This window comes from Quercus lobata, chromosome 6 (assembly GCF_001633185.2).
Source record: "Quercus lobata isolate SW786 chromosome 6, ValleyOak3.0 Primary Assembly, whole genome shotgun sequence".
NCBI lineage: Eukaryota > Viridiplantae > Streptophyta > Magnoliopsida > Fagales > Fagaceae > Quercus > Quercus lobata.
The window spans coordinates 24,364,363-24,436,451 of NC_044909.1; the positions used below are offsets into that span (position 1 = coordinate 24,364,363).

General features: G+C 36.1%; 2 protein-coding genes across 3 annotated transcripts; one reads left to right on the forward strand and one right to left on the reverse strand.

Annotated features, from left to right (window-relative positions):
• Positions 1-23,958: 23,958 nt before the first annotated feature.
• Positions 23,959-33,762, forward strand: LOC115950022 (probable pectinesterase 29). The gene is made up of 7 exons (XM_031067275.1): positions 23,959-24,597; positions 24,813-24,916; positions 30,280-30,459; positions 30,621-30,780; positions 32,059-32,274; positions 32,871-33,109; positions 33,603-33,762. Exons 1-7 carry the CDS (start codon positions 23,959-23,961, stop codon positions 33,760-33,762), a joined length of 1,698 nt encoding a protein of 565 aa, XP_030923135.1.
• A 4,160-nt stretch (positions 33,763-37,922) lies between these two features.
• On the reverse strand, positions 37,923-55,568 carry LOC115994922 (protein arginine methyltransferase NDUFAF7 homolog, mitochondrial). Of its 2 annotated transcripts, XM_031119262.1 has the most exons (14): positions 55,417-55,568; positions 55,292-55,332; positions 55,099-55,210; positions 52,355-52,437; positions 50,892-50,957; positions 49,023-49,123; positions 47,853-47,971; positions 46,993-47,033; positions 45,326-45,414; positions 41,086-41,263; positions 40,892-41,008; positions 40,020-40,064; positions 39,398-39,526; positions 37,923-38,610 (listed from the first exon to the last, which is right to left on the reverse strand). In XM_031119262.1, the coding sequence occupies exons 1-14, from the start codon at positions 55,460-55,462 to the stop codon at positions 38,476-38,478; spliced, it is 1,302 nt and encodes a 433-aa protein (XP_030975122.1). In that variant the 5' UTR covers positions 55,463-55,568; the 3' UTR covers positions 37,923-38,475. The 2 variants fall into 2 exon arrangements, with proteins under 2 accessions (XP_030975122.1, XP_030975123.1); XM_031119263.1 differs by lacking the exon at positions 55,099-55,210 and having other exon boundaries at positions 55,417-55,444.
• Between the last annotated feature and the right edge of the window lie 16,521 nt (positions 55,569-72,089).

Consider the following 72,089-nt stretch of genomic DNA (forward strand, 5'->3'; position numbering starts at 1 on the left):
ACGACATTACTTTGTAGTAAAAGAGGCCTTGGCTGTTGACGAACAAAGTCTTCTCCTGATCAGTTTCGTCCAATTTTATCTGGTTGTAACCAGAAAAAGCATCCATGAAGCTCCGCAACTGGTGTCGGGCTGTAAAGTCTACTAAGACATCAACCCGCAAGAAAGGGTAGTTATCCTTAGGGCACGCCTTATTCAAGTCTATAAAGTCTACGCACATCCTCCACTTTCCGTTGACTTTCTGGACCATCACCACGTTGGCCAGCCAGTTGGGGTAGTAAACTTCTCTAATGAAGTCTGCATCTTGCAACTTGTGGACTTCTTCCACTATGGCTCGGTCTCGTTCTTGGGCTAACACTCACTTCTTCTGATGGATAGGGGGAAAAATGGGCGACACATTCAACCTATGCACCATGACTAGAGGGTCGATCCTGGGCATATCTTCATTCTAAGCAAAGACGTCCTATTTTTCTCTTAGCAATGACATGAGCGCTTAACGGACTGGCGGACTGGCGAGGGTGCCGATCCTAGTCATTCGCTCAGGCCTAGAGTTATCGAGAAGTATCTCCTCCAATCTTTCAACGGGCTCTGTGACTGCCCTCTGTTCTTCAATGTTCATGGTTTGCAAGTGGTCGTCTATCTCTAGCATTGCTATGTAGCACTCTCGTGCTACCAATTGGTCTCTATGTACCTCTCCTACTCCATACACGGTGGGGAATTTGATCATCAGATAGTAGGTCGAAGTCACGGCCTTCCACGAGTTGAGAGTAGGTCGACCTAGGATGGAATTGTAAGCAGATGAGCAGTTGACAACAAGGAATGTAACATTCTTAGTGATCTGCTAAAGGTAATCACCAATTGTTACAGGCAATGTGACCACGCCGAGGGGTAATACTCTTGTTCCTCCGAACCCAACGAGCGAGGCGTTGGTCAGAACCAACTGTTCTCTCTCAATTCTCATCTGCTAGAATGCCAGGTAGTAGAGGATGTCAGCAGAGCTCCTGTTGTCAACTAAGACTCGATGAGTGTTGTAGTCCCCTACTCGTAAGCTAACAATGAGTGCATTGTCGTGTGGGTGGTGGAGATTTCGAGCATCTTCCTCCGAGAATCCAATTATAGGGTTATAGACGTTCTGAACCATCCTGAGGTAAGTTTTATGGGCTTTTTTAGATGAGCCAGAATTTACAGTGCCTCCTACAATCATTCTTATATTCCCTATGGGGGGCCTGGGGCGCTCGTTGTCCCTGTAGTTTCCCTTGTCTAATAAGGGCTTTAATTCGCTGTTTTAGGTCATAGCATTCGGACATGTCGTGACCGTGGTCCCGATGAAAGCGGCAGTATTTGTCTTAAGACCTCTTGCTAGGATCTCCCTTTAACTTGCCAGGCTGTGTCGTCCTTTATCTGCATCAACATCTGGTCAATCAAGGCAGTCAGCAAGGTGAAGTTGGTGAACCTTCCAGTGGGGGGTTTGGAGCGCCTGTCCTCTAGTCGATCTCCAATTCTAGCCATCTTCCATCCCCTTTCCTGCTAGGTATCTTCTTGCCTTTCCCTCTTCTTGGGCTTCTCTTCTTAGGCTAGTAGCGCGTCTTCCACGTTGATGTACTTGATAACCCTATAAAGTACTTCTGACATGGTTTTTAGATCGTTTTTGTATAAGGAAAATAGAAACTTCCCTTTCCGTAACCCATTGGTAAATGCTGCCACTAGTATCTTATCGTTAGCTTCATCAATCGAAAGGGTCTCCTTGTTAAAGCGAGTTATGTAAGACCTCAACATCTCATTCTCCCGTTGTTTGATGTTTATCAGGTATGCAATGGACTTCTTATACCTGTGCCCCCTAATAAAATGCGAGGCGAATTATGCGCTAAACTCCTTGAAGGTGCTGATGGAGTTTGGCATCAACCTGCTGAACCACACCCTTGCGGGACCCTTCAACGTAGTTGGAAAGGCTCAGCACATGATCTCATCTGCCACACCTTGTAAGTGCATCAAGGTTTTGAAAGACTCCAAGTGATTTAAGGGATCCTTAGATCCATCGTAGGCCTCTACTTGTGGCATTCAGAACTTCGGTGGAAGAGGAAATGAAGTGACGGATGCAATGAAGGGTGAATCCGTCCGATGGACCAATTCGTCGAGGTCATTAGACACCCATCCCTTAAGGGTGTTCATCATGAAATCCATTCGTTCCTTTATCATATGTATATCCGCGACCACGTATGATGGAGCTGTATCTGTAATGAATGGATGGCTTGTATCCTGTCGCTCTTGTCTGCCTAGGGTGTTACTGCCCTCTGGCCCTTCTTGGTCCCTTCTCTCAGTGCTGGTACCTTCTTGGTCCTCCTTTTGAGTGTTAAGCTCTGCGTTCTTTTGGCGCAGTTGCTCTTCTAGGTCATGGTTTTGTTTGGTGAGGCGTTCACAGCTACGATGAAAGTCTGAACCTGTCTCTCGAGGGCAGTGGTATGTGGTTCATCTCCTTGATTATTGTTGGTGGTCATCATCAAGCGAGTAAGTACATGCAACTCTTTGTTTGGGAAGCGGTAGTATGGCTTACAAGCTCTTCCCCATAGACGGTGCCAACTGATGATGCCAAAAATCGTCAGTAAGTCGCACAGTCCTCACATGCTCTAAACAACACCTGCGAAATAGAAACAAAGAAGACCTTGTAAAAAGTACCAGTGTGGTATCAGCTAAATACCCTCCAAAGGTCAAGTTAGAGAACTTTCACAGCTCTAGAGTGCTAGACCTGGGGTAAATTATGCGTACCTTGGTTTGTAAGGGCTTTGGAGTTTTTATAGTAGCATAAAGTTGACATCCGTTTCTTTGGCAGAGAGGATCTTTCCTTGTAGGGAAGATCCTCATTAATACGCCTATCTTGTGGGATCCTTTCCTTCTAAGGATCCTCTAAATTAGGGTTAACCGTAAGGCATAAGATGTTTCCTTACATACACATTCATGGAGACTAAGCAAGGCCACGCTAGACCTATCATAAGCCTCTTTCTCCTCGTCAGCCTCTTATCCCGTCTAGGCATTCCCGTCATCTCACACAAATGTCGTCAGACATTGAGATGGAGTCGTCAGCTTATGATATCATTGTTTTTGTCTTACTGAATGTACAACAAAAGCTAGTGGGTTCATTTGGGACCGTCGGCCTCCTCATACATGAACGAGTTTATCCTTCTTCCAAAATTACCCTTATCAACAATCATAGGACACCTTTTCCATTAATATAATGATTGGTTGAGATTCATGATACCAACGCCTATTCTTCTATTAGGTAACAAAATAATAGACACGCAACCCCATGTCTTTGTATAAGCGTGGGGACAAAATACTAGACCTGGAAAAATTCCCACTTTCTAAATATTCCAACTTTCTAAAATTACAGCAAGGCAAAACCATACTTGCAATTCCCACGAATAGCCGCAAAGAAGAAAAATATGCTCAATCATGTGTTGCTACTAAAAAAAAGAGGTTAGGGTTTTTAAAACTTATCAAGGCCCATATCTTTACTTATGCCATCTTTCTTGGGCCTCTTATTCCATAATAATTATCTTACTTAAAAATCTTAGGCCCAAATCAATTAAATCCATTTAATTGTGGGTCTCCCTTTTAATTTATGTATAAGAAATAAATTAGTAATAAAATTATGGGGTGTTACAACAACAGTGCGGGTTTGGGAATTGTAATACGAAACACTGATGGGCTAGTTGTGGTTTCTTTATCGCAAGTAATACCTTCACCTCCCACAATCATAGAGGTGGAGACTTTGGCGGTAAGACGGGGCCCTTGAACTCATCCTAGAATTGGGGTTTAACAACATTGTCGTAGAGGTGATTCTGAGATCTTAATTAACGTCCTAAAGAGTGGCAGCAGATCGTTGGCTCATTACAGGCACATTATCTCCAATATCCACTTCCTTGCCTTGCATTTTTCAGCTTTCAATTTATCTCATATTCGTAGACATTGTAATAAGGTTGCTTATTCACTAGCAAGAAGAGCAATTCTTTCCCCTCCCTTATCAATCTGGATGGAAGATGTACCACCAAATAATATTACTCTTGTATTGTAGACTGATTTGAACAGCATCCCATAATAATAGGCATTGTCATTTTTCTTAAAAAAAAAAAAAAAAAAAATGAGAGAGAGAGATCACAAATGGTTGGTTTGAAATTTGGTAAACATCTCTTTTTCTTTTTGAGTAGAGAATTGGTAAACATCTTATTGTTGAATCTTAGAGAAGTTTCTTCTACGTCTAGTTGTCTCAATAGTTTTGTTTTTCTTCCCTTTGTGGATGTAGAAAGCGCAAAGAAACTTCAAAGATAACAGATTTTTTGGCACGTTCAATCTGTTTTTTTTTTTTTTTTTTTTTTTTTTTTTTTTTTCCTAAGTGCTTTTCATTGGGTTGCGCATAATATTGGTGCAAGTTTTGGCATGGCCAAGGCTCATCTTTCCCCGACTATATATATGTTTGTATATTTGTTGACAACGTCTCAATAAGAAGTGCAAAATTTGATATATTTCTTGTATTTATTTTCTGAATATATATGTATATATATATGTGCAAAATTTAATATATTTCTTGTATTTATTTTCTGAATATATATACACACACATATATTGAAATAATTACAATTTGTTGCTGCTAACCTTGCAATTCGAACATTTTTTCCCTAAATCTCTAAGTACTTTATGTTTAGAAAGTTGCCAATATCCTTCTTCTTGATCATGCTTTTAGGAGGTGAAAGGTTGAAAGTTTTTGGATTTGTGGTGGAGTCAAACTAAGTAAGGGATAAAGTGTAATTCACCCTTTAATATATTATTAGCATAAAATTAATAAATAATAAATTATTATTATTTTATTGATTAACTCAAATTATCGAAAAAATTAATAAATTCAAAATTGACCATTCAATTAATTATTCCAAATTGTCTTTGGTCCACATCAAGATGTGATTTAGAATAGGAAAAAGTTTTTTTCTAAACTAATTTAGAGAAAAACTCTCTAAACTTTTCCTATATCTTTTTATTGGATATGAATTTTGAAAATCTAATCGTTAGGTTGCATGTTTTTATTATATCATTCATGTTTTCAAAATTTTAAGAAGATCAAAGATAATACCTATGTCATCAATCAAATAATTAATTTTTAAATTTTTGTGGTATAAAATTATGCATAAAAAATTAATTTATTGATTGAATAGTAAATATCATTTGATTTAAAAGAAATTTGATAGTTTGGAAAGAAACCCTTCAAACTCATCCTATATATTTTTATTGGGTGTGAATTTTGAAAATCTAATTGTTGGATTATATATTTTTTATATTTTTAACTTCCAAACTAGTTTTAAGAGAAATTTTCTAAATTTCTTTGATATATTTTCATTGGATGTGAATTTTTAAGGTCTAATCGTTGGATTGCATGATTTTATTATATCCTCCACGTTTGCAAAATTTCAAAAAGATCAAAGTTAATTCCTATGTCATAAATCAAACGTTTAAATTTCAAAATTTTGTAGTATAAAATTATGTATAAAAAATTAAATTATTGATCGAATAGTAAATAACATCCGATTTGAACAAAATTTGACATACGTGTTAAAAACATATAGAACATGCAATCCAACAATTATATTTTCAAAATTCATACTGAATAAAAAGATATAAGATGAGTTTGAAGGGTTTTTTCTCCAACCTAATTTGGATAGAAACCTTTTCCAATGATCCAAATATAGAAGTATAATACCTATTTTTTAAATGTGGGAATTGTAACACTTGTTAACGAATTATAGCATCTTTCAATAGGACTTGCAATCCTTATTTTTAAAACATTTCCCTTTTTTTGAATGTAGGACTTCCGTATTTTTTAATTATTTATATTTTATTTGTTGTGAAGTCATCACTCATCACAGTCCAACCTCTAGTTGAATATTTTTTCAACCTTAAAACTTTGAACTTTTGTGTTTTACAATTCTTTTAACGATTTAGTTTTTCAAATACTATCTGATGCCACCGGGGAGATAACACTTGGAAGACGTCAAGTGATATATTTCTATAATACGTTGAGACACCGCTTAATTGAAAAGTTTAAATGTAAGGGTCTGCACTCAATTATATTATACTAGCATGTAGTCCGTGCTTACTCACAGAAATATTAACAATTGTGATGATAAGATGTTTATCTTAGTAGATTCAATTTCCACATTGAGCATTATGAATGGAAGTAACTTAACACCAACATTTAAAAATCAAATTGGACACATAGCACAAAATTAAACTACAATTAGAAATCAATTTGATTCAATTTGAATTTTAAAATTGAACTTCAACTTAATATAATATATATGATTATATTTTTGTCACTTTTAACAAATTAACAAAATCTTAATCCAGACACACTAAAAACTATTAAAAAATAAGAACTAATCATTGAGCTTGGAATCTTCTTGGAGGCGCCAATGAAGCGCTAATGTATGAGAGTGTGAAGTAAGGAAGAGTGGGATTGAACATTGTGTTTGAACCCGGCCTTACTCTAAAAAATCCGTAAGGAGGAGGAGAGGGCAGTGTGTGGATCTAGTTGGTAGAGGTTGAGAGAGGAGGAGACATGGGATGAAGATATGGAATTAGGAGGAGATGATGTTTTACTTTTATAGTCTTTCTCGTTGGACTCCTTGGTTCTGGTTGTGGGATTAGAAGAGCTCCAGACTCTATTGAGATCACCCATAAAAGTGTGCAGGTGAGATGTTCTTGCTTAGGCCAATGAGTATTATTATTGTGGTTTTCTTGGCTTCCGTATTAAATGTTAATGCATCATTTATTTGGGCACAAAAATTAGAAAATTTAGATAAGATACATGACACAAAATTGGAGTCCAATTTATAATCTCCATGAAAATATGCAGGTAAGATGTTTTTGCTGAGGCCAATGAGCATTATTATTGTGGTTTTATTGGTTATGTGTTAAATGTTAGTGCATCATTTATTTGGGCACAAAAATTAGAAAATTTAGATAAGATACATGACACAAAATTGAAGTCAAATTTATAATCTAATTAAATTTTTTTTTTGAGTTTTGGTTAGGACAAGTGGCGCAAAATTGAGAATCCAATTGAAATCTAATTGGATTTTCTCTCTGCTTCACCTATTATTATATATATAGATTAATATTTCTCAATTTCTTTACTTTTCTTCCATGTGAAACTTCTACTACCTACACACATATACCCAAAAAGTTATCAAAAGACTAAAATTTCAACTAGTTTTATGATAAGGTTAGATTGTAGAGATCAAAATTTAAAAAACAAGGGTGAGAGTTTATGAAAGTGGAGGTATAGACGCAACTAGGGCATGTTTGGTATCATTATTTAAACAATAGTTTTCATTATTTAAACAACAGTACACATATTTTTACAACTTTTTTTCACCCACATGTATTTCCACAAAACTTAAAAACGTTACTAAAATTCTCTTATCAAATAGGCCCTAAGAATTTCATCTTTATGGTCTTATGAGGGTAAGGGCTAAAGTTTGAACATAAAAAATCTTCAATTAAGAATAAGAAATATACGAAGATTCAAAACTAAATTTCTACATGAAATCAAACTAGCACCTATCCAAATCCAATACTAACAAAATATAAACAAAAAAAAGACGCAAAATAATTGTTTATTATTTTATTTTATTTTATGGGAATTGATACACTTGTGTAATTCGAACTTTCAAAACAAATCTAATCTACATATTTGGATCTCATGTAAATCTGTGCATATATAAAATACAGCATTTGGCTCCCAAAAAAATTAACGGGAAGCAAATTACCATTGCATCTGTATCAATTATTTGCAAATCTTATAAGTGTTGCTCACAAAAGAAAAGTTTAGGATAAAACGGGCATGTATTATTATTATTAAGAAAAACTTGAAGTTCACTGGAAGTATGGGCAAGGCTTTCAAAAAAAGAAGAAGTATGGGCAAGCACTGTAAGCCCAAGCCCATATGATAAAATACAAAACAAAACACTGTGCAAAATTAAAATTGGGCTTTGAAGTGGGTGGGTTGGGCCCATGGTGAACATGTATGTTAGCGTGGTAGCCATCCGATCTGATCGAAAAAGAACCCTAATAAAATGGAATGTCCCAAAACATTACACTTTACCACCCTAAGAAATTACACTTTACCACCCTAAACTATGCACTAGATTACACTTTGCATCCTAAACTATCCTACTACACACTTTGCACCCTAAACTATCACACTAATCACGCTTTGCACCTTGGTGTTATTTTTGCTGTTATATTTAACAGAATCTTGCTGCTTGTGACAAGCACATGCTTCTTGTTTAGGTGAAATAAATTTAAAAGACTGAAACACCCTTCCCCCAAACCAATTAAAAAAAACCCAAAGTTTTCCACATCTTCCTCTATCTCACGTGGGGCCATCCTCTTCCCCACATTCCGCGCAACTTCATTTGCTTTGTCTCTTTAAAAAAAAAAACACAAAAATCCGAGTTTCTCTCTTATCTTCCTTGGCCATTGACAAAGTTCAAATCTTCTATTACAGGTTAGCAAAATTTAAATGCACAAATGTGATCTTGAGAAACACAGAGTTCAAAATGCACAGATGTAATTCTTGACTGATTTTTTTTTTCTTTTTATCGTTCTCTCCTTAGAACGATTTTGATGATTATTTTTGATAAATTCATCAGATTCTTAATAACCACCCCGAAAAGAAGAAAAAAAAAATCCTAAAATCGGTGCCACTGAGTGCTCAAATACATTAGATCCCGTACAAAACACTGATCTTGCTGCGAGTTTTTTTGTATCAAAACAAACCAAATTATTGATAAGGTGAAAAAGGGACAATATATATATATATATATATATATATATGAAATTCGTTAACGACATGGAAACAAATTTGGTTACATTTCTCAAGGGGAAGGGCATGGAAACAAATTTGGGTGCTTCGTAATTATGCGAAGAATTATCTGTTAAATTTCTTTAGGGAGTAGAGTGGGTATGCAATTGCAAACAAATCTGCCTGCTCCGTAATAAGGGACTTTGTGACTCCCTACTCTGAGATTTTGTGTTATTTTAGAGAGAGGGAGAGTGCAGATGAACCGGTGGGAAACCAAACAAATAAGAAAAAATTTGGGTTTTGTTTTAATTGAGTTTGAGGAAGGGTGTTTCAATCTTTTAACTTTGTTCCACCTAAGTAAGAAGCATGCATGTGCTTGTCACATGTAGCAAGATTCTGTTAAATATAACAACAAAAATAACACTAGGGTGCAAAGCGTGATAAGTGTGATAATTTAGGGTGCAAAGTATGCAATCGGATAGTTTAGGGTGCAAAGTGTAATCTAGTGTATAGTTTAGGGTGGTAAAATGTAATTTTCCCCATGTATGTTAGCGTGGTAGCCATCCGATCTGATCGAAAAAGAACCCTAATAAAATGGAATGTCCCAAAACCCTAGCAGCCTCCTCCAGTTTTAGAAAGAAAAACTAGTCATAGTTGTGGAAGCGGAAGAGAGAAAATGGTGTCGGGTTCAAGGATCTGCACAAAGAGGGTGGTGGTAGACTATCATCGAGCTTCTGAACGGTCAGAAAGTGGTGGTGGTTAGATGTATCTCAGGAGGACTTGTTCGCTAGAAAATGAAATACATGAGATTCCTCTGTAAGCGCATGAACATTGAACACTAAGCCTTCTCATGGTCCCATCCATTTCCGCGCTCCTGCTAAGATGACATTGTAAAGAGGTGGTTTGCTTTGTCTTTTAATGTGTTCTGTTGCTTTACATTTCCAATTCATGGTGGCACTGTTGTAGGTGCTTTGTTTTTTATTTTGGAAATTGTGATTAATCAAACGAGGATTTCTCCTGTTGTTTAAGTCATCTCCAGTTTGAACTATATGTTTTTCTGGGTTCAGTCAATTTCTTATGACTATTCTTATAATGGTTGTTGATTCCCCAATTAAATGTCGATGCTGAGTAACTTATCGGATAATGTTTAGAAATATTAAGCAATATTTTAATCTCTTCTTGCTGTATTCGTGCTGGCATTTGTGTAATTGTCTATTTTGCTATTTGGATATATGTTTCACTTGTCTGAAAGTTAGACTATGAAGAACTTGCCAGGGTTAACATTGTCTGCATATTATGTAGTCATTATTATTGTAACCCTCGTGTTCTCAGTGTTCCTATTCTATGCTTTCTCTTCCGCATCCACTCTAGCATACACAACATGGTATAACACATCTCGTTGCTAATATTTAACAATTATTAAGTGATTGTTCTTCTTTGACTAATTAATGGTTGTGTGACTGCTTTCTAATGCTTGTGAATCTCTTTGCTCCTGCATGAGCTTGAGAGGAAGAGAAAGGAGAGAGCTCAGGTTGCATATGAGAGGAAGAAGCAGTTGACAAAATTGAGGGTTAAAGCTGAGAAGACTGCTGAGGAGAAGCTTGGCCCCCAGCTTGAAGTTAATTGCACCTATCAAGTATTAAGCATTGAAACGCGCTTATTTATATTGAAAAAACAATGGGACAGCTGAGTTGCAGTTAAATTTCTTTAGCATTTTGTTACAATGTTTCTGTCCGTTTGTGCAGGGTACATCTGCCTTGCTGCAATTTTTCAAGTAGAAGAAGATGTCATGTTATAAATTGTTATCTGACGACTTGGGTTTTCAAATTAGCTATGTTTTTGCGTCATTTTTTACTTAATTTGTGAAGTCATTTGTATTTTTTGTTCGTGTGGATTGGATGATAATATTTTCATGTTATATCTAGAATGTTTACTTTTAGGGTGTGTTTGGAATGAAGTGATTGTTGTTGTGGGGGTGATTATTGGAAGGGGCTGGGGCTGGGGATAGAGATGAGGTGCCAAGGAGAGCCTGTTTTTTTTTTCGATGGGAGAGAGCCTGATTTTTTGGTAATTAATTTTCACCTTAACCAATTTTCCAGTGTAACTAATACGCGATGATATATTTGTAACTATCAGGTCATTTTTTGGTTTGTTTTACGAGAGGGAAAGCTTATGTGAACTATTGTTATTTTTACCCTTACTACCAACTAAATGTTTTAATTTTGAACTACATGTTTTGAATTTTTCCCAATTTTGGCTTGTTTTCTATTGAGCCTTTTAACTATAATTTGTTTTTAATCAAGTTTCGATCAATCTCATCACTGGTTTTAGACTCGTGGAGTTTGTAAAGTGAAGTTGTTTTGGTGGATTTAAGGGGTGTATATTGGAAGGACTACCTTGAAAACAAATTAAATTTAATATATTGAAAGACTAATAACTTGGAAACAAATGAAGTTAAAAGATTTGAAGAAGAAATTGAAGCTAAAAGATTGAAAAGGAAAAATTTGCTTATATAAAGTGCTTCATTTGTAATTTATTTTTTTAATCTTTTATGAACAGGTTAAGTTAGGGTACATAAAAAGCGCATAAAGATTGGAAAGAGACTACCTTGAAAACTAATGGAGGTGAAAAGATTGGAAGAAGAAATGGAAATTAAAAGATTGGAATGGAAAAAATGGAACTTAAATGCTAAGTTATGTAAAAAAGTGTTTCATTTGTAAATTAATATATATGTTTTGTTTTATGAACAAGTTGGAGTCTTATGAACATGGTACATAAAAAGCGCATAAAGCTTGATGCTAAAGAATCACACCCAATAATGATTGTAGAAAAAACATTAAAGAGTGTGTTTGGGTTACCCACACAACAGTCCCAAAGGTTTTTTCTGAAATTGCAATACACCCAATACATTTAGGGTGTATTGTAGTATCGTTTTCTGAAATTGGAGAGTAATGGAAATGATAGAGGTTTTTTTTTTTTTTTTTTTGAGAAGGGAAAATAATAGAGGTTGATTCTTGACTTTTCAATAAAGATAAAGCTTCAAGTTTTAAATCAGATTGTAAGTTGTTGGTGCAAACACAATAATAATGCAAATAACACAAAAATAAACTGAATAATACTTTTGAATATTATTGATGTAAAGAAAGGAAATACACAACACTATTTAATAAAAATGGAGTATTAATTCGGGGAGGATCCAAGTGGCTGATTCATTTCCAATTTTGATACCTCCACTCTTCACCTCCCCTTTGCGCACGTATTTAGCCCAATATCTGAGACAATTCATGTTAGCCCATTAATCACCACAATTAAAAAAAATAAAATAGTCTCTCTCCTTTTCAATGTGGGATTAAACATTTTCACAACTCCTCATCTTCCATATTCACTCCCACATCTTTACATTTATATTGTAACATTTATTCATTTTAATTATTTAATATTAAAATGTCCCAACATAAGTCATGGATTAAAATACTTGAAATCAGATTGTAATCCATGGATTTAGAATAACTAGTGAGAACTATGCATAGAACTTTGGAGTTTGAGAGAGAGAGAGAGAGAGAGAGAGAGAGAGAGAGAGAGAGAGAGAGAGAGAGATAATGTAATAAGATTTTATTCTGCAAAGACTTTGGTATAATTTTATGATTTTCTTTTATTCTATATTTTCTAGTGTTAATATTTGTGAATTTTTTAGTTTGAATTATATTAGGTGGCTTGTTTTTAAAACTTGTTGATATCCAAAAAATCACAACAAAAAGCCCAACTCAGGGAACTAGACCATGGGCTTTATGTGAATACAAATGACCAATTATTCTATAAAGACACTCTTGTAAAAAAGGCGGAAGAACCATGAAAAATGGGGTAAAAGCCTATTAGAAAATAATGAGAGAAAATGGCCTTGAATAACTAATAAGGTGCAAATGACCTAAGAAAATGGTCATCAAAAAGGGTCCTCGGAAAGTCTAGCAAAAATTGGGCAAGACCAAAGGAGCCCACTAAGGAACCAACCACCATGATCGAGTTCCTTAGTAAGAGAAGAATGAAGGAGATGCATTGTACTCCAAAAGGTATTGAAACTTTGGAATTGAAATTGACTAATCTATAGGAAAAGATTCAAGGGACCTCGATCAGAGGGAGAAAGTAAAAGAAGAAAGACGGTTGGGAGGCTTTTGGAGTTCACCCATCTTAAAAAAAAAATATATATATATATATATATATATTTACACTACTTTCAAGAAAAAGAGCCAATAAGAGAAGTTGTTATCAGCCTAAGAAACCTTTGAAATGTGTCTTTCTCAACCTTGAAGAATGGATAATTTCCTCATTGAACTCAAATGGCATCTGATTTACAGCTTTCTATAAAGAGAAAATAATTAAAATACTTTTGGATGTGGGTTCCTAGAAAAACAAAACAAGAGTGGAAAGAGGAAAAAAAAGACCCACAAGGCTCCTTCAGATTCATGGCAGGAAGCCATGGTTGATCCAGCAGACTACACCGTTTCGAAGAATCAAACCATACCCACTATAAAAGAACATCAAAGCAAAGAGAAAGATGAGGAAAAACACTGAGCATTTAAGATCTGCACAATATCAAGAAAAATAAACAAAAAACACTAGCCTAGGTCAAGGACCTTAGGAAAAAATATTGTGTGAATAGAAATTTCAACTTGTAGAAATACTTGGGAGCTCCACACTAATCTAAGGTCCAAGATCTCACAAGTTTTGTAGAGTCTCAAGGACCTACTTAAGTTTGTGAAGTTTGTGATTTATAAGCTTTGTGGACTTTTTATCTAGACTTTCTACGAAAAAGAAGCATTGTAGAAAGGAAAACCTATACTTATAGAACTTGTATTTTTGAAAACCACATTGATCTAGGCTTCCAAGTCTCACAAGTCTTATGGATCCTAAAGGGTCTATTGAAGTTTGTGGAACTTGGGATTTAAAGGTCTTGTGGTTCTAGGAACCAATATTTTGGGTTTCACAAATAATAATAAAATCCATTAAACTATTTTTTTTTCTCTCTCTAACTCTTTTAGTTCCTTCACATACATATAATTATTTTTCCCTCTTGGATTTTTTGACTTGTGTTTGTGCACAGGTTGGTTTTGAGAAACAGATTTATCCTCCGCAGTGAAACCAAACCCAGCTCATCCATAACTCTATTATGGCCTTGAATAGCCCAAGCCTTAAAACTAGAGCATAGGCTTGACTAATGACAAAAAATCGGCCTTCAACATTTGGCGACTCCGCTGGGGAGTTAGGATGCCATACCATGTTGAAGTTAAGCAAGCAAACTTGGGGGCTAGTGATTCTTTTTGTGTATGTGCAAATCATGAAGAGGAAGGAAAGTCCCTCCATGGAGTGTTCAATATCAGTACTCAAGAAGTAGAATGAAAGTTCCTCCACAAAGTAACAGAATCCAATAAGCAAATTGCGATTTCATCCAAATAAAGTGCCACAGCAGAACTCAATATGGAATTCTGGGGGACTTCCCAAGTGCAGCAGAATATCCCAATAGCCCCACAGTAGAACAATATTACAAAAATAGCCCTCAATGAAACACAAGATAAGTTCTATGAATTATTATTTTCTCCATTTTATTTTGTAAACATAATGAATCATTACCTACTTTAATTTTATTTTTATTTTTAAATGAAAATATGATTCTATCATATCCAAACTCTCATGATATTGTTTCATTGCTTAAAAAAAATTAAGCATATCAAAGAAACTTGATGAAATGAAAAATGTACAAACCACATAGCAAAGCAATTGCCTCACGTACTGGGCTAAGGAATTTTGTTGTAATTTAGTAATAACACCATATGGTGTAGGTTAGCAAAGGTGGAGTTGTTTGAGGTTCCACCAAAAAGTGAAGTAGTTCCTTGAAAGCAGCAAATGTGGAATAGTTCCCCAGTTCCAGGAAAGTGGAGTAGTTCCTCAAAAACAACAAAGGTGGAGTAGTTTCATGATCCCAGCAAAAATGAAGTAGTTCCTCGAAAGCAGCAAATGTGGAATAGTTCCATAATTCTAGCAAAGTGGAGTGATTCCTCGAAAACAATAAAGGTGGAGTAGTTCCACAGTTCTAGTAAAAGATGGAGTAGTTCCCTAGTTCCAACAAAGTGGAGTAGTTCCTCGGAAACATTAAAAAGTGGAGTAGTTCCATAGAAACAATAGAAGGTGGAGTAGTTCCCCAATAGCAACACAACATGATTCAACATTGAACTGTAAAAGGCAAAGTGCAAGTTCACCTGTAAGGCATTCAATAGCAAAGTTCCTCTACGACATATTCAACAACAAATTCAATTCTAGGATGCAAAATACAAGTTCCTTCGCAAAGTGTTCATAGAATTCAGTATTGAGTTCTGAAACCTTCTAAAATGCAACAAGAGGTCCAACATATTCTTGAGTTCTTGGCAAGGAGTCGGAAAAGGAACCATGGCAAAAGCTAATGAGGGAGTCACACTCAAGCACGCCTTCAACATAGTGCGAAAACAAAATCTATGTGAAACAAGATGCTTGTAGCCTAATAGTCTTAAAAACAAAAAGTTATGCAAGCCTAGATGAACCAGAAATAGCAAGTCAAGAAAGATTGAAGAATTCAACTCAAAAGGGCACAACAGGGCAGAACCAAAAAAGACTCCTCACATCAGAATCAAGTTCCTTGAAAGTTGTTATTGTGTGCTCACGATAGAACAAAACTAAAACATACCTACAAGGCAATTCTTTTCCAAATCCCATGAAAACAAAGAATTTCTGCCTATGGGTCAGTGGCATCCAAGTCTTTCAACCATGGAACGCATGAACTATAAGGCAGAGGTGGTTCGAGCATGACATCAAATTCATTCAACACTTGCCTCACATTCTAGGGTTGAAACTTATTATGTGGTGGACCTTGAAGATCTTTTGAAGAAAGTCAATAGTAACACTACATTGCAAATTAGTAGCAACATCTACATTATGAAAGCTCAACAACTATGTAGTGCATCCACCATTTGTTGCAAATCATCAATTGGGTTCACCACTTGCAAGGTCCTTGTAGAAGGAACCTGACTTAAAGAAAGTACCATGAAACTACAATCTTGACAGAACTCTTTTTCTGGCCACTGGTCCACCTGCAAGAGCAACCTCAAATGACCAAAAAAAAAAGAGTGTGCCATCAAAGAAGGACGGATGCAAAGAAGAAGATGAGTTGGTAAAAAGTTTTTCTATGTAAAGTTTGTTCACAACCACAAGAAGATTATGAAGGATAGAAAAGGAGTCTTAATTTTTATCAATTCATTAGAGAAGGAAACAAATCCCTAACCTTTTGAAGAAAAGAAAATAAATTAGTTCAATAAACTCATTAAAAAATTAGGGCTACAGAGAAACCTTCTGGAGACTAAAGAGTTCAATGACCCCGAATGGACCGAGAACCAATGAACCAGCACATGGAAAGAAAATCCATTGGGAGTCCTATTCCTTTGAAAATGAGATAAGGGCAAGAAGATTTAGAGAATCCAAAAACTAGCGTACAAAAAGTGTGAAAAAAAAGAAAAAAAAGAAATTAAGAATGGCCTCCTAAAGAACTGGCCTTTGAATGGTGTAGAAAATACCTTTGAATGATGAAGATATCAAGAAAGATTAAGAATGGTCTCCCAAGAAGCTAGCATTTTAATGGGGTTGAAAATCCCTTTGAATTAGAAAAAAAAAAAAAAATATATATATATATATATATATATGAAGGGGATTAAGAATGGTCTCCCGGGGAACTTACCTTTGAAAAAGGTAGTGAATAGGCACAAGCATGACCAGGAGATTAAGAATGGTCTCCCATGGAACTTACCTTCAAATTAATTAGGTCTAAGGATGACAAATCCCTTTGAATGGCAGGAAGTATAATCAAAGAGACTACGAATGGTCTCCTATTGAATTGGCCCTTGAATGGGGTAACAACCCCTTTTAATGGAAGAAGAAATAGCGCACAAAAAAAAAAAAAAACCCACAAATGGCTCATGCAGAAAGGCACTAAAAGTGAACCAATAAATAAGAAATTACTGGTATGGGAGAACCGCGCTCCTTTCACCAAAGCCAATAAAAGATGTCACCACATTCTTCCAGAAACTATTCTAGATTGATGGTATAAAAGCCATCTCTCAAGGAACTAGGTATCTCTACCACAGGACTCGTGTGAGGCAAATACGCAAGACCATGGGATCTCAAGAATCGACTAAGTCCCACCACATCTCTCATGTTAGAAGGAACGTCCTGATCAAATCCAAAATACTAATGAACCTGGTAAGAAACACCCAAGTGACCTTGTCACTTCTCCCTCATTAAGTTTAATAGATTTCCCTTTTGTATGATATCTTAACTAGAAAAGAAGTCATGACCTCTTATTCTGTGGAACCATTAGAATGAATGCATGCTCATAGGATAGAGCAAGATTTTTCTCTAGAACAATAGATGCTACCCTTAATATTTTGAAAATTAGCTAGAAAATCATATACATTCTCTCAAAAGAAATAGTAATTTGTTCATATATAACATAAAGAGTTTTGAAAATGCAAAAAAAAAAAAAAAAAAAAAAAAAAGATGAGTGAACCAATCTCTTACACATGCAGTTGTAAACAACCCATGTGCTCGGGGGGCTAATGTTGATACCCAAAAAATCACAACAAGAAGCCCAACTTGAGGAACTAGACCATGGGCCTTATGTAAATACAAAAGACCCATTTTTCTATAAAGACACTCTTGTAAAAAAGGCTGAAGAACCATGAAGAATGGCATAAAAGCCTATAAGTAAATAAATAGAGAAAATGACCTTAAATAACTAATTAGTTGCAAATGACCCAAGAAAATGGTCATCGAGAAGGGCCCTTGGAAAGTCTAGCAAAAATGGGGCAAGCCCACCAAGGAACCAACCACCATGATCAAGTTCCTTGGTAAGAGAAGAATGAAGGAGTCGCACTGTGCTCTAAAAGGTATTAAAACTTTGGAATTGAAATTGACTAATCTATAGGAAAAGATTCAAGGGACCTCGGTCGGAGGGGGAATGCAAAAGAAGAAAGATGCTTAGGAGGCTTTCGGAGTTCACCCATCAAAAAAAAAAAAAACATTTATACTACTTTCAAGAAAGAAAGCCATCAAGAGAAGTTGCTATTAGTCCAAGGAACCTTTGAAATGTCAGTTTCTCAACCTTGAAGAATGGGTAATTTCCTCATTGAACTCAAATGGCATCTGATCTACAATTTTCTATGAAGAGAAAATAATTAAAATACTTTTGATGTGGGTTCCTAGAAAAACAAAACAATAGTGGAAAGAGGAAAAAAAGGGTCACAAAGCTCCTTCAAATTCATGGCAGGAAGCCATGGTTGATCTAGTAAACTAAAGACTATATCGCTTCGAAGAATCGAACCATACCCACTATAAAAGAACATCAAAGTGAAGAGAACGAGGAGGAAATACACTGAGCATCTAAGATCTGTACAGTATCAGGAAAATAATCAAGAAACACCAGCCCAGGTGGAGGACCTTGGGAAGAAATATTGTGTGAATAGAAATTTCAACTTGTAGAAATACTTGGGAGCTCCACATTGATCTAAGGTCCCAGATCTCACAAGTCTTGTAAATTTTCAAGGACCTACTTAAGTCTATGAAATTTGGGATTTATAGGCTTTATGGACTTTTTCCCTAAACTTTCTAAGAAAAAGGAAGCATTGTAGAAAGGAAAATCTCTACTTATAGAATTTGTATTTTTGAAAACCACATTGATCTAGGCTTCCAAGCCTCACAAGCCTTGTGGATCCTAAATGGTCTATTGAAGTTTGTGGAACTTGGGATTTAAAGGTCTTGTGGTTCTAGGAACCAATATTTTAGGTTTCACAAATAAATAATAAAATCCATTAAACTATTCTTTTTTTTTTTTCTCTCTCTAACTCTTTTAGTTCCTTCATATACATATATGTATTTTTCCCTCTTGGATTTTTGGGTTGGTGTTTGCGCACAGGTTGGTTCTGAGAAACGGATTTATCCTTCGCGGTGGAACCAAACCCAGCTCACCCATAACTCTATTATGGCCTTGAAAAGCCCAAGCCTTAAAACTAGAGTATGGGCCTGACTAATGACAAAAAATGGGCCTTCAACAAGGCTTAATTTTAGTTACAAATTTAAGCATGCCTATTTTTATCAATTTTCATATTTATTTCATAACTTTTCAAACTTATTTTATATTTATTAATCATGCAGTTCAATCGATGATCTACTGGTTGAACTAGTGACCTAATGATTCAACTCTTAGACTAGATTAACATTTGGTCCGGGTTAATAACTATGGCATTGTGTTTATCAAAAAAAAAAAAAAAAAATTCCTTTTTTTTGTAACTTCTATGTTAAATGCAAGAAAAAGCTAAAAGCTAGTTAAAAAAAAAAAAAAAAACAAATTTTTTTGCCCATACTCAAATGGACACTATGAAATAAGAATGATTTGCAGAAGTGGTGAAGGTAGATGAAGTCAAATATTATGTCAAATTGTAGGGGTGTGTGGGAGTCGAATTGGGTCGGTTGATGGAGATTTTTTTAACCAATCTACTATTGGCATGTTGGAAAATTTCCAAACCTCCACCGACCCACCAATTTAGTAAATTTACAAAAATGGCGACTCAGTTGAAAATTTAGACTGTTTCAACTCGGCAAATTAGGCTGGTATACTAAATTTTAATTGTGTTGTATACTAAATTTCAAAATTTATTTTACCATTTACGAATAAATTTTAAAAGTATTTCCTTTAAACCTATAAACCATTGAAGGACTTGTAACAAAAATATAAATCATTAAAGAAAAGTATAGGAAGTGTTGACTTTCTCATATATCAAAGTATACACGTCTTATGTTATAAGTATTTTTTTAACTTTTTCTATTAAAAAAAAAAACTTTTTAGCATATCCATTTCATTATGTATGTTTATGAATATGTTGGAAAATTATCACATTTTAATGTACGTAAATAATTGAGTTAATAAAATAAAAACTTAAATTTAATAGATATAGACTAAAAAGATATGAATATATATAGGCGGGTTGGGTCGGTTCTTGGCGATTTAAAAAAACTCAACCTATCACTTTAATAGTTGAATCTGCCCAACTTACTTGGAAATAAATATTTAATCAATGTGGGAAGGAGCAGGTTAGGCAGATTGATATGGTTGTTGCACAAGCCTATGTCAAAGGAACTACCAAAACTCTTTAGAAGTTCAAAGATTTAAAAAAATAAAAAAGAGGAAGAAAAAGGAACCTAAAGGCCTAAATTGGTTAACAGGTTAAAATTAGAGTGTTGAGATTATACTTGTCTTCTATATATAAATTAAAATTTTCTCTTGATGTTTAAAATCTATCTTTTTTTTTTTTTTTTTTTTTTTTGGAGGGGGGGGGGGAGAGTTTTGTTTTCGTTGGAATCTAGAGTTTTTTTTTTTTTTTTTTTTTGGCACTTCTCTTTGTTGCAATATTTTGATATTTGTTCTTATATAGCACTAGGCCGAGTTGGGTGTTAAGCTTGAGCTCATCGCACAAATAGTTAAGCTGATTCTGAACAGACTAATAAACCTTGACTCAAGCTCATCCCAGACTAATAAACAACACATGCTTGATTATCCCTAAAAATTGTAACAGTCATGATCAACCCCAATAACATTGGAAATTTATGTTACAAGAGCTAATGTAGACAAAGAAATTTCATTAAAGTATTGATTTGTCAACTTTTTTTTAGTGAAATTATAAAAATATATTTATATATATATATATATATATATATATAAAACTGAAGTTATTTGAATTCTGATGATCTCTATTGAGGCGCATAAAATTTTGAAGCATCATAATTTCACGTCATTATTCTAATATATATTGTAAATTTGAGACAACCCTGGCCCAATCGAGCCCACATCACCAAGCGGCTAGAAGTTATCTGAGCACATAGGAAAGTATCCAAGATATGCTGAGAATAAGAGATAATGCCTTGGGGGAATCCATCTGCTAAGCAATAACTAGCGTCAGGCACGAGTTACTAGAGAGTCATGTCAACAACAGGAAGTTGGTCCCCTCTGACTGGTGATACGATACGGAGGGACCCAGTAACATGTTAAATATTCTCTCATCATGACAATCCCACTAAAAGGAGGATATAAATAAGGAGAAAGGGGTAGGAAATGGAGGTTGAAAAATTGGAGGAGAGAGACACAATAAAGGTGAGGAAAAACACATTCTGGGGAGGAGGAAATCTTGTTCGGATTTCAAAGAGGGAGTTCGGTTGCTTGGTAGCCTTCACAGCCAAGCCAAAATCAAGGTAGTTTAGTGCTGAGGTTGAACTAGTACCCCATCAATGACACCATTAATCACTTTTTTGGAACTCCCATTGTGAGAGAAGCCCAACCCAGAGTACAAGTAAATTGGGGTCTAGGCCCAACAACCCAAGGTTATTAGGAACAGACTACCACAAATACCATAATTATTAAATTTCATATTTAGAAAACAAAATAAATAAATAAATAAAAGAGAAAAAACCATTAGGAGATACCATAGTTAAGCTAGAGCATTCACATTGGATGTTCTAAAAAATGCTACTTCAACACGTCAAAAAATTACTTTATCTATTTTAACATAGTATTTGACAATACACTAGACATTCGATCTCTTACTTTTAACACCTCACCTATTATAATAACCTAAAATAAGATCAATCTTTAAAAAAAAAAAAAATAAATAAAAAATTAAAAAAAAAAAACTCAACCACAATTAGCTAATCTGATGTTAACAACAAAAAAACAAAAAATAACACAACCACAGGAGAGAGAGAGAGAGAGCATTGAGCCATAATGCACTTCTACTATATATATATATTATATTTTTTTTTGAGAATCTATATATATATATATATATATATATTATATTTAGCAAATCCAGTGGAGGATGTATTTTGGTATTTTGGTATTTGGCATGCTAAAATGCTAAATTTTAGCATTTAGCACATCCAATGCTAGTGCTCTAAGAGCACTAGCATTAGGGGGTGTAATGACTCCCTAGTTGCTATTTGACAACCAAAACCTTAAAAAACATGCTCCAATCAGGTATGGATTTCTATAATTTGTTACAACCTATGAACAGTTGGTTCTTATATATATAGAACCAACTGTTCACAGTAGATGTAAAAAAATATTATTATTTTAATTAAAAATAGCTGATGTTTCTCTCTCTTTCAATCAGCTCACCATTCAATCTCATTTCTCATCTTCCTTTCTCTCTCCCCTCTCTATGTTTTGGTGTCTCTCTCAGATCAGCCTTTCTCTATTGACGTCGATGGCGTGGACGATCGGCATCGATGACGTGGTGGTGGCGAGATCAAGGTTTAAGTTTTGATGGTTGCTTTGCTTGGGTCTCTTCCATTTCGGTCTCTTCCCTTTCCGAGCGAGTTGCTTTGCTTGGGTTGTTGAGTTTGTGCCATGGGGTTTAAGTTTCAGTGGTGGCTGTGTTTTGTTCACGGTGGTGGTAGCAGCAACAAATGGTTTTGGTTTTGGATTTTGTTTGGGTATTTTGAGTTTTAGTTTGGGTATTTTAAGTTTTAGTATTGGTCTTGGGTTTTGTTTGAGTTTGGTTTTGAATCTCGACAGTGGGTGGTGCTAGGTTAATTGGCGGTGGGTGATGCTAGGTTTATTGGCAATGGGTGGCGGTGGTGGGTGTTTTGGGTTTTGGTGGTGGTTATTGACTGTAGTTTTTTGTTTTGGATTTCTAGCAGATCTCGGTACCTATGACAGTTTGTGGCGGTTTTTTGTTTTGGGTTTGTGGCAGATTCTGGTGGGTCTATAGTTTTGGTTGTGGTTTTGGCCTTTTTTTTTTTTTTTTTTTTTTTGGGTTTTGGAAGGTCTAGTAAAGTCTGTGGTAGTTTTTTGTTTTGGGTTTTGGGTTTTGGTGGTGATTTTTGGTTGGTGGTGTGGGTGATTGTGGTGGCTGTTTTGGTTGTTGGTAGTGGTTTCAGTTTTGATTGTTGGTGGTGGTGATGGTGGTGGTTGAGTTTCGGTGGTTGAATTGATATGGGTTGTTCTATTCTGGGTTTGGGTTTGGGGATGATGAAAAAGAGAGATAAGATACAGGGGAGAGGAGAGAAATAGGGTATTTTTATATTTATTTTATTAGGAAGTATATATTATTTTATTGTAATGTATGTAAAAATAAAAACTAGGATATTGGGTAAATTATAAAATGAGATGGTAAAATAGATAAAGTAGTGTTTGAGTAGGTAAAATATGTATTTTTTTACATCCTCCATTGCCAATGCTCTAAGGCACTTAGTCTCCTCTCTTCTTCTTCTTTCTTTCTCTCTTTTTTTTTTTTTTAATGTACTAAGAAAAAAATAAATAAATAGATAATATAAGCTTATTTTTTTTTGGTGCTTGAGAGGCAATCAATTAGCAAAGATTGTTTCTCACCCAAAAAAAAAAAAAAAAAATTGTCATCATAATATGATGCTAGCATGTCAAAATATTTACTCCATATATATATGGAAAGCAAAGGATCACTTGGACAAATTGATCAGATGGCGTCAAGGCTAATCAGCTTCATTACATATTTGGATTTTTTTTTAGGAGTGAATATTTGGAGTTAATTGATTCTGGTTCGAAGCAACCCTTATATAACTTTTTTGAGAATCACTCACAACCTTTATATAACTAAACTAAAGTCACAAATTATGATTTTCGTACATATAAAAAAAAGTCAACATTTATGATAGGTAAAACATTATTTTTGCGTTGATAGAGGAAACCTTGTTTGATAAGCAGAGAGATGATCTGGTGGACGTGGACAAGGTGCATGCCCTTGCCAACAAACCTAAAGAGAATACTCTTATAATCGGGGGTGCTAAGCAAGGATCATGGAAAAGGAAACCACCACACCAAGGAATTACGAACATGGTAGAGACAAATGCAGAACCTTTGGGGACAAAAAGAAAAGGCGTGACTTGTGAAGAGTTGACTGTTGGGGAAAAAAAAGGCAAAAGTTAGAACATGATATAGTTGTGCTTGGAAAGATGTTGGCAGAGAATTTTGGATCAGCGGTGGCTGCTAGGCAGCAATACTGGAACAAATGAGTACCTTAAGTTGGAACTGTCAGGGGCTTAGGAACCAACGAATAGTTCAAGCTCTCAAGAAAGTCTTAAGGGCCGAAGATCCCAAGTTTGTCTTCTTAATGGAAATGAAACTTCATAAAGATATTATGAACCGAGTCAAGCATGAGTTAGGGTATACACAGGGTGTGGCAATTTCTAGTGAAGGAAATAGTGGGGGTCTTGCGTTACTATGGAAACCTAGTACAAGGGTGGAGGTGCGCAAATATTCTCGTTGGTGTATTGATACTTTAGTTGACTATGAAGGCAATGGTGATGTGTGGAGGTTAACAGGTTTTTACAGTCATCTGGATACAAGTAAAAGTGAGGAAACATTGGAGTTATTGGAATCACTTAGCTTAATTAGTGATTTACTGTGGCTTTGCATAGGAGATTTTAATGAGATTACTAAGGCATTTAAAAAGGAGGGTGGAAATTTGAGGCCGCTACGGCAAATGTCTCGGTTTCGAGGTGTCATCAACCAACGTGGTTTTTCAAATTTAGGCTTCTATGGTCCACCGTTTTCATGGTTCAAGAATCAGTCTGAGGATGGTCGCCTTAAGATACGATTGGACCGAGCTTTGGCTACTACTACATGGAGGCAGAAGTTCAGTGAAATAGTAGTTTAACATCTCTCAACTTTTGCATCAGACCATTCCATGTTGGCTCTTTGCATAACAGGTAAGGCTCTATTGAAAATCAAGCAAAAGATTTTTTGCTTTGAAGCTATGTGGGTTAAGGATCCAAGATGTGATGCGGTGGTAAATTAGTCTTGGCAAGAAGGACTAAACAAGTTCGGAGGGTCTCAATTTAAGAATTGTATTGATACTTGTAGAGAGCAATTGAAAGTTTGGAACAAGGTGGAGTTTGGGCATGTGGGAAGGAGGATTGCAAATCTCCAAAATTGGTTACAAATGTTGGAATCATGCCAGATGAGCAGTACCATTGAAGAGGAAATACAAGAGGTAAGGAGGAATCTTAACATTTGGCTTGTTGCAGAGAGTACGATGTGGAAGCAACGATCACGCAATACATGATTGGTATGTGGAGACTGTAACACAAGTTTTTTCCATGCAAAGTCCTTTAACTGGTTCCAGAGAAATAGCATTCATGGGTACTGTGATGAAACAAGTGCATGGTAGGATGATGATAAGGTCTTAGAGTGAATTGTAGTGGATTACTTCCACTCCATATTTAGGACAAATGGTCCATCAGAGACAGCAGATGTAATTACAGCTGTACAACCAGTAGTATCTATGTCAATGAATGAGGCGCTAACAATGGAGTTTCGAGCTAAGGAGGTGGCAAAGGTACTCAAGCAAATGCATCCAAAAAAATCTCCAGGACCGGATGGTATACCCCCTTTATTTTATCAACATTATTGGTCTTTAGTTGGCAATTATGTTACCAAGAGTGTCTTAGATTTTCTTAATTAAGGTATTAGCCCACCAAGTTTTGATGATACATATATTATCCTAATACCTAAGGTTAAGAACCCAACCAAGATAACCCATTATCACCCTATTAGTCTTAGTAATGTTGTTTCTAGGTTAGCTTCTAAAGTGCTAACGAATAGGTTGAAAGTGCTTTTCCCACCCATCATTAGTGAGAATCAAAGTGCATTTATGTCTAATCACCTTATTACTGACAATGTTTTAGTAACTTTTGAAACTATGCATCATATTAGCCAGAAGAAAGGTGGGAAAGTGGGGGAGATGGCCCTCAAATTTGATATAAGTAAGGCTTATGATAGGGTGGAATGGGGAGGAAGGCTTATGATCAAGTAGAATGGGGTTGTCTAGAACAGATCATGCACAAGATGGGTTTTCATACTCAATGGATTGAAATAATGATGAGATGTGTTTGTTCTGTTACATATTCTGTAAAGATTAATGGGCAACCTCAAGGCCACGTTGCTCCCACAAGGGGTTTGTGGCAAAGGGACCCCCTCTCTTTGTATTTGTTTTTGAATTGTGTAAAGGGTTTATCTGCAGTTTGTGCTTGGGGACTTGCAATTTCTCACCTATTCTTTGTTGATGATAGTCTCATTTTTTGCCGAGCAACAAAGGAGGATTGCTCTACATTACTTATCATCCTCGACAAATATGAGATAGCTTCTAGCCAACAATTAAATCGTGAAAAAACATCCCTTTACTTCAGGCGGAACACTTCTCAGGTGATCTAGGACGATGTTAAGCACAGATTTGGGGCTTAGATTATCCAACAGCATGAAAAGTACCTTGGTCTCCCTTCTTTGGTGGGTAAAAATAAATGTAACACTTTTCACCAATTAATTGAGAGGCTGAATAACAAATTATTTGGGTGGAAAGAAAAATTGTTATCTACTACAGGGAAGGAGATCTTGATCAAGATAGTGGTAGAAGTGGTTCCAACCTACACCATGAGCGTCTTTAAGCTTTCTAATGCATTATGTGATGAGATAACAAGCTTAGTACGCAATTTTTGGTGGGGGCGACAAAAAAAAATGGCTTGATTAAGTTATGACAAGATGTGTAAGCCAAAGGAAGAAGGTGGTTTGGGTTTTCATGATCTTAAGGCGTTCAACCTTGCTCTCTTAGCCAAATAAGAGTGGTGTCTACAGACAAGCACAACTTCATTGGTTCATAGGGTGTTTAAAGCTCGCTACTTTCCTAACGGAGACTCTCTCCACTAAGCTAGGGAACCGCCTATCATTTGCATGACGAAGTATTATGTTGGCACAATCAATTATTCAAGATAGGCATAGGTGGCAAGTAGGTAATGACTTAAGCCTGGACATCTTGAAGGATAAGTGGTTGCCCCAACCATCCACATTCCAACTCACTTCCGGACCATATGAGGTACCATCTGATGCTAAAGTTTCATCGTTGACTGACCCACATACTAAGGCTCAGAGAGTGGACATGATAAGATAATATTTCCCATCAGTTAATGCATCAGCTATTTTAAGCATCCCTTTAAGCTCTAGACTACCCACAAACCATTTGGTGTGGGCTTATAACCCCAAAGGGTTGTTCATGGTAAAGAATGCGTACAAAGTGGCTCTTGCAAGAACTCTTATTAGAGATTCTGGGGAAGCATCAAGCAACCAAAATAACAAACTCTTTTGGAGAACAATTTGCGAGGCTTAATGTTCCAAATAAAGTCAAGTCCTTTTTGTCGTAAGCAAGAATATATTACCAACAAAAGTCAATTTGTATAGTAGAAAAGTCATTAATGATTGTAAGGTTGAATTTTATCAACCATCTTGTTGGCTTTATTCCGTGTCAAATTTACTTGTGTTTTAGCAATTAGTAACCCTGTATTTAGGTGGGAATCATGTAAGGGTAGTGAGTGGGAGAGTGTGAAGAAATGCTCAAGATTGTGCAAGGATGCAGAGACTCGCGGTTGGAACTCGCGAGTGACTCGTGACTGGCAAGCGACCAAAGCTGGCACACGTGTGAAGCATGCAGGGGAGCTGAAGAGTCATGCCAGCTATTGCACTACAGGACAAAAGTCCCAGGCTGGCCAGGCCGTTAGCTCGCGGCTTGAACTCGCGACTCAGCCCAGTCGCGAGGCCAAGTCGCCAGACCACCCTGTTTGGGAAAAACTGACTTTTCGCATTCCTTCTCACCCTACTATATATTGACCTTTATACCCACGAAATGTAGAGAGCTTCTAGAGAGAATTTTGAGAGAGAAACCCTAGAGAAAAACAAGATTGATTCATCCACAATCTTTACATAGAGACTCTTCAAATTCATCTACTCTCTTCCTCTTCATTGTCAAATCCTTGAGAGGTACATTACCAAAACCTTTTCTCACCATACCCATATCTATGAAAAGGCTATTTGGTGTTTGGGAAGCAGTTAAGAAGGGACCAATTTCATATTGGTTGATGCTATGGTCAAGTAGCGGAATCCGGTAAGCTAAAGAAGAAATAGGTTCAGCGTAACCTCGTTGGAGTAGGAGCTTGGAGGGCTTAGGTACATTGGGTAGATTAGGCTTAGAGGTTCTTCTGATGTTCATGTATCCCAATTACATTCTTTAGTGGATTGTTTACCGCTTGGAGGGTGGCGGAGAGGTTTTACACTGAGGGCTTCGGTTTCATCTTCGATAACACATCGTGTGTTGTCCTTGTGTTTGCATCTCTCTTCCCTTAATCTTTTCCATTTAATTTCTGCTGTGGGTGTGATTTTATTTGGTTTAGATTGTTTATCAATTCTGTTTTAAGCTTATGTTCATATTCCGCACATTAATTGTTTGACAGTAACCTTGAATTGGTAATTTGTAAATTGGGGGTCTAAACGTTCATAGTGTTTTATACACTAATTGAACTTTCAATGATCCAATCTGCGAAGCATGTGGGGAAGGAGCTGAAAGTAGTGGGCATATATTCTGGGATTGTGTTAAGGCTTGTGAGTTTTGGAAACTTACACTAGTATTTCTTTTGCTGCACACGGTATAGGTTTTTTTTTTTTTTTTTTTTTTTTTTTTTTTTTTTTGTGGCTAATTTCCTATGGCACTTGAAGTTTGGCCTCTACTTGGGCAATGAGTTGTTGGAACTAATGGCTATGGTGGTGTGGAGTCTGTGGTTTAGTCAAAATGAGGCTAGGCAGGGTAAGGCAAGGCAACAAGCCTCAGCAATAGTTCAGAAAGCTAGGCTATTGTTGGAAGAATTTCACATAGTCAATCTCAAGATACCTCAATCCGAAGCTGAGAATGAAGTCCATTGGGTTCCCCCCCCCCCCACCCCACACAAAGCATCCTAGTACAAGCTTAACTCCAATGGAGCTACTTTTGCTATCATACATGCTGCTGGTGTTGGGGTAGTGATCCATGACAGTACTAGTAGGGTAGAGGCAACCTTAAGCAAGAAGTTTCCAACCCTACCGAGTCCTTTAGAGACAAAAGCCAAGGCTTTGGAGGAGGGTGTTCTTTTTGCTTTGGATGTCGGTATCTGTGAAGTTATTTTGGAATGTGATTCCAAGATTGTTTCAAAGGCCGTGAACGGTTCAAATGTCCCTCCAAAGTCAATTAGCAACATCATTGAAAGGATTCGTCTAAAATTGAGAGAGTTTAGGAAGGTACAAGTATCTCATGTTAAACGGCAAAGCAATTGCCCTGCTCATCTCTTGGCTTAGCATGCTAAGGGAATTGCAAATTATGTAGCTTGGATAAAAGAAAATCCTATTATGATTGAGTTAGCTTTGACTCAAGATGTAATGTTTTTATCTTCTTCTTAATTAAGTTATGAGGTTTTCATAAAAAAAAAAATATATATATATATATATACATATATATTATTTTTAATATATATTAATCATAATATAATAACATGTTGTAAAAATTGTTGTAAAAAATTTAATGTCACTAAACTTTTTTTGTTATTTTTAATTTTAGTTTTTTGTGAAGAAGTGTCACTACTAAACTTATAAACTTATAGGCCTAATTCTAGAGAAATTATTAGGTGTACTGGAGGACTATTGATATGATCCTCCTAACTAATAAAACATTGTCATTTATACAAATATAACATCACTTAGTATTTTTTATTTTTTGTATTTATTAAGAAGCTAACCCACATTAATTTGTATAAGTGGCATCATTTCATTAAGAGGGACCCACTTATGTCACGGTACAATTCTTATGTATATGCATATGCGGATTAGATAGGTTTACGCCTCATCAACACTTATCAATTTTGACAACTTGTTAAAATATTTTTTCAGTGATATTTTCTTTATATTTTTCATTTGTTCAAAGCACCGTTTATCAATTTTTGCTCTTTTTTTTTGGAACAACTTTAACAACTCAGCTATGTATCTTACCTGTAGTTATTTTGCATACTATGACAAGAATATTTTAAGCAATTAATGAGCAGATTTTTTTTTTTTTCTTTTTGTGGAATTTTGTGGGGACGTTTGAAGGAGAGGGAGACGAAGAGAATCTAAAACTTGAAAAAGAACATAATAATAAAAAAAGAAAAGAAAAAAAAAACCCTTCTTAAAAAAGATGTAGCTAAAACAAGGAACAAAATCTCTGGTATGATTTTAAAGAATCAATTAATTGACATTCTTCCATATACAGAGTTCTGACTTTCCCGCTTTCCCTCTAAAATCCGTTCTTGCCTTAAATGCAAAATTCAGCATATATGGGTCTTAAAAGTTAAAAGTAAAAACCCTTGTGTCATTATCATGCATACTTCCTCTCTCTCGAGATCTTTCTTTTTGTGCGGCTTTTGTTTTTCTTTTTCATATTTCCACACTTCTTAGATCGAATGGCTTTTCTTCGATGGTATTTTTGTGCATGTATTGCTCTCAGCCTAGGCCTAGCAAATGCTCAATTTTATAAACAAGTCGGCAATAAGAAGCTCCCTTATCAAACATTCACCGTTGATCAATCTGGCAATGCCAATTTCTCCACCATTCAATCAGCTATAGATGCTGTTCCTTCCAATAACAAGTATTGGACTTGTATTAGGATCAAAGCCGGCACCTATAGGTAAATTTTTTTGTGTGGTGATAATCGTGTTTATTTGCACTCTATATATGCTTTATTATTATTATTATTATTATTATGAATTAAAATCTATTATATGTGGTTTTGATGAATATATATATATATATATATATATGAGCAAAAATAAATTGTTGTGCATGTAGAGAGAAGCTCTTAATCCCATATGATAAGCCATACATCATCCTAAAAGGAGTGGCAAAGACAAAGACATTGGTCGAATGGGGAGATCATGATAACCTTGCCCAAAGCCCTACTTTTACATCTCAAGCAGATCATATCGTGGCAAAAAGCATAAGCTTCAGGGTAAGATATCACTATCCTTTGATCATATATAGTGTTTTTGAGAAGTCATACAGACATTGACTAGTCCATAGGTTCAGCCTAATTTTTTTAAAACAACTTTTTTGTTTTCTTTTACTTATTAACATAATTTTTAGGTGCAAACATGCTTTAAAAAGTGACTAGTATGTCTTTATTATTTCTGCAAATTAAAACCTGTGAAGATGACTCGATCAGTGGCAAAAGGTTACTCCCTTGTATTAGATTTGATTAACATCTTGAGTTAAAACCCTCTTGAATTGAATAAACTCTGTAAGGATGCCCAACAGTTATCGAAACCTTGGTGGAGATGAGATTAGATAATAGGCATTGTCGGATTCACAGTAGGGCCGGTAGGCCGAAATTCATTAAAAAAAAAATACATGTGTATAATTTTTTTATAAAAAAATATTTTATATATATATAAAGGGGTTTAGCTTGCCTCCAGTACTTCCACATCACCCACTAATAAATAAAGAAAATGTGGAGATTAAAACCTACTACCACTTGTCATTGTGTATTTAAAACAAAATGAGACCTTCAGTTATAAAGATTTTTTTTTAAAATACATTTTCTTCTACTCAAATAATTGCGCTTATAACACTAAATCTCAATTTAAATTAATATTGTATTTATAAATTAAAATGAACTTTTTAAGTATATAATTTTATAAGAAATATTTTTTTTAACAGGTATAAGAAAGTATTGGGTTATTCATATTCATTTAAATAGTCATAATTGTTTTTGTGCACCTAATAGAGTCACAAATTAATTAGTGATAAATGGTATATGCCAATCATTTAAATTGATATAATATTCATAAATATAATGAACCTATGGCTATTCTAAAAATTATTTGTAAAAATAAATGAAAAATATATAAGGGGTTTTACTCCTAACACTTTATGATTTGTAATTTAAATAAAGATACTTAACTTTGTATTATCGTTCATTTCTAACTACTTATTTTTAGTGCCTAAATGATTGTTGACTGATGATAGATTAAGGTATCAAATATTTTTGTTAATATTTACACAATTTGATAAGTTTAGTAAATATATTAGGTTATAAATTATTAATTTTTTACTTGTTTTATAGTACCATGCATTAATGTAGGAAATATTTTTATAAAAAAAAATTACTTGTTCATCTTATTTTTATTTAGCAATTATATTGAAAGTTTAAACAGCTAAATCATAGTGTAAATTTGATCCGGCATATCTTTACATAACATTTTGGCTTTCTATGATTATTAATAAACAGAATACATACAACAATCCAGATTGGAATAACCCTAATAGCCCTAGACAAGCAGCGGTGGCAGCCATGATCAGCGGTGATAAGTCTGTATTCTATCGATGTGGGTTTTATGGATTGCAAGACACTTTGTGGGATGTTCAAGGACGACATTACTTTAACAAGTGCACCATCCAGGGTGCTGTTGATTTTATCTTCGGTGCTGGCCAATCTATTTATGAGGTTTTTTTATTTTGGTCTCATTTACCATAATTTTCATCAACAAACAACTCTATTTCATAGTAAAACTAAATAAAAGAAGTTCGTAGATTGTTTTCCAACACATTAAGGTTACAAAATATAGGAAAATAAAATAATTTTATAGAAAATGATTCATTTTCTAGAAAATTTTAAAGCGTATTAGTCGTTTAAGAACTTAATCTTTTAGACTTTTTTTCATTGTCATTGTTAACTAGCACATTTTTCATAAAGTCCTCTTAAGTGAAGCATTTCCAAATCCAAAACTCTAGTCTTTTGAAGTCAAACTTTTACTTCAAACAAGCAGTGGCATTTTAAATTTCACTTCAATCAGCTCGCAAACATTAATATGAGAGCAAGCTTAATTAGAGTTTGAATTCTATTCAAACACATTCATCTAATAAATTTTTTTATTTTTTTATTTTTTTGAGAATCTAATAGTTACCTTATATAATAGTTTAATTAAGAGTTAAAATATTATTTTATTTGATATACTACATATATGAACTAAAATTAGATAAACATGATACCATAAAAATTTGTGTGTGCCCCAGAATGACCCTGATTACTTTTATGTGTAGAAATGTTCGATATCATTTTTGGGACAAGCTGTGGATCCAGGTTATATCACAGCACAGGGAAGAAGCGGTCCATATGATTCAAACGGGTTTGTGTTCAAGGAATGCATTGTGCATGGCACTGGTTCAACTTTCTTGGGAAGGCCATGGAGAAGTTATTCCAGAGTGATTTTCTACAACTCAAATCTTACACACATTGTAGAGCCAGAAGGATGGAATGCATGGGGCAGTGCTGGCTTTGAGTAAGCTATTTATTACATAATAATTGTTTAAGCACTTGTAAAATATGATCTTACATATGCTATATATTATCTTAATTAGAAATTTCCATACAGATTGGTTCTTTTTTTTTTTCTATCAAATTTCTTCTCCTTTTTTTTTCTTAAATTTTGTTTGGTCACCGTCACTGTTATATTTCAATAATAAATTATCTACTCAAAAGTTTTTTAGTCATATGATAAGAAATGAATCACACTTTGTAACCACGATTTTGATTATGACTAAAACATACTCACAATTATATATGTTTGGCATGCACTGTTCAATATTAGTCGATTGACTAATGTTTTCATTCCTTCAGCATGATATGTCTTAATTGTTAGAATAGCCTTTTAATTGATTTTTTTTTTTTTTTTTTTTGGGGGCTGAATTGTTCGAATAACCAATTAATATATGTATTAATCATCAGGAAATCCATTAATCTTGTTTTAATGGGATTGTTAAATAAATAATCAGGAAGCAGTTAACATTTGTGGAGCATGGCTGCTATGGACCTGGAGCGGAGACTTCCAAACGAGTGCCATGGATGAAGACACTGAACTCAACCGATTTGGAGCAGTTTACTAACATTAGTTTCATTGATAATGAAGGCTGGCTCAATGCACAACCTTTTTAAATTTGTTTTTGCACTTTCTTTAATTAACGCTTATCTTCTTTTCTTTTCATGGCTTGACGGATTTTTGTGTCAATTCTTTTGTTTTGTTTTTATTTTTATTTTATTTATTATTATTATTTTTATTTTTTTTTGGTTTTAGGATCGATTTAATTGTGTGTAACGGCTACGAAGTATTAAGAAAATTTTTGGTATATAATCTATGTTGAAAAATGGCTCATAGTTTATGCCAAATTAAAGGTCTCTTTATTAGGAATTCTTTTTATAGCAAAATTTGCAATAAGTTGCCGGCTGAAAGGTATTTGATGAATCATGAATAATTTTGTATAAATTGACGGTCGTACTTCATTTTCATTACTGAATATCTATGGAAACGGAACATTTCTACCATGATAAAAGATGCTTCATTTGTAACGATACATGTTATAATTAATTGTACACTACTTATTCTAATTATAAAGTCAAATGTTTTGTGATTCATACGAAAGGAATTGCTACCTCCTTCCCTTGTCCCCATAGCTTCTGAATCCTCGTATCAACGCTTGTGAACTTGTGAGTTGTGTCATGTTGGAGTTGGCTCATGTTTGGTTTTGTTCTAACTGGCCCAATGAGACACTAGAATCATGGGTATGAAATATATATTCATTGTTGTAACTCTAATTTCTCTCGGGAATAAAGTTATGGACACAATATTTTTACCATGAAAAACCTAGTCCTTAGGTGCAAGTTTGAACAGAAGCTTTGGTAGCTGCTAGAGCTATTTCTTTTGCACTGGGGCTCGGCGTCACTTCATTCATTTTAGAGGGAGACTCTGCAAATATTATTAAAACACTAAAGTCTGAAGAAGCATCTCTATCCTCCTTTGGTCATATTCTCAGCTCAGCGAAATCCATGATGGTAGATGGCAATATTAGATTCTCTCATGTTGGTCGAATGGGTAATATGGTAGCACATAAACTAGCTCAACATGCTAGACATATTAGGGGTTTTTCGGTATGGACGGAGAATGTTCCTCCACACCTTTCTCATGTACTTTGTGCCGATCACGGCTGATTTGTTTCTTTTACCTTAATAAAGTTCAAGTTCTTGTTTCTCAAAAAAAAAAAAAAAAAAAAAAGGTGCAAGTTTGAAAGTGACACTCCATTAAATAAATCCGTAGAGCAAATGACAAAGAGACTAAGAGATGGGAGGGTTTTTCCAGGAAGTTGGGAGAAATTAAACTATATAAGAGGGTGTTAGGAACCAATGTTGAAAATTGGTTTGCAAAGAGATGGTGCTCAAGAACTTATAAACACATGGTTAAACTTACACTTAGGGTGTGTTTGTTTTGTTTAGAAGTGAAATAGGATAAATGGAAAACTTTGGAGAGAAAATGGAAAGGAAAAATTTTTTGGAGTGTGTTTGGTTGGGTGGAGACTGAAAAGGGGAAAATAAATAGTAAGGTCCAGGTGTTTTCTTTCTGGGCCCACCAAAAATTTTTCTCTCCAAAATGGAGAGAAAATTGAAGGGAAAAAAATGGGGCTACTTAATAGACAAAAAATGTCCTTGTGCATTTGCACATGGGTTTTGTCCGTACACTGCTCTTTTCACCTTTTTTTTTTTTTTTTTTTTTTCTTCCTCCTAGATGTTGCCCTTTTTTTCCTTCCTCCTGGCGTTGTCTCCTCTTTTTCTTTTTTTCTTTTTTCTTTTTTTCTCTTGATTTAAGTGTACATTGCTCGTATTTTTTTTCTTTTGCTTTCTTTGTGTTTTTTTTTTTTTTTTTTTTTGGTTGTTTGTCACTTTTTTTGTTTTACTTGGGCATAATTTTTAACAAGGGTGCATGAGTAAATTTATAAAAACTCACTTTTTCTATTCTTCCACTTTTTCAATTCCAACCAAACAAAAATGAGGGAATTTAAAATCTTTCCTATTCTCCCACTTTTCCATTCTCCCACAATTTTTTATCTCTCACTTTTTCACTCCTCCAACCAAATGGACTCTTAATTCATGTGGGATACTAGAATTATAACAAAGGGCATATTATTAAAATTCACGTAACTCCTTATGGGTGCCTTTTATGTTAAAGGGTTGAGGCCTATTTTGCTATACTCAGGCCCGTTCTGTGGTGTGTCGAAGAGTTGGGCTTGGCCCACTATTCTAGCAGGACCTTGCTAAAGGCTAGTTTGTGCACAAGCCATCCCAAGAGTAAAGACAACGAATATTGACAAATATAAAAACAAATATTGACAAAGATATGTATATTAATTGGCAAGCGCTAGTACACTTTTTGTAAATTTAAAAGTAAATGTCTTATAGTAGAAATGTTAGCTATAGCAGATAAGTTGGTTACAGTAAAAAGGTCAGTCAACAAGATAACTAGTACAGCTAACATAGCAAGAAGTTAAAAAATATAACAGATTGTAAGAGTGCTATAACAAAATGTAAAATGATGGATCTTCCCGCAAGAAGTGAACCAAAAAGGAACCTGAACCCCAACTTGAACAACCTTGCTATTGGGTTATACCATCAAGGTTGTGCATTCTGGGGAATGGGCCTAAATAGCTACTTGTTGCTACTTCTGGGATTTTAAAGAGTGGTTTTCTTAAGAGAACGGGAATAGGTAACCTATCGATGCATGTCTTTCTGCCATGTTTTCTCTCTTTCTCTTTTACTTTACCTTTTCCTTTCTCTCTATTGTTTTTGTTTTCAATTCTCACTATTTTCTAGCCTCAGTTGCTATCCCCCCTTTACATTACAAATACTATTTCTATTCATACTAGGCTATCCCTATGAGATTTCTCCCTTTTACCCTTATGGCTTACCAACCATTTTTGTTTGGTTACTCGGCCACCACCAACTTTGGGCATGCCTAGTACCTTCTCTCCCTTCCACTACCCATTCCATGACAAGTTCCAATTCGTTTGGTTCTGTCATGAGCCCCTCCCTCTCCCTTGGACGGATAAGGCCATGGGTCTCTCACTACCTACCTCCCTACCATGCATCAAGTGGTCCCAGCCACTTACTACCTATTTTGAGCAATGATGTCATCCCAACAAAGCATCTCCCAAAGCTAAAAACCTGAAATAGGTCATTTTCCCCCCTCCACCAAACCACACCCTCTGTAAATCTTTTGATTGAGAGCCCACCTCCCATGCTAGCTGGGTACAAGTTAGTGGTGCTCCGGTCATAGCATGGTTGCTCCACTACTCTGTTTCTTTTTGTTTTCTTTCTTTCTCACGCTATTTGTACCGTTCATCTTTGTTTCATTCTACTCCGTATCCCTTTTGCCTATGCTAATCCTTTATGGAAGGATGGTGTGGGCTTCTCGAGTTTACCATACTTTTGTCTCTTCATGGGCCCGTAGGCCTGACTACTGCCATTTCCTGCCGAGCTGGCCTATTGGGCCTTGTTTCCTTCTTTCTTTCTTTACAACCCGTTATTTCTACTTTGTTTCACTTTTTTCCTTTCTTGGGCCTGTGGGCCTGCCCGCTGTTTTTTCCTGCTAGGCTGGTCCATTGGACCTTATCTCTTTCTTTCTTTCTTTCTTTTCAGACTTTTGTGGCCCGTTTGCTCTTGCCATTGCTTATCAATCTCTTTCCTTTATTTCCTCTTTGCTCGTTACTAGGCTTTTCTGCTGTTAGACCCCTTTTTCTCTCCCTTGTATGTGTATGTTTGTTTCTAAAAATAAATAAATTATTAAAAAAAAAAAAAAAAAAAAAAAAAAAAAACGAATAGGTAAACATATGGGTATATTATGACTTTGAACAAAAAAATTGGTGACTAAAATACAGTTATATAGGCCAAGTTATTTCTTTTGTTATATTTCCAGTTACTATCATAATTATGTTATTTTAACATAATTTTATAAGAGAAAAATCAACTAATTTAAGCATGTAATATATATATATATATATATATATATATATTGACTTCTATTATTATAATTTAAAATGATTTTATTTTATTTTATGTAAAATCTAATATACATATGTAAATATTATATATGACAATACCTAATTAAGATACGTTACTTTCGTAAAATTGTTTTTTTTTTTTTTTTTAAGCGTAAAATTGTTTCTAGTGCTAAAACAAATGTCACTTTAAGTCTATCTCCTGCATGCAGGCAGACCTTCACACCACACAACGACAAATGCAAAAATAAAACCACAGAGAGAGAGAGAGAGAGATCCCTGTAAACTGTAGCTTATATATCATAAACTGCATAAATAGACATGGAACTCCTGCTGGGCAAGCTTTATGAGCGACAAAGGTTGGACCAAAAACAAATCTTAAAATGGCTATAACTTAGTAAACCTATGTTATGCATAAGCCAAGTGCCCAACCTCTGCATATCTTGGTTCTCATCCGATTCTCAAACAAAAAATATATCTTTGGTTCTCATCATGTGCATGCAATGCATATATCAATTCCCCTTGACTGATGTGTTTATTCTCTACAATGAAAAGCAACTCCTCTATGCAGCTTTCACCACTTGCATGAATAATGCACAGTCCACCCGTCCTCCAAAAAGTAATTTGTGAATCATATCCAATCCAACTATAGACACCCTCTTGTACGAACTCAAACAAAGAGAACTCCATCGTGCACAGCCTAAATCATTTCTTGGATGCCAACAGAGCTCTTAATTTATAAAACAAACCTCCCTTCAAAGGATACAATGCAGACTGCCTAAGCACTGCCAAATATCAAGAATTTATTGTAGAGTTAACCAACCATCTATTTAATGTTATGTGTTGGAACACTCAGATAAAATTTAGTGTTCTTAAAGTCATCAAGAAGTGGGTTGTATCCATCCTTCGTTCTCGTCTTCGTTGGCAATCCAAACTCCTCCATGAATGAAGAAGTATCAAGCTACACCAAATCCAAAATAATTGAGCAAAACATTAGCAATTAGCTATGAAATTTTACACCGATATGAATTCAGAAATGCAGACATGGCAGAAAATGTCACAAAAATTGTTAGCTAGATAAGCATCAAGGCTGATTTTATCACAAGAGTAAGGACATTTCCAGAAAACAAATGCGACTGTTTCACTCTGCAGTTGGTTAGACTAGCGTATCTTTGCTAGCAAATTCTATGATAATATAAGGTAAAATGAAGTAGCTGATATTATTAGTGGATGCCTTCCAGAAATGTTGGCTACGCAGGTATCTTTTGCCTTATATAATGGATATATTTTCAATTGATTATGGCATATACCCACATTACACATTCAATCATAGACCTTCATCTATTAGCACTGAGAAATTTCTCAATGATTTTTAAAAATAAAAACAAACAGTAAATAATCTCCTTATGGAACTCAAAAAAAAAAAAAAAATCTCCTTATGCATTTAGAAGAAAAATAGCAAAAAAGATGGATGGGATTACCACTTTAGAACAACTGTCATTCCTGCCAGAGTTCCTAAACAATGTCAATCATGGCACCATATCCACATCCCCATATTGAGAATTAGTGTGGCAGAGAAGGGCAAAGTATAGTAAATAAAATGATTCTCCTTTAGAAAAAGACATCATTTCCCACATATTTCTTAAAACAAGCCAGCCAAACAAAATATAATTTTCTCCATGTGAATATTTATCTTGTAGTGTGGTTGTGAGAAATGTAACACTAGAATTTAAGAGAATCAAACTTACTGTAATTGTTCGCCTCTTCTTCCCTTGCTTGGATGAGTTATCTTTGTGCATTTTTAACTGTCCAGAACAGTAATGGTCAATACGTTCCAAAAGCCAAAAGTCTGTGGGGAAAAATATGTCTGCATCACCCTGCAATAGAAACAACTTTAACTCAATTAATTGGATTTTCTTAATATTTGAAACCTAGGTATGTATAAAGACCAGATATGAATCTGCAGGAAAATATGTTAGAGTGACCTTAAAATAAAAAATGAAAAGAAAACAAGAAGAAAGATTGCAATTTAGCAGTTTTTATTTCGATGAAGCTGTTGACATGTAAATAAGTTTATCATCAACTAGACCCTTATTGTTTTTTGATAGGTACCATAAGTCATGTTACCGGAATTTTTAAATGGTTCTAGCTCTCCAGATTTACTTGGACATTACTTATTAACTGTCACTACTAGATTCATCCATGTAAATTTTCAGATCTTGTCCTAACTTACAGGATTCTACTTAGTCAAAGAAAAAAATTGGCACTCATCAGAAGCAGTATATTTGTGGTCATTTATGGCATTCCATACAAACAATACTTGAAGTAGAAATAAGAAAAAAGGGAAGAAAAATAATAGCATTCACATACCTTTGCATCCAAATAACTGCCATAATCCAAGCTGCTGCCATTTTTCTGCAGATCCAAAATCAAACAAGGCCAAACTAAAATTATTGAGTGGCATTCAATGTATTTGTTATACTCTAAAGAAGCAAACTGTGAGCCTGTGATGACAACAAAATATGAAAGCAGGAATTTCCAACAGTTATTTTCTACTTTCAGGTTCAAGGGGGAAAATGAGAACTCCCAAACTTTGTAATTTTGATGTCCCATAAACAAATTGAGCTATTAATTCCAAATATTATTTTAGCATGAAGAATGACGCAGCAGTTACTAGATTATCCTTCATTACTTTTTGGTTCTTGCTCAATGGATATCCTTGATTACTTAACAATGTGAATGTATTATTGTTTCACTGTTTTTCTAGTTCAATGTTTAGGTAATTAAGCTTAATAAATGGTCTTTTCATCAATATGAATATGGAATCTTAATTCTTGAACTCACTGAATACTGATTGATTATAGTCATATGTACTGACATGAATGGAAAAACCCAGCTCCTCTTTTTCAAGCAATATGTAAGACTGACAGATATAGCCGGCTTACACATTGGCATATGTAACATGAGCAGATAGATGGGCAAAGCCTTCAGTTCACAGCAAATACAAACAAATTCTTAACACCTTTCATATTTAGCGACAAACCACATATATTAGCACCTGTTCCAATGATGTAACACCTATAAAGTTGCACCAACCAATGCAGTACACACCCAACACCCACCCACCCTCACACACACACACACACACACAAAGAGAGATAATATAAGCACAACTAAACCTTAAGAACATTACAACAAAGCATGAGCCTTGCATAATAGTTACCATAAGAAAGAGAACGTACCTTGGTAGAAACCAATGGAGCTCTCTCACCCGGTATCCTCACATCAGGTAGGTAACTAAAGTCTGAAGCAATTAAAGACATCTTTGGTAACACCCCATGCAAAACCTCTAGTAGTCTCTGCAATTATGAAAATAGTATTTCTGTCAGAAGTAGAATATATTGAAGAAAAGAGAACTACAAAACATTTCTCTTACCAGGCAACCAGTTGGTAGCCAACATCTTCGAGGTTTAGGAAAAACTTTAGACCAAATGCTTCTTGCCATTGACACTGAACCACTTTGGTTGCTATGATCTTTTTCCCAGTCCATGATCTCAACACAACGTGTTATTAGGGAGTCTTGTAATGGCTTAAACAACTCAGAGTGTGTTTCCCTATTAAAGGAAGAAACCAGGATCAGTGTGGAGATACAAGCTGTACCACAGCTAGAAGAAAACAGGAGGACATGCAAGACTGGACATGACTTTCAGGTGTTAAGCAAACAAAATTGTCAAATACCCTTCAAGAATGAACTTAAACAGAGAGTTTATACCACTCCTGGTCCTGCTTTTATGGATAAGAGATAATTGACTCAACAAAACAATTCCAGCATCCTTAGTTGACTAGATTGCATGGCAAGTCACAACCAGGATCACACGCTTGACTTCTGCGGCAAAAGCTGCAGATATATTTTATTACTCAATTCCAAAACACTTTATTAGCTGTAACTATTAAACTAGAAGGCGGAGGAGGCATTATAAAACCTCAAAATTCTAACCCACTTCCTAGTATATTAGAGTTAATTCATCACAATCATCAGTAGTATTTACACATCTAAAATGCTTATTAAAAGATGGGATAGCTCTACAAATTGTCCAAAAAATAAAAAGAGCCAACACTAAAGCTTTAGCAAAGAACTTCTCTTTCCACAAGAGAGGTACGTTTGAGAAGAGCCTCAATGCTACATTCATTGCACTCATTCTAAAGAAGGAACGGGTAAGAGATGTAAAGGATTTCAAACTTATTAGCATAGAAGTCAGTGGCTACAAAATCCTAGCAGAAATTCTCCAACAGATTCAAGAATGCGATGGATGAGTTGTTAATTTGTTATTGAACACTCATAAAGAGTGGTAAGCTTGAGAAAAGCCTGAATGCTACATTTATTGCACTCATTCAAAAGAAGGTAGGGGGTGAGAGATGTAAAGGATGTCAAAACTATTAGCCTAGTAGTTTGTGGCTACAAAGCTCTAGCAGAAGTCCTGTCCAACAGATTCAAAAATGTGAGGGGTGAGTTGTCATCCAACACTCATGCTTTCATTCATGGAAGGAAAATCTTAGATTTTGTCATCACAGCAAACAAATGCTTAGATAGTAGATTGAAAGAAGGGCATCCCAGGAGTGTCATGTAAGTTTAACTTGAAAAAGGCATATGACCATCTAAACTAGATGTTTCTCTTGTATTTGTTGAGGAGTTGTGGCTTTGGAGGCAGAATTTTATTGTTCTTTGTGTATCCACAATCCGGTTCTCAGTGTTGGTGAATGCACTCCCAGTGGCTTCTGTGCAAGCACAAGGGGCCTACACCAAGGCAATCCCTGATTCCCTCTCTTTTTTTTTTTGTCATGGGGGTTCTAAGTAGGCTGATTGCCAAGGCAGTGGATGGGTTTTATTTTTTATATTTAATTATTATTATTATCAGGCTTCTCTATAACATGGAAAATAATGCTCGAACAAAGATCTCTCATCTTTTACAGTAGATGATACACTCATCCTTTGTGATACAGAAGCTAACTAGATTTCGGTTCTTGCATTGCCCCTGATTGTATGTTGAAGCTATGTCTAAGTTGAAAATAAACTTGGAGAAGTCAAAGGTAGTCCCGGTGGGTGATGTTAATTGATGAGTTGGCTTGTATTCTTGGTTGTAAGGTGGCTCATCTTCCACTTAAGTATTTGGGTTTACTTCTCAGTGCGGAATTCAAACTAAAATCAATTTCAGATGGAATTCTAAAGAGGTTGGAAAAACTAAAGATGATGGAAAATGCTTGGCAAGATGGAAGAAGATTTACCAAACAAAGGGAGCAAGGCTTACCCTTATCAAGAGTATGCTTTCTAGTCTCCCACTTATTATATGTCTCTATTTCCTTTAGCCATTAAAGTGGCTTATAGAGTAGAAAACATTCAAAGAGATTTTCTATAGGGTGGAATGGGGGATGAGTTTAAATTTTATTTAGTCAACTGTAGTTCTATTTGTACCCCTATCCAATTTGGTGGTTTGGGGATTAGGAGGTAACCATTATGGTTGTGGTGGTATATAGTGGAGCCAGATTCCCTGTGAAGAAGAGTTATAGAAAATAAGCATGTAATTAATGGGGTGGATGATACTTGGATAGGGAGGGGTCCTTATGGCATGAGCTTATGGAATTGGACTAATTTTGTAAATTACATTCATTTTGAGTGGGCAATGGAACCAGGGTCAGAAAAATCTTTGGTGTAGTGAAGACATCTTTAAGCATAGGTACCCAAAGCTATTTCTAATAGCTACAAACAGAGATGCAATAGTGGCAGGTTATATGGATGTCTCCACAGGCAACAATCAATGGAATCCATCTTTTCTTCGTGCAATACAAGATTGTGAATAGAGTGCGCAGATTCCTTCTTGAATGATTTGTATGCTGTAACGATCAAAATGAGAGAAAAGCATAGGATGATATGGTCCCTTTCTAAGAAATAAGGATTTACAGTAAACACTTATTATAAAATTTTGAGTATAGGGGAGATGCAAATTTCCCTTGGAAAGCAATATGGCAAGTCAGAGCTCTGTACCTTGTAGTTTTCTTTGCTTGGACAGCAACCAAGGGTAGAATTAATAGTGGATAACATGAGAAAACAGGGAATAATAATTACTGATTGGTGTTCTGCGTGTAGATCCAATGAGGAGTCTGTGGATCATCTCTTCCTTTATTGTGAAGTAGCTAGAGATTTACGGTTGCTTGTTTGGCATTTATTCAGGGTGAGTTGGATGATGCCAAGGACGGTGCTTGAGCTATTGTCTTGTTGATCAGGTTGTTTTGGAAAAAAAATCAAGGTTGGACTATGGAGGGCTATTCTAATGTGTTTGATGAGGAGCATTTGGAAAGAAAAGAGCAATAGCACTTTTGACCATGAACTCTCAATTGTAAAGCTAGGCTTCTGTCTTGCAGTCTTACATGCATGGCAGTTGGATGCTAATCCGTCCACTTCTTCAAATTTGTTAGATTTCAAATGTGTACTGGGGTTGCACCCCTTTTGTGGACTTTAGGCTGCGTTTGAATCGACTTCAAAGTGATTCCGGAAATGATTTTCCGGAAAATAGGTGTGTTTGGTTGTTACTTCAAATTCGGTCAAACTGAAAAGCATTTCCAGTTGACCGAATTTGAGAGCCAAAACAACGGAAATGATTTTTCGTTTCTATTTTCACTTCAAAGTACTTCCGACCTTGGAAAATAGAAGAGAGAGAAAGAGAGAGAGAGAGAGAGAGAGATCGCGACATCACCGTCCGCCGACATCACCGGCTCGTGCGGTAGCGCCGATGGCGATCGCGATCGCGATCTCTGCTTCGATCTTCGCGCGATCGCGATTGATGCATCGCGCGAACGCGATCGACGCATCGCGCGAACGCGTCGATCGCGATCCGGCGCGATGCGCCGACCGCTCCGATCACTATCGCGCCGATCGCGATCTCTCCGATCGCAATCTCGCCTTCGTTTGTCCGGATTTGATGATTTTTTGCTGGGTTTTGTTTGTGTTTTGATGAATAAATGATATTATATAATCGTTTGGTAACCAAGAAAATGTGAGAAAATGTGAGCAACAAGTAGAAAATGTGAGCAACAAGTAGAAAATGTGAAAATGTGTTTTCTATGGTATTTTCAAGAACACAACCAAACATCAGAAAATATTTTCCGAAAAATTTTTTGAAATGCAACCAAACACATGAAAACATTTTCCTTTCCGGAAAATAGCATTTCCGGAAAATATAATATTTTCCGGAAATACTTTTACACGAACCAAACACAGCCTTAATGAAGTTATAGTTATCTATTAAAAAAAATTGGCAAAGACTATCCTGGTATTCTACAGAAAAAATGATGTTCAGTTAAATGACCTTCCTTTTATCTGTGGTAATTTATACTGTCCTAGTTATATGTATGTAGGGCTACAGGTCTACATCTTTGCTATATGTTCAAGACAGTAACAGTACAATGTACATGCCTACAAATTCATGTAAAACATTAAGTAGTTAAAAACCATTTGAACATGAATTCTCAAGCAAGAAACTCTACTGGATCTCTTTGTATACTGAGTTTGAGTTGCAAGACAACGCAATTCAGTACCATGGCAACACATGAAACACAGTAATACAGAAGTTGAAACAAAGCATTATAGAGATTTTCTTGGCACCTGCACACTTTATGCCTACCTATCATGTTTCTTCCCAACCCATACTTCCATCCATGGAGAAACTTGATTTTCTGAATAGATGAGATCATGTGGAAGATTATCAAGAACCTGTAAGGACTAAATGAATAAGTTTGCTCATGGGATAAATCTGATCAACAATGTCTACTTTATTAAATGCAAAAGCATGAAAAGCCACAGCCTTCACCCCACATCAGGGGCAGTGCCTCTACACATCCACACATGCACACACATCAGAGAGAGAGAGAGATCCTAATGATAAACAATTTCATCAATGGGGCAAGATAACATAATGTCAAGAGAATTAGGTGTATGGTTTAGATGTCCTTCGTGATATTGCTTCAACTCTCTAAAAGTGATTGCGTGCTTCACATTGCTTCAACCCAAACCAGCATTTTGCTGTGGGGGACGATTGATTTCCCTCTTTAGAGTTGACTGGAGAAGCTCAATTTGGCTGGATACAGATAGGCATCAGTCATATTGTGCAAATCAGGGGGAGTCAAGACCATGTTGGTTGGCTTGGGTGTAGCTGGTACACTTGTTTAAGGCCAGTGGTTCTAATTTTAGCTTGCATAGCAAACAGATGGAATGTCAGTGTAAATGGACATATGGTACCTGCACTAAACTGATTCAAAATAAACAAGTGCAATTTTGGATCTAGGAAATGGAAACAAGTGGCGAGAGCTTGGTTTCCCTAGCTGCAACTAGAGTTGGTTCTTTCAACAAGGTTTCAAGGTAAAGTGCATGGTGCTGTTCTTGCTGGGGCACTTGAGCAAGATGGCTCTAATGTATTATGGCAGAGTGACACATTTACCAGAGAAGAAGGTTAATTGGCATGACTATATTAGAGTAAAGGTTGGAGATTGTTACAGTTGAGACATGGAAAATTGATGCAGAACAACCAGAACAAAACTAAAACAACAATAAAATAAAGAGATATGACCTAAGAGTCAGCACCTAAGTCTTGCTTGGAGTTAGCACCAAGCAAGGAAACCACTAGGAGTCAACACCAGACCAAAGAAAAACCAAACGACCATTTTTTTTCATTCATCAAAATATCAACTCCCTCCTCAAGGAGTACAATAGGTTGCTTATAAAGGATTGCTAAACCCTAGTTCTAATTGGTTAGGAAACCCTAATTGCCTTATTACAAAATTAACCTTGCTTCCCAAATTAAAATACTAATAGCCCAATAAACTACTAGGACCTAAAACATAAAAATACAATTGACTTGCAAACATAAATAATATTAAACAATAATTTTCTCGCATCTCCCGCATCAAAAATATTCATGTAACCAAAATGTTTTGTTGTAGCCAATTAATTGTGTTTATCAACTTAGAATTCTTTGGGAATTTACTCTATAGCTACAATAACAATATGAAGTGGTGAAGAAGATTTGGGTGTCAAAATGTCCCCCTTGATATTGCTTCAAATTTAAAAAAAAAAATTTAAAAAAAAAAAATTTTAAAAAAAATTATCACCTACTTCACATGTATCGAGATAGTTGAAGCATGAAGCATGAATACATGATAAAACAAAACCATTTGCCAGGAATAAATAAAGTATGTTTATCAACTTTGGATACTTCAAAATTTTCTCCAATGACTCTAATAGCAACACTTTGTCACCTCAAAGAAACTGATGCAAATCAAAGATAGATCATACCTCAAGCATTATTACCCAACATGGTTGTTGGTCCACATCCCCTGTTAATAAAGGGAAACTAGCATTAATATCTAAATTCATGATAGATGTGGAAAGAACTGCACATTTTGAAGAAAAATATACACATGAAGCATATAGAAGAACTGGTAACTGTGCAATTGCAGGAGACTGCTCAGCAAGGGGGATTTTGTTTAATTGATGAGTTTTTTGCTTGTTTAAGCAATAGTGGGATTTTAATTTGTGATTTCATGTCTGTGCTTCTAAGAGGAGGTGTGCCTGTATGCTTTTGGAACCTTGTGGATGCATATGCATCTTGAACTGCTATATTCTACTTGTTCTTTTGACAAAGAAAATTTCATAAGTGCTCACATCTACCATGAGAAAGACTACTGACAGAAATTAATCTATGTTTATGAAACAAAAAATAATTGGAAATTTTTTTTTTTTTTTTTTTGGCTTACAAGTTTTTTTTTTTTGGGGGGGGGGGGGGAAGGGGGGATTTGAACCCAGCTTCTCTTCCATGGGAGAACTAGGCGGTGCCATGGAGCCACAAGGCTCTTGGCAAAATACAGTAATAACATTTTGAGTATTATAAGTTTAAAAAAAAAGATTTTTAAAAATTTAAAAAAAAAAAAAAACCCAAATGGCAGTCTTTGAAGTGGGATGACCAAGCTTAAGTCATAAGAAATCTAACACACATGATAATGTGAGAAATAGAAAGGTCAGAGTAAATATACCAATTATTTTGATAATGATATAATATGTTTATTACTTCTTTGAACTTTTAAGTAAACAAATAGTGCAAACTCAGTCCTATCAGAAGCATTGAAAGTAAGGTACAATATGCAAAGACAACTTACCCCATCCACTCTGGTCAGCAGCATCACGGCATTCTACTCTAAACTTTGACAAGTGAGTACGAACTTCTCCAACAGTTTGTCTTTGTATCTCAGCCAGTGAAGGACTGATTTCCACTGATCTGCAGTTACACATGTGATTGAAGTCACTACTAAATATACAAGATAAAACAAGAGTACAAGGATAAATGTATAGAATGGAGGGAGAAAGAAGAGAGCAGAGTGGAGAGGGGAAGGTGTAGCTAGAAATACAAACATAGGTAACATTAAGAGATTACAGACGCAGGTATATCACTGGCTTGATTAGGTGAATCCAAATTGAACTAGCTCCCACATGCATGCTCATTATTACAAAATATTAGAGTTTATCAAAATTGTAACTGAATAATCTCAAATTTAAATACTCATAAATTTTGAACGTGATAAAAGAGCTCAATTTGGGTTTAGGTGTATGGGCCTGATGACACTGGACAATCAAAACTTGATGCAACATGAAATTAAAGAGCATAAACAATAAAAATCACCAAGGAGTTAGTACCTAGGGTTACTTGGAATCAGCACCAACAGAAATAGAAAACCCAGGAGTCACAGCACCTAGGGTTGGCAGAATCAACACAAGACTGTTGGAAAAATTCCATGAGAAATTCTTATTAATCAAGGAAGCTGTAAATTGTCTCCATAGGAGTACATTACTGTGCTTGTATACACTACTAAAACTAATCCCTAATTCTGGTTGGCTTAGAAAGCCCTAATGGGTGGGCTGCAGCTTGGGTAGGCCTGCCTAGGTTCAAATCTTGACTTAGGGAGAGAAAAAAGAAGAAGCAAGACTTGTAGACAAAAGCAAAATTACCCCAGAATCAACTCCTATCCGCACAGAATTATGGCTTGAGAATTTAATCTTGCTACACAACTGGTATCACTAATACAAAACAACTTAGAATTTAAATATGCATCTTTAGATTTTGAAATAAAATGGAGGATCAATAGGAAATCAATCACATTCAAAACCAAAAGCTTCCTTTCTAAATTTCTGAAATTTTATGAAGACTAAAACATTGTCTGGAGAAAACACGTAGAGGACATGTATCATGATGATGGCATGTATAAACTTATTGTTTGCATCTAAAGAGCTAATTTATTGATGGTATAAAGAACTATGGTCAAAGCACATACATGTAAGTCATATTGTTGTAAACTCTGGTCGGCGCATTCAACATTATGTAGTCCAGTATACCCTTTGCGCAGGTTCCTGATCCACCACCAATTTCATATATCTGAGTGCACATTATAAAAGAATGGAATCAACTTTTAGACTTAATGTATCAAACAAGAAGATAAATGCAAAAACAAAGAAAATTCGGAACCATTTAATGGATGATGATTTCCAACACGAAAAAAGAATGTGACTAAAAATTTTTAAAATGTTAATGAAAATAAGGTGATGCAAACAAGAAGAAATTATGAAAGGGAGGAGCTATTTTCTCTATGTTCTGTCATCCCAATCCATTCCATATATATATAAGCGTTTACAAAAAATGGATTAGAATATTCTGATGGTGACAGCTAGAATAGGGACACCTCACCAATGGTGTCTTCATTCTCTCTCTACCAATAAATCCAAAATCTGGAAAGCTGGTCACAGAAACAGAAAGAAGTTTAAACAGAAGCATACTGTTTATGTTATTGGCTAATAACTAAAGTTCTTCACAATTATTATTATGTTTCTCAATCCTTTGGGATTCAATAGGCTCCAGAGAGCATTTTTTATCATATGCTTGACTGTAGGAATTGGTTAGGTAACCACTCTTCAGACATCTGGAATTTGGTCTAGGTATGCTTGATGTGGTCCATATGGAAGGAACGTAACGGGCATACATTTGAGGGTGTGGATAGTATGGGTAACCAATTATTGGCCAATTTTGTCAGTTCTACCATTTGATTGGTCTCATGCTTGGGATTTTATGAATTGTGATTCCATTATGATGTTTAGAGTCTTTGTCTTGTACAAAATCTTTTTAATTTTTAAGTCTTTTTTGTACATATAGTAGTTATTAAAATAAAAAATTATTCTAACTTATCAAAAAAAAGAGGGGAAAAATCACACTTTACCTTTTTAAACTATATCCCTTTTTCACTTACCCCCTAAACGATGAGAATGCACACTTAACCATAAACTATTACCTGTGTAACACTTTGCTCCCCATGCCACGGGTAATAATTTAGGGAAATAACTGTGCATTACCACAGTTTAGGGGGTAAGTGTAGAAGGAATATGGTTTAGGGGAGTAAAGTGTAATTTTCCCAAAAAAATTTTGTTGGTAACAAATAACTAAGTGGTCCACAAATATGCTACCATGCAGGACAGTAATATGTGGAGAGACATAACATACCCAAAACTGAAGCTAAGAATATAGAAGAGATGGCATCTACCTTTTCATTTTAAAAGGAAAATATCTGATATTGTCACCAAAGTATAGGTTATGACTAAAACTGAACTCCTTGTTTCTGAACAAAAGACTATAGACCTATGCATCTATGGCAAAGCCCCTTCAGCAGCAAAACTATTAGCTTACCTCCAATCCTCTATTGCTACAGTCATGCTGGCTAGGCAGCAGTGAAGACCTAGCTTCACTTAGCATGCCCCTCACACCCGTCTCATCAAGCAATCATAGTGGGAAGAATATGCACCAAAATAATAATGAGCAAGTGCTGCAGTTAGGTGATAATTTCTGGCCTATAGAAACAAGCTGATATGTACACAAAATGGCTATCAAAGAAAGTAACCTTTAAAGGCATCATTAAACACCCATGCAGTTCTTAATATTTTGGTGGGGCATAAACAGTTGCATCCTATAGAACAGATACGTAATCTAGAAATAAAGCTTTCTTTCCAAATATTGTAGACTGGTCTCAAAATATGAATTTTGAAATAGATACTGAATTTCAAATCAAAATAAAAAGTAATAAGAATATAATGTAACAATATGTCCAAAGTCTGAGTTGATTTGTGCAGTGGAAGATTATGAACAAAAGGGAGCTTACTTTTAGTGGAACTGAAAGATTAGCAGTCCGCATTATGGATTCTGCAATTCCATGTGCATACCAAGGCTACAAGAAAGAAAGGGTTCATAACATAACTTAGTAAAAAGCAAATACATATACCTAAAAGGTCTAGAAAACAAAAATAGTTCCTTATCCCTAATATGGACAGATCTTGATTTAATAGATATAAAGCACAATGAAAGATTTCATTCATTAGTGACCACTTTAAAGCATAGCAAATATGTAAATGCCAATCAAATAATCATGTTCCAGGTTTTACTCCCATGATTGCACCAAACCCAACCATATAAATACAGAATTCCCTGAAACTCAGCCAGACATCACCATTTAAATACTGTGATTCATTACAGAACCATGTTAGGTAACTCCAACCAACATAACAAAGAATGTGGATTTTTATGGTGTTTAAACTTTAAAGTCAATTACTTCCTCTAAGATAATGGTGGGTAACATTGAAGAGTTTATATAAAGCAAATAGTTAGAAATAATAGTGTTGTTTTTAAGACTGGATTTTTTCCCATTCAATATATCTTATTTTATATTCCTCATCATAATGGTGTTATTTGGATGGCTATCCCTCATTGTTTGATGTGGTGCATTTGGCAAGGGAGAAACAACCGGTGTTTTGAAGATTCTGAAAGGACTATAGCTGATTTATAACTTTTCATCTTTAAAACTCTATCAGATTGGATGTCTATCAAAGGAAGTCATTCTATTTTTTCAGTCTATGATTTGATGGATGCTTGTAATTTATGTATTTGATTATTTTGTTCCCCTGCTGTATACTTCCTGTATACTTGGGTGACTAATTATTATGTCTTTGAATAAAATTTTCCTTACTTATCAAATATATATATATATATATATATCTTATTTTATATTCCTTGAGGCTCTCTTAATATTGTCCTTTACACGCAGAAAATATTATTTCACTTCTAAAACCATGCTTAATTAGATTGGCGTGTGAAGGAACACCACTCATCTTTCCCTACTAACATCTATTTTTAAGTTTAAAATGTTTGTGTCCCAGACTCCCCTCACTGCTCCCAAGGAATTAATCACTCATAAGGTATTCTATAAGGAGCTGTAATAACTTTTTATTAAGTGATCCCATCAGGAAAAAAAAAAAAAGCACCATAAAAAATTTAAAAAAAAAATTGAGTTCCCAGACCCGGCGTGTAGGTCTTTTTTTGTCTTTCGTACCTCCGCACAATAGAAATTGCTGAAAAGATAAGAAACTAACTAGTTGAAGAATATAGATTGGGATAAATTTGTTTGGCAATTATTCAGGAAATCATGTTAGACAAGAAAATAATTATCTCCTTAATCCTCATTGATAACAGAGAAATGAAAATGAGAAGAGATTTGACACCCAATTTTCATATAGGTTTGGATTTCTCTATGCTGTCACACACGCACAGAGAGAGAGAGAGAGAGATAACCTTAAAAAGTTCCACTGGAGTAAACCATGCTATGTCATTCTGCTTGTATATATTATCCAAGTACTTCATATAAGCTTTCCTACCTGAAGTGGAGAGGAGAACTTAGGTCTAGTCTAAAAGAAGGGTTTAAGAAGAAACTCCAGCAACAAACAAGATTAAAGCAAAGAAAAAGATAATAGGATTGAAGCTCGAACAATCAAATATCAATTTCTAGGCTCAAAGAGTTCAAGAACTATTCGACTCTGAAATTTCTTGAAATAGATAAGAAAATGGAGTCTACAATATCAGAAATTTCATGAAATAGATAAGACAATGGTGTCTATAATGACTCAAAAGAGGCTATGTATAATAGCCTTTAGTAGCCCAATGCCATCCAATTAAAGTTTAAGGCCAAGATCATAATTCTTTTGCCACATCAAAATATTTTTCTTTTTTTAATAAGTAATGAAGTTTTATTGATGAACACAAAGAAGTACAAAAGTCTCAAAAGGAAAATATAAGGAAAACTTGAAACTCTAAAATAGAAGAACACTTTGTAAAACCCCAAACCTGGGACCAATAAAAAAGAATACAGGCAAACCAAGCTTTCAATTTATCCAATGAGCTCTCCATATCTTCAAAAGTATGTCTATTCTACTCCTTCCAAACAAGTCACATCAAAGAAGCCGGCACCATGTTCCAAATATCTAAACCATACTTACCAAACCAATTTCTCCGGCTAAATAAGAAAGAAACAACATTCCCTGGCAAAACCCACCAAATCCCAAGCATTTGAAACAGAACTCCCCACAAAGCAAAAGTGATGTCACAATGGATTAAAAGGTGATCCACTGATTCCCTGTTGCTTTGGCACATACAACACCAATTAACCAATGGCAGACCCCACTTAGTGAGATTATCCAAACTGAGGATCTTTCCCAGTGCTACTGTCCACAAAAAGAATAACACCCTCTTGGGACCCTTAACAGACCAAATACCTTTCCAAGGGAAAGGAGCTGAAGTGGCACCCCAGATCTCCTTGTAAAAGGATTGGATATCAAAAATCCCATTCCCCTTAAGGACTCCATTTCATCTTATCCACCCCCTCACCCCCAAGAACCAGAAAATACATAAGATTGAAGAAGGATAGAATATCATCCAACTTTCAATCATGAAAGTTCTTGTGAAATCTCAGGTTCCAATTCCTCGCTTCCCCAATCTATTGAGAGCCCAACACACCATAAATGAAAACATCCTTGTCCATTGTACACTCAAACAAATTAGGAAATAATGATTTCAGAGGGAGTTCCCTGGCCCAACAATCATGCTGAAACTGAATATGATTCCCCTCTCCAACAACAAAGGCCACATGCAATGATAATCTGTTCAAACCTCCACTCAGCCAGAAATTGCACCCATGAGTACCTCCTAATGGAAAACTTCATGCCCAAACCGCAGTAACCACTTACCAAGCAAAGCTTAATTAAAATGCACAAACCTCCTAATCCTCAAACCCCCAGTTTCAACGGGTGAACAAACCTTGTCCCAAGCCATCAAGGAATATTTAAACTCCTCCCCTGAAGCTCCCTATAAGAAATTCCTCTAAATCTTTTCCAATCTATCAGCCACAAACTTGGGAATGGTGAATAAGGACAAAAAGTAAGTGGGAAGACTAGAGAGAACAAACTTTAGTAAAGTAAGCCTACCTCCCTTAGATAGATAAAGTCCCTTCCAGCCTGACAATTTCCGTTCCACCTTCTCCAAAATGGGATTCCAGACTGAGGAGACGATCCACCACTTCACATTGTGATTCCAAAATGGGATAACAATGTAAAAGAAGATGATCCACCACTTCACCATAATTCTTACACATGCAAACTCAATCCACAATAAAAATTTTCCCTTTACCCATAGTAGCTGTCCATATATAGAATGCTAATTTTCTAGGTGCCTTTAAAAAAAAAAATAATAATAATAATTAAAGAAACTTTATTGAATCCAACAGAATAACACGCAGTAAACAAGGTGTGTACTGAGGTGGCTACAGCATCAAGAAAAAGTAACAAAGTAAAATCAAGATGACATGGTAAAACTACAACTCTGTCGTCGTCGTCGGCATTTCCAAACCTTCAAAGTTCAAACACACTATAATTTAATTATGCTCCGTCCAAGGAGTTCACATAAGGCCCAAAGGTGCAGCACTCCAATAGCACCCTTTTCCATATTTACAAAAAACTCCCTTTCCAACACACCAACAACAAATCTAGAAGTCTGGGAGGAATTACAGATATAAGACCATCTAACCGCTATTAGTATTACCTTCCATCAGTGTAAAATTATCCAATCCACCCAAGGGCCAAGGCAGCAGTCCATGTAGCATAAGCAGGAGTTTAGCACTCCTTCCAAATGCTCTTCGAGGGAAATGTACATCCATCCCCAGTATAGTATAGATTACCTAATAAAACAACGTCACCTCAAATATCCCACTCTTTGTTGGTCTCCAACAAAACAAATCTGGTCCTCTGCATCCCTTGTAATTTTTACTAAATAAATGAGATCCATAACATAAGATTATTGGCTAATAATATTTGTACACACTCCCAGCAGAATAGTGTTCTCAGCAGTACTTGCCACCACCTCCCCCAAAAAGAGAAATTGGAGTTGCTAACCCCATTCTAGCTAGAGCTTATACATATGATATAAACATTTAAGCTTTTTTGTTCTTGAAATCAGCAAAACCCAGATAAAATAAAGAAAAAAAGTACCTTGGAGGTTATTGAAGCTAATGGTTTTGTGAAGCACACCAACAGAGACGGGACTTTGAGAGAAGTAGCCATGAGTGGGGTGGTAAAGGGCGGAATGTATGAAGTCCCGAACCTATCCCAAAACCACATTTCTTTTCTAAGAAGAAACCCATTTTATTATTTTGTTATTAAAAAGAAAAAGAAGTGGGCTTACGAGGATGGGTTTGTCTGGCACAATATGCGTGGAGAAGAGAGCTTCAATCAAGAAATGGAAGCAGGATCAGATCAAAAGAAACGAAGAATGAGAGTGAGAGAGAGAGTTTGTGAGAGAATGTATACCTTTGCCTTTGCTAGTGTGGAGGAAGAGCAGAGTGCGAGCCAACATTTCTAATTTCTTCACTTACAGTTATCAATAAATATCAATGTGGGGTTTCAAAACAGCTGCTCAGTGTGGGTTTTAAACGAAAAATATGACTTTATCTCAAATCCAGATAATAAACATGGACACGCAAATCTTAAAAAAGCTTCAACCTACATTTGAGTGAGTTTCAACACTCAACTTACAATTTAGAGAAGTCAAGCCCACAAATCAAATTTCATGTTTCAAAACCTATGAAGCATGGGTGCGTTTCCGAATTCGGGTGCGAGTCTCGACAAATTTTGAAAAGGTTAGGTGCGGGTGTGGCAGGGTGCGACGATTAAAAAATTATTAAAAATATTTTTATTTATATTTTCTATATATTTTTACTATTAAAATATTCTTAAAAAACTTATTACTATGCCTTGATTCACAAAACAAAGAAAGAAGAAGGCAAGAAATACAAAACAAAACACAAAACAAAAAAGAAAACACAAAAGAAGTAACAAATATTCAGAATAAAATTAAGAAATGACATATTTAGGATGTTTTGGCCTTATTCAAAGCCGATTTCGGCTGTTCCGACATGATTCAAGGCCGATTTCGACTTGTTTCGATCATTTCAATCTGTTTCGGCCGTTGGCCAATAAGACTTGATTTTGGCCAAATCTGCTCGGTTCGGTGCAAATTGAGCCAAGTTGATGTGAATCCGTGAAAAAAAAAAAAAAAGCTCAAACACGGCACCAATGCATTGGCAATCGTCAAACTCCGGTGCAGCACCCTCCCAACCGCGTCCGTGCTTCATAACTCAAACCACATTTACTTTAAATAACTCGAAAGCACATATATCAAATTTCAAGTTTCAAACCGCTTTTTCTTGGGAGAAAATCAAACTTCCAAAACAAATGTTTGTCAAGTCCAAAACTTGAAAGAAAGGCCTAAGTAAAAGTTAGGGATACAATTTTTTTTTTTTTTTTTAATTTTTATAAAGGTTCGTTATGTTGAAAACTCTAAACAAGTGAAGAGAAGACAAGTACATGTCTCAATTGGTCAAGTTTTCAAGTAATACACACGAGGAAAAAGCATAAAAAAGGAGTTTTAAGCCTTTTATACCTTCTTTTCATAACCTAAACTTGACCTATGTTACAACCTACAAAAAAGACATCCTTGAACTTTTACTAGGTTTAGGCACACCTTTAGCGTTTGTTGTATTTTCTCTTAGATAAAGGGGAAAAAAAAAATATATATATATATATATATATATCTATATATATATACTGCATAAATCACTACTGCTACTATTTATAGCAAAGATACTTCATAAATCACTTTTGTCCATTCCTCTATGCTATCTCCACAAGCCTCATCTTGGCTCTTAAGCTAGATGTCCAATATAGCAAATAAATAAAAAAAAAGTCCAATATAGCCTCTCTTTTGTTGTGTTCAAAGGGGACTCCATTTTTGTGATTGGGAAAATTCTTAAGTAATCTCAGCCAAGCCAATAAGAGGACGCTATGGTGATAAAGATGAATTACATCATTATTCATGCCATGTCAACCGAATAAGCATTGCTGCTCCAAACGTTTGTTAGTCCCTGTGGACACAATGGGGAGTCATCACCTAGTTTTTGTAATGGTCTAGAAACCATATATATAGCATTCTCTCGAGAAATGACCATTGATCTTACTACCAGAGATATGAGTTCGAAGTTAAGGAATGGTCTTGGGAAGGTGTTAGGCACCCAAAACCGCCCAACCCTAAGGTTGGCTTTCCCTTATTGTGTCTTATGTCTTAACCCTATTAAAGACATATTCAATATTTTATCTATACTCACACATTCTAGCATTCATCTAACAATCAACATAGCATCAGACATCCCTAGCATGACATAGACCCTAGCATGTTACTATCATACATGTCATCCACCTGACATTCATCTAGCATACTTCTCATCACACTATATTACATCATTCAAGGCAGCAACATGTGAACACTAAATCAAGGCAGTAACACAAGCGTAAAAGGATCCAAGCAAACATGTGATTAAGCATAACTTTTCTAAACAAACATGTTCAAATCTATCATTAAACAAAATCATATTCAAAGATACATGTTCATATGAATGCATGACTTACCTCACTTACCTTGTAGCAACTTAGCACCTATGGCATTCATGCATGGACATGTGAATGCGTGTTCATGGTATCAAAACAATAAAACACTAGATGAACCTTAATCTAAACATGTGAAAAGCAAACCAATAAACAAGCATGCGAAATAGAAGCTCAAAAGTGTGAATATATATAAATAAAAAGGAACTAAAACATAAGCATATTATGCAAGGAAACAAGAAATAAAATTAGAAAAATTAGGTTTAGGGTTTCTGGTAGGATCATGCGCATGCATGAACAAGCCTGCGTGCACATAATCAAGCTTGCGTACGTAGCCAAGATTATGCACACGTGGATTTCAGCCCAAAAACCCTAGCAACACAGCAAACAGAGCAAAACTTCAAAACACTAAACCTAACATCCTAACATGCTTTTAAAACATAAAACTACATAAACCTAAGCTATATAAACTTATTAAAATACAAAACAAACAAAGAAACAAGATAAACAATAAAATTAAAATAGAAAAAAGAGAAAAGAATTTAGAACTCAATACCTCAAAACAAAAACTCCTAGGCTTGATTTTTGATCATTTTCCTTAGTCAAATCTATTCACAATCAATGAAAAGGTGATTAGTAGTCTTAAACTCAAAGATCAAGGTTAGAAAATGCCCTAATCAAAAGAAAATTGACTTGAGGATGTTTTGTAAAAAACTCCCTCTTTGATTCACTATTTCTAGTGAATCTTAGTGTTTTTCCGTGAGATTCCTGTGTCTCTTTGAAAAGGTACCATGTATGGCTATTTATATTAAGAAAATAGTGGTTTGGAATGACTCCAGAATATGTGGGATTTGTTCCAAATCTCAGCATTAATGCAAAAAACTTGCCTTTTTATGTTTTTGGAACCCTTCATGCACATGCAAGATTAGGCCTATATACACATGCAACATGGCTACGCACGTAGGCTGATTCTTGCGTGCGCATACCGAGGGTTTCCTTGGTTTAATTTTCCAAAAATAGACCTATTTGCTCATTAATATTTATATTTTTCATTTTAACATTTCTCAAGTAAATTTCACATTTGATTGGGCCCTAAACCAACCTTAGGTCTTAGAATTTCAACATCATTAAAGAACGGGGACCCAAGTCATAAGGGGTACAAAATGTGGTATCTACAGATGCCCTTCTTGCGATTTGTGAGCTTCGCTAATAGAATCAAAAGAATAAGAGACAAAACATTTTGTTTCAACGTACAGCTCGGGCCTAACCTACACACACATCACGCATACATAGGGCAGGGTGCAACTCTGAAGAGTTGTGTGGGATTTGTATGTCCAAACCACCTTTGTTGCTCGAGAAACGAGCAACAACAGATTCACTATCTCAGAACCTGTTTTGCCAATTGCAAGCAAAAGGCGAGTAACTCCTAAAGTCATTAAAAAAGAAAAACAAACAAGGCCAATGGCCACAACCATTAACCAAACAAATAAGGGTGCTCTTACGAGCTTAAAAGGATATATATTTGTGGGGTCCATCTGGGGCTCTTGCCTCAAACTTTTCTAGGTGGCTTGCACCTTTGGGTAATACTTGTCTTCTCCATCTCTATCTCTACCTATTCTGATGAGGCTCTTGCCTCGGGGTGACCTTGGTCTCTATCTCTATCTCTACCTCTTCCGTTGTGCCTGCATATTCAACTCCCTCAGGATATGTGACAAGTTCTATATGATGTGCTTGCATGTTCAATTCCCTCAGGATATGTGCACAAGTTCTGAATGATCTGCTTGCATGTTCAATTCTCTCGAGATATGTGCACAAGTTTTATGTTGTATAGGATCTGTGCCTGCATATTCAATTCCGTCGGGATATGTGCATAAGTTCTATGGTATTCCTTTCTGACTTCATAGAGGTTCGTGCCTGCATGTTCAATTCCCATAGGATATGTGCACGAATTCCGTATTGCATGTTCAATTCCCTCAGGATATGTGCACAAGTTCTGTATGATATGCCTGTATGTTCAATTCTCTCGAGATATGTGCATAAGTTCTATGTTGTATAGGATCTCTGCCTGAATATTCAATTCCCTCGGGATATGTGCACAAGTTTTGTGCTATTCCTTTCTGATTTACATGGGGGTTCGTGCCTGCATGTTCAATTCCTGTAGGATATGTGCAGGATGAAAGATCCACTAGGGATGCTAAAGGACTCACTAGGGAGTATAATTCTACTGAGAAGTGTTTTGGTGATGACCTCCAACAAAGTCTTGATGGTGTACGGCCCACTAAAGGGTAGCTTACTGGGGATCTTTCCTCCACTAAGGAATAATTATCTTCTTCTTTCTTATGACTCACTGGAGATTGATGTTAACTCCACCCTCGAGGGGTTTTTACCAGACTCTACTGGAGAAATTTTATTTTGCAACTCTCGAGGGGGCTGCTTCTACGTCTTAGACCCACAAGGGAGTCCTCCTGTGATACTGAGATTCACTTAGGGACTTGGTTGATGATCCTAGCTCATGATTATTTCTGATCCACTGAGGGATGTTTTTTATGCTTTTAATTTACTGGGGATATTTTGAGAGTTTCGATCCATTGGAGATGCTTTTGATGCTTTCAATCCACTAAGGATGCTTTTTATGATCTTTATGTTCCTTGTCTACTGAAGGCATTCCTATCATTTTTGGATGAATTTTTTTAATTTTATTTTGCATTTCTGGCCTCTTGCGGACTTTCTGGGGGTATTTGGATTTTTTTTTTTTTGTGCTAAACTACACGTAGTTTAGCAGGGAGGCCTAACTATATGTAGTTTAGCCATCAAGTGTGTTCCCGCTGTAAACACCACATTTTATACCCTTTACAACTCAAGCCCTTGTTCCCCAGTGATGCTCAAACTCTAAGGACCAAGACCAGTTTAGAGCCCAATCAAATATTAAAATGACTTGAGAAGTGTTAAAATGGAAAATATAAGCTTTTAAATGAGCAAAAATCTATTTTTGGAAATTAAATAACCAAAGTGGCTCTCGGCCTGTGTACGCAAGCTAAAGCCTGCGTACGTAGGCACATTCTTGTGTACAAAACTAGGGTTTTAGAAGTATAAGAAAGGCAAGTTTTTAGCAATAATGGCTGAGATTTGGAACGAATCCCACATCATCTGGGAGTCGTTCCAAACCTCATTTTTTCAACTATAAAAAGCCTTACATGGTACATTTTCAAAACACACAGAAATCCCACGAGAAAAACCTTAGATTCACTAGAAAATAGTGAACCAAAAGATAGTTTTTCATAAAACACCCCCAAGTCATTTTTATTTGATTGGGACCTTTTATAGCCCCAATCCTTTGAGTTTAAGATTGCTAATCACTATTTTATTGAATTGTGATAGATTTGATTGAGGGGAACGGTAAAAAATCAAGCGCAAGAACTTTTTCTTTAAGGTATCCTTTTAAACTTTTCCTTTTCTTTTCTGCCTTTAATCTTTATTTTAATCCATGTTTTGTTTAGTTTATCTTTACACATGTTGGTTTAGGTTAGTTTTAGGTTTTCTTTATGTCTTTAAGCATGTTAGGTTGTTAAATTTTACGTTTTATGTTTTGTTTGGCTTCTGCTCTATTTTTGTGTAAATTAGGTTTTTAGGGTAAAGATCTGCGTACGCATGATCTAGCCTGCACATGCAAGCTGAACTCATGCACACGCAGACCTATTCTAGCGTGTATGATTCTGTTACCCAGAAAGTCTAATTTTTGTTTGTTTTGTTTCTGCATTCACATGTTTATTTTGTGTAGCCTCTTTTTCATATGTTTTTAAGCCTCATAATTGCTTGTTTGCCTTTTAACATGTTTGTTTGTTATCACATGTCTAGATTAGGGTTTCTTAATGTTAATACCATTCATCCACATGTTCATGCATGGATGCCATAAGTGTTGTGCTGCTGAAAGGTAAGTAAAGGATAAGCCATGCATTAGCGATGTTCATGCATTGTATTAGGGTTTCACTTTGATGATATGATAGAACATGCTTAGATGTAAGATTAGGGATTTGTAATATGTTTGCTTGCTGCCTTGTTATAGATGCATGATAGGTTTTTACATGTTAGATGAATGCTAGGGTTTCTTTAATGTGTTTGGCTCCTTTTGTTTGGTTAGATTGATAAGTATGTGTGTTTTGGGATGAAGGATACCATGATTGTATGCATAGATGTATGTTAGTGTGTGTGTGAGTATAGATGCAAGTGTTGAAAGTGCTTTTAATGAGGTTAAGGTATAAGACACAATGATGGGAGGCCAACCTTAGGGTTAGGTGATCTTAGGTGCCTAACACCTTCCCAAGAACGTACCTAAACTCCAAACACAAACTCTGGTAGTAAGATCAAAGGTCCTTCCTCAAAAGGATGCTATATTCATGGTTCCTAGACCATATAACTAGGTGAGGACTCCATTCTGTTGTGCCTACACCCACCTCTTCATCTTTTTTCTCCAACGGTTACCAACCGTTTCTTTTTTTTCATTCTTTTCATCTCCCTCATCTCTTCATATTCCCTCTAACTCTCTCTACAAAAACCTCGTGTCTCTCTCTAATTCCCTCACAATCTGACCCTTATTTTCTTCTTCAATCTCAACTTCTCTCTCAAACTCTCTCATCTCCTTCAATGGCACCCAACTCCAAAAAGAGTTCCTACATCCTTTCCACCGATGCCTTCCATCTCACCCACTAGAATGGGGTGGTAAGGCTGATGACGACTCCTTCCTTGACCTACAGATCACAACAACCTCTTTCGGAAGGTGCAAGGGCCGAATTGGTGAGTTTCATCATTTTTTTCCATTTTCAAGTTTTTCCTTTGATCTTCTGTTTTGAACTATTTTTAGGCTTGTAAATACTTTGGCTTTGCTGTAGGATGAGTATAGATGAAAACTTGACACTTTAGGAGGGGTAGAAACATGTTTAGGTTAAGTTTTGATTGAGAAAACTTTGAAAATGTCGAAGAACACCTCTCTGTGTTCATTCTTGCATGCGCAGGTTTAGGCTTACATGCGCAGACATGTTCTTGTGTGCTCAGCCTGTATTTATGTGTACGCAGGCTTGTTCTTGCGTGCATGTATCTATTCTTTAGTTTATGCACGTGCAGGTTCCAACCTGCATACGCGTGTAGCTTTTTACGTACGCAAGATCCTTCTTGCACACGCATGGCACCAGGCAAAAACCCTAGTTTAGGCATTTTAGCTCCTTTTTTCATCTATTTTTCATCCTTTTGCAATTTTAAAATCATTCCTCACCATTTTTGCATCTCACTATATGCCTCACCTCACATCTCACTCTATTGTGAATCCAGTATCACTTTCCCACCATTCTTTCCACCTAATCATGAATTTAATTTCATTCTCTTTTGCAGGTTTCAACCCATATTCTGGTAGGGGAAGTACTAGCCAAGTATTGGTGTGGTACAACATCCTTACCAAGGAGACTTGGGGCCACATATGTGCTGCGGGTTTTAAGCCTGTCCTTCGCTTACTGCCTGAGAGGTTTACGAGTGCTGTCTTGGCCCAGACCTTAGCTGAGAGGTGGTGGGACATTACTCACACCTTCCATGTTGCTGATCAGGAGATGATTATCACTCCTCACGATTTCCACCGCATGACTGGCCTGCAGTTTGATAAAGTCCTGATAAGTTTGGAGGACGAGTCGGGCACTTAACTGGGTGCAAAGCTACTCGGGTGGAGGTATGCTATTGAAACGATCCGCTATACCAATTTAGAGGTGGACTTCATGCATTGTCCATAGGGGACGGCTGAGGAGGGTACCTAGATGGCCAAGGTCTTTTTGCTATAGCTATTAGAGGCGTACTTATTCGCCAATGGTGGGCAAATAGTGTCCTTGAGGTGGCTGGCTCTTTTCCGAGACTTTGAGAGGGCTCAGACTGCCAACTAGGGGCAGGTATGTTTAGCCTACTTTTACTCCTCCTTGGACACACTCAGCAGGGGGACTCTGTGCCAGCTAGTGGGGCCTTGGAAGCTCCTCGAGGTTAGTTTCTTTCCCTTTCCTCTTGTAGCTCATGCATTCTCATCCTTATGGTCATATGTCCACATGCCATCTAGGTTAAGACAATGTACCATAGTCTTGCCAATTGCATTCATACCCATATCTTGCAATCTGTCATTTAATAAATTACCATGTCTGTGCCTTGCAAACTGTATCATAACCTCTTGCAAACTATCATCTTGCAATATCTGAATCTTGTAAACTGTCATATCTGAATCTTACAAACTATCATCTTGCAAGCTGTACCATATTCTCTTGCAAACTATCATCTTGCGAATTGTTATATCTTTTCAGCATTGGGCCGCGAAGTATGGTCTCATTGCTCGGGAGACTTTGGTGGACTTGAAAAGCCTTACCTCGATTCAGGCCAACCTCAACAGGCTCTCGCCTGATGGTGTAAGTTAGGAATATATTGTTTCCCACTGTTTGCATGCTTCTTAGGATTCTCTTTCTAACCCCATGTGTTGTCATAGATTATATAGAGTCCCAAAGCCGGTGTTGATCCTGTAGCGGACCCAAACTTGAAGGCAGCTGTTATCGTTGCTTCTAGGCTCTCCCAGCCCCTTAAGGGCGGTGGATTGAGAGTGATCTATTTAGCGAAAAGGGTATGCTACCAGCTAGCTGGTGAGGATGTGCCCCAATTTCCAATGGACCCTCTAGTGTTCATGCTTGCCCTTCACTCCATGACGAATACGAAAAACGACCTGTAGGGGCCAGGTATCCCTTTCACCAAGCGAGTCACGACTGAGCTAGACTATAAGGAGTTTAGTGGGACTCGCCTTATGCCTTCCCTCATTGTTAAGGTATGTGTTCTTGCTTCTCTCATTTCTCTTCAATCACTCATCATCTGCATTCTTGTGCATTGGTAACATTCAAACGAAACACTTGTATCAGACTGGCCCTATTGCTAGTGCATTCATTAACCCTCTTAGTTTGCCATGGTCAGTCTATGTCTATGGCCCTGATGGCTTTGCTCGGGAGCAACCTATTGGCCGCAATATCAATGTCACAAGCTACCCTTTTCTTGATGGCACACGGACGGTGAGTTCTCTTTCATTCTTCTTTTACTTTTCTTGCGTCCCAACACTTGTTCTAACAATTTTTTCTTCAAAATTCAGCCCACTATTCAGGAATACGAAGAGCTCGTTTGGCTTGCAGGAAATCTCAAGCTAGAGTTAACTGAGTATTCCCGACAGTTGTATAGTGGTAAGGATGTCAATGATGAAGACGATGGTGGTGGTGGTGGAGGTTTGGAGTCGACTCCAAGTCATTAGCTAAGGAAGAGGTGCTTTTGGTGACCCTACAGACAAACAGACAAACATAAACACAGCATAGCATACTTTCTTGTTTTGTTGCTTTTATTATTTTTCTCTTTTTAGCATACATGCTTGCACTTTAGATTTGTTTTAAGACATTGGGTTGTATTTAAGAACATCTTTCACATTTATGCTTTTATTTGTGATATGTACTTAAATTATAAACATGTGGAAACTTTGCACAATTCTGTTATTCTTGGTCCTTGTTACTTAGAAATTTTGTATTTGAATTGTGCCCTGAGTAGTCCTTTAGGCTATACGACTTACAGGAGAAGCTTTTGGGAGAAAACATACTCAAACTTGGTTTTGCCTGCCTTCCTTCATCTCTTCTAGTTCCAAAGTCTCTCACTCCTTTTGGTTTCCCTCGCATCCTTCCTATATCATCAAGTCAAAGTGAGTGAATCCTTTTTCTCAATCCCTAATTTTTGCCTAGGTCTTTGACCTAGCGGGATCCCTTTAACTTTTGCATGGATTGCCTTTCGGTTTTCAACCCATCGAGACTCCTTATATCATCTTTGAGCTTATTATTTATTCTTTTTATTTTTTAGTCTCTCTTTCTTTTCCTTTCTCTCATGCCTTCTCTCCTTCTCTCCTTCCTTTTCCAGACATGGTCATATGAAGGGTTCCAATTATTTCATCCCAAGAAACGACTTAAGGCTGTCATGAAATGGGTTTACATGGCTGAGAAAGCTTACAAAAAGTCCAATCAAAAGAAAGAAAGACTAACCGACCACCTTGATGTGCCCCAAATTTTAATTTTCCGCACTTTATGATTCTCATGTCTTTTCTTATGAATTTAATAAAGGGTTGGAATGTTCCACATCCCCTATAGAAACAATTCATCATCTCTAAATTTGAGCAATGAGAGAACCATCCATTTATTATCTTTGCTTATTGTCATTATTTTTCTTTCTTTTTCTTTTTTTTTTCTTTTTTCCATGCCATGTAATTTTTGCCCTTAACGTCCTTTAAGGAATTTTCGTCATGCCCATGGTCTTTGCCCCTATCTTTTGCCTAGATTGCCCTTTCAAGTTTTCAACCTAGCGGGGTCCTCTTGCCTTAATTTTTGCCTAGGCCACCCTTTTGGGTTTTTAACCTTGCAGGCTTTTTTTTTTTTTTTTTTTTTTTTTTTTTTTTTTTTTCAAATTTTGTATCTTTGGAGTCTATCCATGTTGATTGGATGAAGCAAAAGGTCCAGACCATCTTGACTTCATCTTCCCTCTTGGATCAAAAGTTTCATCTCTAAACACTTTTAGAACCAAGTCCCCTTCTTTAAGGTTTCTAGGTCTCACCTTTTTGTTAAATGCTCTAGCAATCCTCTTTTGGTATCCTTGTTCATGGTACTGTGCCCTAGCCCTCTTCTCATCTATCAAAGCCAATTGCTCATATCTTTGTTTCACCAAATCTTCCTCTAGGACCTTGGTTTCAGCTAGCATTCTCAAAGATTGTATCTCCACTTTTATGGCAAGCACCAGTTCACTACCATAGAACAAAAAGTAAGGGGTTGCCTTAGTCGATGCACAAATAGAAGTTCTATAACCCCATAAGGCAAATGGAAGCTTCTCGGTCCAATCCTTGTATGTCACTACCATCTTGGCTAGGATGTTCTTGACGTTCGTATTGGCTGCTTCTACGACCCCAGTGGTCTGCAGTCAATACGACAAAGACTTATGATGATCAATGTTGTATAGTACCAAGATTGTTCTAACCTCTCCCTCAAAGTGAGAACCATTAAAGGAGATAATCTCATGGGGTACTCCATATTGATAAATGATGTTATTCTCTACGAATCAAGCCATATGCTTGGCTTTTAACACGGAGTAAGAGGCTGCTTCCACCCGCTTAGTGAAGTAATCAATTGCCACTAGGATGTATTCGTGTCCGTTCGAGGCCTTAAGGGCTATTCTTCCAATCACATCTATGCCCCAGACTGAGAAAGGTCATGGAGAGGTCATGCTGTATAGTTCACTAAGTGGTACGTGGTTCAAGTTTGCATGTGTTTGGCAATCATGGCAGCTCTTCACAAAGTCTACATAATCGGTCTCCATCGTATTCCAATAGTACCCTATCCTCAAGATCTTCTTGGCTAATGTTTTCCCATTCATGTGAGGATCACAAATCCCTTGATGGATTTCTTCCATGACCTTCTCAGCTTCTTCTTTCTTTAGACAACGAAGATGTATACCATCATAGGATCTCCTATAGAGCTAATCTCCACATAAGATGTATTGCATTGCCATCATCCTAATCGAACAACTCTCTCTCTTATTGGCACCATCTGGATATACCCCCAACTCCCAAGAATTTCATAATGTCATAGTACTAAGGAACCCCTTCCTCTTCTATAACTAAGACTAAAGCTTTGGCCTTCTTTTTGTGTACCATCCCATAACTTTGTTTAGTCTCTAAGGGTCTTGTCCATATTCCTTCGGGTATTTCAACCATGGAAGCTAAAGTAGCCAAGGCATCTACGAACTAATTTTGAGCTCTAGGAATGACTGTATATTCAATCTTGTCAAAGGTTTTGGTCAAATTCTCTAAATATTGCTGATAGGGCTTTAAGTGTTCTTCCTTCACTTTCCACAACCTTTATGCTTGAGCTATAACCAAAGTTGAATCTCCAAAGACCTCGGCCTCTTTCACCTCTAATTCTTGGAGAGCTTCCATTCCGGTGATACAAGCCTCATATTCTGCCATGTTATTGGTTGCCTCGAAGTTCAACTTAATTGCCAAGGGTACGTGAGATCCTTCAGGAGTGATCAAGAGTACTCCTATCCTATTTCCATATTAGTTCACAGCTCCATCGAAATATGTCTTCCATACCCCTAGCTTAATGTCCAAAATATTCTTGTCCAGAAAATCTTCTCTACCATCCTCTCCTTCCAGAAGGTTCTCAGCATAAAAATCTGATACGATACTCCCTTTTATAGTCTTCCTTACTATATACTTCAAATTGAATTCATCCAATAGGATCAACCACCTTGACAACCTTCCACTCAAAACAGGCTTCTCAAACAAGTACTTCAATATCTTGCCTATTACCCATATCTGGAAGGGTAGGATAATGTGTCTCAACTTCTATATGGCCCATACGAGAGCAAAGCATGATTTTTCTATGGGTGTGTATCTAGTCTCATAATCATGGAACCTTTTGCTCAAATAGTACACGGCTCTTTCATTCTTATCATCGTCTTCTTGTGCAAGCATACTTCCAATCGCATCTTCTATGATAGAGAGATTGAGGAGATTAGTTTTCCGTGCATCGGGGGTGTAAACACCTCATTTTGTATTCGGTTAATAAAATTTAGTTCCCAGTCCCAATGATGAGCTTGACATGTCTACAAAAGGTAATTGAAGTTATTTTGATTGTTTAGAAGTAATCACAACTTAAAAGTGCTTAAATCACTTTGAAAACGATGCTAAAAAATGACATTTACACACTGTTTTGGCCATAACTTTTGATCCACAAAGAATTTTTTAGTGAGGTTTGTCTTATTGGAAAGTAAACATCCTAGGCTTCAATTTGAACAGAAATTTTGCCTTATTTAGGCTTAAATTGAGTGCGTTATGATTATTTGAAATTGGGCTAACTGGGTAGTCTGATTTTCTGGGTTTTAAAACTTCATTTTAAGGGTCCAAAACATAATGTTTTAATGTGGGCTGGCCCATGGACCCTTGAGAACATCCAAAGATTATTAAAAACTCTTAAAACCCTAATTTTAACTTATAAATACTCATCTTATACCTCCAATCAAAACCCTAGCTAGAGAGAGCCATTTTTTAGCCTCCATCTTCTCTAAAACCCTAATTTTCTTTTCTAAAACACACACACACAGTACCTTTGCACATTTTTTACAAATTAGAAACCTCTTTTTAGTTAGTTCTAAGGTAGAAACTATTTTCCCAACTTGATTTCTCAAAACCCTTTTCAAAACTAATCTTATTTTTGAGTTGTGATTACCTATAAACTATTGAAGTCTTCTTTTGCCTTGATATCTCATTGAAGCTTGTTGTGTAGGCACTGAGGGGCCGGTTAAATATCAATCAAGTTTGTATTCCATAGTAGGTGAGTGTCTCTTCATGGCTTTTCCTTGATTTGGTTCTTTTTATAATTTGTGTTTTGTTATTCTTAGTTAATTTATATGTTATTTATGCTTAGAAATATGTTTTTTTTTTTTTTTTTGTCTCATCATGTTTTTATTGGAAAGTTGATATGATTTGTTTTGTTTATATTTGTTATTTGTTCTTAGTTTAGGTTGTGTAGTTTTTATGTTTTAAAGCATGATAGGTTGTTAGATTTATTGTTTTGAAGTGTTAGTTTGTTTTCTGTGTTGTTATGTTCGTGGCTAGGGTTTCTAGGCTGAAACCCACATGCATGCATCTTAGCTGCATACGCAGGTTGGATTATGTGTACGCAGGCTTGATCATGCGCATGCATACCGCTGCCCAGAAACCCTAGTTTGAGTTTTCTGCTTTGTTTTATTCATCTATTTCACATATTATGCCTCTATTTTGATCCATTTTTATAGGTATGAGTCCTTGTTCTATGTTTGTTGTTTGTTTGTCTTTCATATGATGAAATTATGGTTTATCTTGTGTTTCTTTGTTTTGATGTCATGAACACACATTCACATGTTCACGCATTCACATAAACATGCATTTCTGAATATGATTTTGCCTTGATGATAGAGATAAACATGTTTGTTTGGTTGAGTTCTTCTTGAAGTATAGATGCAATCACATGTTTGCTTGGATCTTGCTATGCCTATGTGCTGCCTTGGATATGATATGTATGATAGTAATATGCTAGGGTTTGTATATGTGTGGTTTGGTCCCTAATGCTTTATGGATGGATATGTATGTGTTTTGGGATGATGATGCCATGTTGTATGCTTAGATGTATGCTAGTGTGTGTGTGAGTTTAGGACATAAGTGTTGAACATGATTTTATCGAGGTTAAGACGTAAGACACAATGATAGGAGACCAACCTTAGGGTTGGGCGGTCTTGGGTGCCTAACACCTTCCCAAGAACGTACCTAAACTCTAAACTCATATCTCTGGTAATAATATCAATGGTCCTTCCTCGAAAGGACGCTATATTCATGATTCCTAGGCCATTGCAAAAACTAGGTGGCGACTTCTCTATTGTGTCCATAAGGGGTACCAAGATAGGTGGATGGAGGAGATATTCCTTAATGAGCTCAAAAACTTTCTGACATTCATCATTTCATTCATGAGGTTCATTCTTTCTTAGAAGCTTGAAGATGGGCTCACAAGTGGAAGTGAGTTTGGCAATGAATTGGCTAATGTATTGTAACTGGCCCAAAAATCCCCTTATCTCTTTCTTGCTCTTAGGTGGAGGCAATTCTAATATGGCTTTAATCTTTGATGGGTCAACTTCTATCCTTCTATCACTCACCAAGAAGCCCAATAACTTCCCTACGGTTACCCTAAAGGTGCATTTTTGCGGGTTCAATCTTAGTCTATACTCGATTCTCTCGAAGAACTTCCTTAAGTTAACGATGTGACCCTCTCTCTTCTTGGATTTCACAATCATATCATCAACATACACCACTACCTCATTGTGCATCATATCATGTAACAGGGCTATGGCCATCCTTTGATAAGTTGTTCCCCCATTCTTAAGCCCAAATGGCATCATGGTGTAACAATAAATTCCCCATTCCGTGGTGAAGGTAGTCTTGGTCATATCCCTAGGAGCCATCTTGATTTGGTTATATCCTGAGAAACCATCCATGAAAGACATCAAGGCACTACCAGATGTGTTATCCACTAAAACATCTATGTGTGGAAAAGGGAAATCATCCTTAGGGCAAGCCTTGTTCAAATCCCAAAAATCCACACACATTCTTACCTTTCCATCTTTCTTTGGTACGGGCACAACATTGGCTATCCGCTCAGCTTAGTGTACGAGTTTGATGGACCCTAACTTTAATTGCTTGGTGGCATCTTCTTTGATCTTTAGAAGCCATACGGTTCTCATACGTCTCAACTTTTGCTTGACGGGTACCATGTGAGCATGAGTATCAATGTGATGTTAGGCTATATCGAGATCAATACCGGGCATATCTTCATAGGACCATGCAAATACTTCTTGAAATTCTGTGAGTAAATCTTTAAGAACTTTTATTTATTTTTCATTTAGGGTTGAGCCAATTTTAATTAAGTGTGGACTCTCATCATTGCCCAAATTAAGAGTTTCAAAAGTTGGTTCCATAGATTCAATTTCCTTTTCCAATTACTTATTAATTTCATTTTCAAATTCATTAGAATCATTTAAGTGTAGAATTTCAATATTATGGGACAATCAAAATAAACCAAATCAAAATTCATCTTATTAAAAATGTTGAAAAGTACATTGGGACTTGCATTACAAACTTTCTTTCCCACATTGTCAAAAAACCCAACCTAAGTCCAATTATTAAGTTGCCCCACAACAGGCATGATGAATTCCGTCTTTTTTCTTCTTTAGGGCTTGTCGCTCTTCTTCTCGTCCTCCTCTTCGAACAAAGTCTTTAGCTCAGCAGACCAGTCCACGTCTTTCAAAGGCCTCTATAGGGGCTCGGGCCCAAGTGACCCAAAATGGCCCATATGTAGGGGTTTAGGCCCAAGTGACTCAGAACGGCCTAGGTGACCCAGGTCGGATCAGGTAGCCAAGGCCCACTGTCCTTGGGCCAAGACCAGTTCACTAGTGGATGTGCTAAGGTCTAATCACAGCGATTGGGAAATGTACCACGTCGGGACCAATACAAACTGATGACCAAGAGGATTCAGCAACTGGACAGGGTTGATTTAGGTCAGTAGCCGATCATAGTTAATGCCTTTGAGAAATTCGCTGCTAAACACTATTTGACATCTGGAATAAGTTTTGAGAGAATCTTTAAAGGATATGACTGTTCTGGGGATTAGAGGTGAAAGTGGGATTGCATGGAACCCAACGAAAGGTAATCATTTCAACCCCATTAAGAGGAGGCTATATAAGGGACTGAAGCACACAAAGCTAGGTTGGAAAAATTTGGGAGTGAGAGATAGCAAGGAAAACACAGGGAAACACTGGGGAACTGAGAGAAACTAGAGGAAGGTTCTTGTATTAAGGCTTGGAGAAGACAAACTAGGCGAAGTTTAGGGCCTGATTTATAGGATTGTGACACAATCCACATATAAATAAATTGGGGG

Excerpts from the sequence above, each read along its gene's own strand:
- LOC115950022 (XM_031067275.1), top strand. The coding sequence starts at position 23,959 with ATGAGTACCTTAAGTTGGAACTGTCAGGGGCTTAGGAACCAACGAATA. Across the intron at positions 24,917-30,279 it reads GGAATCATGCCAGATGAGCA|CCTAGGCCTAGCAAATGCTC; the intron begins GTACCATTGAAG and ends TATTGCTCTCAG. Across the intron at positions 30,781-32,058 it reads CAAAAAGCATAAGCTTCAGG|AATACATACAACAATCCAGA; the intron begins GTAAGATATCAC and ends ATTAATAAACAG.
- LOC115994922 (XM_031119262.1), bottom strand. The coding sequence starts at position 55,462 with ATGTTGGCTCGCACTCTGCTCTTCCTCCACACTAGCAAAGGCAAAG. Across the intron at positions 52,438-55,098 it reads TAGCTTCAATAACCTCCAAG|GTAGGAAAGCTTATATGAAG; the intron begins GTACTTTTTTTC and ends TCTCCACTTCAG. Across the intron at positions 49,124-50,891 it reads ATCTTTCAGTTCCACTAAAA|ATATATGAAATTGGTGGTGG; the intron begins GTAAGCTCCCTT and ends ATGTGCACTCAG.